The sequence below is a fragment of the Peromyscus maniculatus genome, chromosome 8, assembly GCF_049852395.1.
Source record: "Peromyscus maniculatus bairdii isolate BWxNUB_F1_BW_parent chromosome 8, HU_Pman_BW_mat_3.1, whole genome shotgun sequence".
In the NCBI taxonomy this organism is placed as follows: Eukaryota; Metazoa; Chordata; class Mammalia; order Rodentia; family Cricetidae; genus Peromyscus; species Peromyscus maniculatus.
In genome coordinates this window covers 73939295-74009911 of record NC_134859.1, presented here as the reverse complement: position 1 = coordinate 74009911, position 70617 = coordinate 73939295, and the positions used below count along the sequence as shown (strand labels likewise).

At 44.0% G+C, this 70617-nt stretch overlaps 3 protein-coding genes and 1 non-coding gene across 7 annotated transcripts in view; all 4 read left to right on the top strand.

Moving 5' to 3' along the window:
* The window catches only part of Prr11 (proline rich 11), a 20221-nt gene extending 13576 nt beyond the window's left edge, over positions 1-6645 (top strand). The window contains exons 7-11 of one of the 2 annotated variants that reach the window (XR_013053073.1): positions 147-268; positions 1059-1143; positions 2908-2967; positions 3052-3148; positions 6104-6645. Coding sequence is in view for 1 of the 2 variants with exons in the window: in XM_016001755.3 (XP_015857241.1) it covers positions 147-268; positions 2908-2967; positions 3052-3148; positions 6104-6172 (348 nt within the window). In the remaining variant the exon portion in view is untranslated. The remainder of the gene's footprint in view (positions 1-146; positions 269-1058; positions 1144-2907; positions 2968-3051; positions 3149-6103) is intronic. The other variant, XM_016001755.3, reaches the window with a different exon arrangement.
* Positions 6646-13993: 7348 nt separating this feature from the next.
* On the top strand, positions 13994-14097 carry LOC121831861 (U6 spliceosomal RNA). Its single transcript, XR_006075463.1, has one exon. It is a non-coding gene; the product is annotated as a U6 spliceosomal RNA (small nuclear RNA).
* A 1843-nt stretch (positions 14098-15940) lies between these two features.
* On the top strand, positions 15941-24719 carry Smg8 (SMG8 nonsense mediated mRNA decay factor). Its single transcript, XM_006983204.4, has 4 exons — positions 15941-18043; positions 19384-19529; positions 21910-22782; positions 24138-24719. Exons 1-4 carry the CDS (start codon positions 16285-16287, stop codon positions 24333-24335), a joined length of 2976 nt encoding a protein of 991 aa, XP_006983266.1. The 5' UTR covers positions 15941-16284; the 3' UTR covers positions 24336-24719.
* A 2566-nt stretch (positions 24720-27285) lies between these two features.
* Positions 27286-66353, top strand: Gdpd1 (glycerophosphodiester phosphodiesterase domain containing 1). Of its 3 annotated transcripts, none has more exons than XR_013053072.1 (11): positions 27368-27658; positions 35750-35792; positions 40411-40546; positions 43389-43434; positions 51774-51892; positions 52665-52754; positions 58024-58157; positions 61965-62024; positions 64511-64562; positions 64930-65107; positions 65972-66353. XR_013053072.1 is itself a non-coding variant. In XM_076577626.1 (10 exons), the coding sequence occupies exons 1-10, from the start codon at positions 27517-27519 to the stop codon at positions 65050-65052; spliced, it is 945 nt and encodes a 314-aa protein (XP_076433741.1). In that variant the 5' UTR covers positions 27286-27516; the 3' UTR covers positions 65053-66353. The 3 variants fall into 3 exon arrangements, 1 of the variants encoding a protein (XP_076433741.1); XR_013053071.1 differs by having other exon boundaries at positions 64930-65160; XM_076577626.1 differs by having other exon boundaries at positions 27286-27658; positions 64930-66353.
* Positions 66354-70617: the final 4264 nt, after the last annotated feature.

The following is a 70617-nucleotide window of genomic DNA, read 5'->3' as shown; positions in this document are numbered from 1 at the left end:
GGGAGTGTGAGAGAGAGCCTTTGACCCTTTGAAATAAAGAACTGAATCATGGAAAATGTACCCTCTGGCAGTCAAACGTTTGCTGTTTGGGGGTATTTGCATTAGAATGATATTTTAATATGTATCTTTAATGTCTCATTTTGTAGTTAAAGCTTCTACCATCACCACCAGAGGAACGAAATCCACTAGTTACTATCTCTGACCTGCAACGTGTTACTCTGAAACCCAACTCCAGGGTGTTAGCCACACGAGTTAAAAATGTCTTAATGTAAGTAATTGCACATTATTATGCTCTGCTGCTACTTAAAATGCTGGTTTTCCTTTGCTGCTTTTTAAGATTTAAAAGTAGTTTATCATTGTTGTATGTGTGTGTTGGGGAGGGGAACATGTACACATGCCACTGCCTTTGTATGAAGGTCAGCAGACAGACATTGTGTAGTTGGTCTTCTTTCACCCTTATATGGATTCTCAGGGATCAACACTGGCCGTCCAGCTTATACAGCAAGGGTCTTTACCCACTGAAACATCTCAGGGGCCATTTTTAACTTTTTGTTTTGTGTTGTTGTTTGTTTGTCTCAGGACGGGGTTTCACTATATAGCTCTTGCTGTCCTAGAACTCTGTATGTTCACCAGGCTGACCTCAAACTCACAGAGATCCACCTGCCTCTGCGTCCCACGTGCTATGGCTAAAGACATGCGCACTACACCCTGCTGCATTTTTAACTTTTAAAATTACATATGCTCACTATAGAAGAATTGAAACCTACAGAAAAATTCAAAGAGAAAAACAAAATTCATGTAGGTGGTTCACTTGGATCTGTGTAATTCCTTCAACTCCCAATCTAATAGTGAATCCTGTCATTAGAGACTGCTACTGAGAACATAATTGATGATTTTGTTATTGTTGTTGTTTGATTTAATTTTTATAATTCTAGTCTTTTTTCTGAATATTCACTACTTTATTGACTCACCGGAGAGGCTGTCTTTTATATGACATATCACTTATTTAATAACAAATTTGAGGCAAAAATAAAATATTAACAAGGTTTTTTAACCAGGTGTGATGGCACATGCCCATAATACCAACACTTGGGAAGTGGAGCCAGGAAGATCAGGAGTTCAAAGTCATCAGCAGCTACAATAGTGAGTTCAAAGCCAGCCTGAGCTATACGATACCCTGTTTAAACAAGCAGACATTTTTCAGACTTCCAGTTTCAGGGCTGGTGAGATGGCTCAGCAGGTAAAGGTGTTTGCTGCCAGGACCTAGGACCTGAGGTGAATCTCTGGGACCCATGAGGTATATGGAGAGAACCAAATCTAAATTATTCTCTGGCCTTCCATGTGAACTGTGGCACGAAGACGCGCGTGCGCACGCGCGCGCACACACACACTTTTGTTTTTAGATTTCATTCATCTCTCCCTGACTCCTGACTGTGGGTACATTGCAGCAACCAGACCCTGACACACTCACTGCCCTGCCTTCCCTGCATGATGGATTGTTTCTGTTCTTTTTTTTTTTTTTCTTTCAATTTTACTTTATTTTTTTTAAGATAGGGTTTTACTACGTAGCCCTGACTGACCTGGAACTCACTCTGTAAACCAGGCTGGCCTTGAACTCAGAGATTCACCTGCCTCTGCCTCCCAAGTAATAGCGTTGAAAACATGCACCACTATGCCCAGCCTGCATCACTTCCTCTGTCATAAGCCTAAATAAACTCTTAACTTCCTTTAAAAAAGAAAAAAAAGAAAGAAAGAACGAAAAGAGGGATGAGCATGAATCATCATTTGGACTGATTTAGTATAACTTCTTTTATGTAAATTTCTTTTTTTTTTTTTTTTTTTTTTTGGTTTTTCGAGACAGGGTTTCTCTGTGTAGCTTTGCGCCTTTCCTGGAGCTCACTTGGTAGCCCAGGCTGGCCTCGAACTCACAGAGATCCGCCTGGCTCTGCCTCCCGAGTGCTGGGATTAAAGGCGTGCGCCACCACCGCCCGGCCGTAAATTTCTTATCTGAAATCCTGTTTGGAGACATTAGGATTGTGAGTTCCTGTCACTCCTCATAACTTTCCTGACTGTCATCCTTATGCTTAGTCTTTCCTAGGATACATTTTACAGGTATTGTTACAGTTTCGCTTTGGGCTGAGGATTATGTAGCTCAGTGATAAGTACTTAGACTGTGCAAGGCCCTGGGTTCAAACCCCACCATCACTGTGAAAGGAAAATATATTTCTTATTGGAATGGCTATATAAGGTATAGAGACGTGGACGCCTTTGATCCCAGAACTCGGGAGGCAGAGGCAGGCAAATCTCTGAGTTGAGGCCAGCCTGGTCTACCTGGGGTTGGGCAACTATGTAATATCACCTTAGGCTTCCATCAGCATCTGCTGCTGTTATCCTGTTATTATTATTATTATTATTATTATTATTATTATTATTAGTTGTTGTTGTTGTTGTTGTTGTTGTTTTTCAAGACAGGGTTTCTCTGTATCACATCCCTGGCTGTCCTGGAACTCGCTCTGTAGACCAGGCTGGCCTTGTACTCATAGATATAGATCCGCCTGCCTCTGCCTCCCAAGTGCTAGGATTAAAAGTGTGCGCCACCACTGCCCAGCTTCTGTTTTCTTAATGTGGCAAAAAGAACTACTTTCTAGGAGATTGTCTATAAAACTGACCTGTTGGGCTGGAAAGATGGCTCAGGGGTTGGGAGCCTTGGCTGCTCTTCTAGTAGACCTGGGTTCATTTCCCAGCACCCACAAGGCAGCTCACAACTGTCCTTTGGAAAAAGACTACTGATCCACTCATCTCTAGCTCACAAAAAACAAAAAACAAAAACAAAAAAAAAAAAACCTGACCTGTTTTTAGAGAAGTGGTGAAATCTGAAAGTTATAATTTTTGTGTCTTTATTTTCAGTAATCCTGGTAAAAGCCAGATAGATCTGCGGAAACTGCTGAGAAAGGTCGATGTAGACAGGTAACAATCACTTCTCCTGTGCTTTCTAAGGCAGTTGGAAAAGTGCGGATAAAACGCAGCTCTGACCTTTTCACACTTTTATAGGAGCCCAGGTGGGACCCCTCTCGTCAATAAAGAAAATATGGAAACAGGAACTGGACTGACTCCAGTCATGACTCGGGCCTTAAGGAGAAAGTTTCTGGTGAGTCTGTGAAAAACCTAAAATCCAAACTAAGTCCTCTGGTTTGTTTTCCTGAAAAATAACTTAGGTAAGTGCTGAGAATATATGTAGCCCAGCATGCATGAGGGCCTGGCTCAAAGCCAAGCACTGGAGGGAAGGAAGGAGGGAGGGAGGGAGGAAGGGAGGAAGGGAGGGGGAATAATCTAATTTATTTAGAATCACAGTCTAAAGTATTTATTTATGTATTTTGAAAGAGGGTCTCACTATGTACCCCACCAGACTGACCTCAAGTACATAATCTTCCCAACTCAACTTCCCTAGTTTTAGGATAATAGGCATGCCCCACTACCCAAAGTAGCTCTCTTAGTAACAATAGTAATAATAATAGGGGCCAGAAATGTGGCTCAGTGGTTAAGAGTGCATACTGTTCACCCGGTGGTATCCTTTAATCCCAGCACTTGGGAGGCAGAAGCAGGTGGATCTCTGAGTTCGAGGCCAGCCTGGTCTACAGAGTGATTTCTAGGACTGCCAGGGCAGCACACAAAGAAACCCTGTCTCAAAGAAGGAGAAGGAAAGAGGAGGAAGAAGAAGCAGCAGAAAGAGGCTGGAAATGTAGCTCCGTGTCGGAACCCTTACCTAGCACATGGGACACCCTGGGATCAACCTCTAATGCTGCAGAGGCAAACAACCAAATCAAAGAATGATAATTTCTCATTCTGTATGCTTTGCAAAATGCTTTAATTATTTGGTATAAAATTCTGCAAAGAAAAATTATTGTAATATACAGCTAGGATTATCATTTCCCCTTTGTTAATAAATGTCTGGTGGTTTAATTTCCTTTAATGAGATATTATCAAGTGCTTCCTGTATGGTAAGCACTGTGCTAGAATACCAGGATTGGACTGGTGTGAAAAGGCAGACACAGATCTGCCCTGAACCTTTCAGTCTAGTGGAAAATATAGATGTGAATCAAATAATTCCTTATTGTCTCATCCCATAGTAAGTGCTATGAAGGAAAAGAGCAAGAAAACAGGAAATGATCTAGCCAAGATGGCCTAGCCTAGAAGACTTCCGTAGGTATTGCTCTGGGCAGAGACAATTAAAGAATGAATAGGAATTAACAAGGAAAGAGTTATCCTACCATAAATGTCAGAAAGGAGAAAGTCCTAGGCAACAAAAGAGCAGCCTGTATAAGTGTCCCACTCTGAGAGGCATAATGGCCTATATGACAAACTGAAAAATGACAATGTGGTGGTCTCTAGAACGGGAGCCTGACAGATGACAGAATGGAAATACAAGTTCGGCTAGCAGACTCCATTTAACGAGTGTTAATGGGAAAAGGTCGGACAGCCTTCTCCATCATCACCTGCTTGATGAGCCACACGAAAACCAAGGACAGTTGCTGGTCTTGGTCTCCTCTTTTCCACACCCGCCCGTCTTAGTCTTCCTCATCTCCTGGATTACTGGCTCTGAAGAGAAGCCATCTCCTGCCTCCCCTGCTGGAATGCTGGGACTTGCTTGCTGACCTTTGTGGCTTTGAACACTGTAGTTCCTCCTTCCCGTGGGGCAGAAGCACCACAGACCCCTGAGCTAAAGGGAAGAGGCCTTGCAGAAGGCTTAGCCACTTCCTTTCTCTGTTAGCGCTAGGACCCTTGCTACCCTCGCCCCACACGATAGCTAGTGCAGTGTACCAGGAACCATGGAAACAGATGAAAATATACTACTAATAATAAACCCGCATGCTGTGCTATAGAAAAAAATCACAGATGAAATTTTGCCATATGCTGTGTTACCACAAATCCACTTAGTAGGAAGATCCATAGGAAGATTGTTAAAGAATGACTTTTCTCACTCAGCCCTTATGCTCCCATTAACTGTAAAGCAAGTCTACCCAGAGTTTGCACCCAGCCACAAGTGACAAAATATCAATTCATTTAGATCTATAAAACAAATAGTGTGGGGGAGCGACGCACGCCTTTAATCCCAGTACTCGGGAGGCAGAGGCAGGCAGAGCTCAGTGAGTTTGAGATCAGCTTGGTCTACAGAGTGAGTTCCAGGACAGCTGAGGCTACTCAAGAGAAGCTCCATCTAGAAAAACAAAAAAGAAGAAAATTTTAAAAAGAAAGACAAAAAAGGAAACTCTACATTTTTTTATATAAACATACCCCCCCACCCCGCTTCCAGGAGTCTCAAGTAGCCATGTAACTGGGGCTGGCCTACAATGAATTCATTTTTTTTAAGTTTGTCTTTTTTTTTTTTTTTAAAGTGAGAACCAAACCTAGGGCCTTATAATTGCCCAGCAAGCACTCTTCTTTGAAGTAAATCTCCAACCACTAGAAGCTGTTTGTTTGTTTGTTTGTTTTTTAGACAGGGTCTTCCCTTGTAGCTCTGACTGACCTGGAACTTGCTAGCTAGACCAGGCTGGCCTCGAACTCCTATCTGGGATTACAAGCATGGGCTCCCACCCCAGCTGGAATTCCGGGGGTTTCTCGCCTGAGAATCTCTCTGGGAAATGGAGATCCATGGCTGGTGCAGCTGCTTTATCATGTCCTTCCTGCTCTTTACCCATTTCCTTGTGTTTAGTTTGGTTGTTTGGTTGGTTTTGGTTTTGAGACGGAATCTCACTATGTAGCCCAGGCTGGCCTCAGACTTGTAGCAGTCCAGCCTCCGACTGTCAAGTGCTGGGGCTCCAGACATGAGCCACCGTTTCTCGCGCTCTTTCACCCTCAATGCCCGGCTTTTCTCCGCATGGTGCACAGGGGCAGTGCTTCCCATGCAGTCACATCTCAGGCAAAAGGAGAAAGACCGGGGGCAAAAGGCTCCTTAGCTTCTGCTTGTATCAGGAAAGCTGGGGAGGGTCGCTAGGAATGCAATGTTGCCTTGCAGAAAACGCCAAGGCTTTGTTAATAAGGAAGAAGACTTGCGATGGCCATAGGAGCATCATTCATGTTATACCTGTGACTTTTGTTTTCATAGCTGGCTCATCCTCAAAGCCCTACTCAGCCCCTGCCACTTCCTACAAGCAGCTTTGATGACCAAAACTGAGGCCAACTCCGCCTGACTCCATGGAGAGCTCCAGACAATGACAGCTCAAACCCCCTAAATTTTCATGTACTAAAATATGTATAGCTCTACGAATGTAATTCTGCTTGAAGAATCAGAGTGAGTATGTATGGAGCCTACACATACTGTGGCAAACAGAGAGCATTTAGATGCTTTCTGGTGGTCGTGATGGTAAGGGGACCCGATGGGAAGGTGCAATCTGCAATGTAATGTGTATCCTGGAATTACCCAGTTTAGGTTAAAGTGGCTGTTCAGATTTAATTCCATAGGGACTGGTGATGTGGTTCAATGGGTAAAGGCACTTGCCCCCAAGCCAAATGACCCAAGTTCAGTGCCCAGGACCCAAATGGAGGGAAGGAAGAACTGACTCCCACAGGTTGTCCTCTGACCTCCACATGTACACTATTATATGTGCCCACTTCAACACACAAAATTAATAAACATGTTAAAAAATATTAATGGTATAACTAGTTTATTATATAAATATAGTTATGACATTAAGAAAATATTTTGAGTACTAGAAAAAATGGCTCAGCAGTTAAGAGCACTTGCTGCTTTTGCAGAGGACCCAAGTTCAGGTCCTAGCACTCACTTCAAGTGGCTTATGTCTGCCTATAGTTCTAGGTCCAAGCCATTCACTGCCCTCTTCTGGCTAGGCGGGCACCTGCCCTCACGTGTACACAGATACACAAACACATAACTAAAAATATAAAATTTTAAAAAGAAAATAAAGGCCGGGCACTGGTGGCGCACGCCTTTAATCCCAGCACTCAGGAGGCAGAGGCAGGTGGATCTCTGTGAGTTCAAGGCCAGCCTGGTCTACAGAGCGAGAGCCAGGACAGGCACCAAAACTACACAGAGAAACCCTGTCTCGAAAAACCAAAAAAAGAAAAAAAGAAAAAGAAAAAGAAAAGAAAGAACATAGCCTGGTTCCTGTTCATCTCAGGCTGATTCATTCATTGCTACAAACTTGACTCATAAAATAAGACCCTCTATCTGGGCATGGGGATGTATGCATTCAATTCCAACACTTAGAAGGCAGAAGCCCAAAGATCTCAGGGAGTTTGAGGCCAGTCTGGTCTACATAGTAAATTCCAGATCAGCCAGAACTATACAGTGAGACCCTGTCTTAAAATAAATAAACAAGTAATTTAGAGGGGGAAAAAACACAAAAAAAAACCCTCCATGTGACCTGAAAAATTCAAGCAAACACAAGTACCCTGTGTTTGCTTGAAATGGAGTCTTACATTATAGCCCAATCTGTCCTGGGATCCCTGGCAATCCTCTGTTCTCATCCTCCCAAATGCTGGAATTACAGGTGTCAGCCAAATCTGGTTAGAATGTAATGACACATTTCTAAAATGACTTAGCAACTTAGGTAGGTGGCTTTATCTGGCTCACTAAGACGCTTTTTTTTTTCTGGGGCTGAACCCAGGGCCTCCCACCTGCTAAGTACATGTACCCTGGGCTTATAACCTCCACCTTGTATACTTTACATTTTATATCCACTGTCCATTTTCCTGCAGTCAAATAAAATTTTCATGATTTCAACATGAAACTTCAGTTTTCCAGAATGCCTCGCCAAGGATTCTCTGTGGTCCATGGCAGTTTTATTGAGAAGCCAGGTTCCTGGTCCTTATCAGCCTGTGTATTGGCTGACAGTAGTATTGTGTCTCTCACTGGACTTCATTCATTCTTGCCAGTCTAGCGTTGTCAGATTTAGCAAAGAAGAATATAAGATGCTCCATTAAATTTGAATTTCAGATAAACCACAAATAAGCTTATACTTACTGTCCTACTAAACTATAAATATTTAAGTGTTACAGATCAAACTCAAGGCCATGTACATACTAACTAAGCTAGTAGAAATATCTCTTTAGTATTGAATGAAAACCACTTACATTTTAAAAAAATGTATTTAGGTCTTTGCTGGGAGGAATATAGTACTTGTCTAGAATGTTCATAGCTCCAGGTTCAATCCCCAGTACTAACACAGAAAGAGAGAGAGAGAGAGAGCTGTCTATTTCATATTATTTATAATCACCTGGGAGATGGACTTTCTCAGACATTATCTGGATTAGGTTAATTGAGATGGGAAGACACCCTCTGTGGGTAGCACCATCCCCTAAGCTGGGATCTTCTTCACGGTGGATGCAATGTGAGCAGCTGCTTAGGCTTCTGCTGTCTTGCTCTCCTCCCTCCAGACAGAGTGTATAGTGAACTATAAGGCAAACAAACCCTTCCTTAAATTGCTCTCCTCAGGTATTTCATCACAGCAACTAGAGGAGTATATATGTGTTATTGTTTGTCTGAAATTCACATTGAACTGAAAACCTTATATTTTACTTAGCTACCTTATTTGTCCATCCTCAAGAAGTTACAATTCATTTCTGAGATTCCATGGTTTTATTACACATGTCTTCTTGGCAGTGAACACTGTATAGCTTCAGCAAGGATCCCTTAACATCCGTTCTAAGTAGAATAGATGGATAATTCCCATTAAAGTGAGTGTGAGTCAAGGTGCAGGAGTAACTGTGCTTTTTTCTGGTACAGAGGGGTTTCAGGGCTTAGAGCATGCGGGCAAGTGCTTCTACCACTGAGCCATACCCTCAGCTCCAGGATCACCTCTGATGCTGTTACCCACCCTATGTAATGGCCCCCTTATCCATTAAAAACAAAAACAAAAGGACCCCCCCCCCAAAGACTTCAGATGTACACTGAACTTTCTAGTCTGATGGGAAGCAGCCACATAGATAATAGCCTTAAATTTTTAATCTTCCAGTTCACTGTACCCCAAAAGGTAATTTAGCAGTCCCCTAAACATTCCTGGAGGGTTCTGTTTAAATATATTTGGTTCTAAAGACTGAACCAGGGCCTTGAGCATGGCAGGTAAGAAACTCTACCACTGAGTTATAGCTCCAGGTCAAATCCCTATATTTCCTTTTTTAAAAAAAAATTAACTTTATTTTATGTACGTTGGTGTGAAGGTGTCATATCCCCTGGAACTGGAGTTATAGACAGTTGTAAGCTGCCATGTGGGTGCTAGGAATTGAATCCAGATCCTCTGGAAGAACTGCCAGTGCTCCTAACCACTGAGCCATCTCTCCAGCCCCCTTGTATTTCCATTGAATGATATTACTTTGAGATGCCAAATTATGTTGTCAGAGAGTCACCAGACTGTAAAGTAGTCCCAGGGGCAGTGTTTGAGCACATTGAGGCAGTCCTGCTTATGTATGAGACCCACATTATGTTTATAATACAGAAAAGATATATCTAGGACTAGCTAGACGGTTGTTTGTTTGTTTGTTTGTTTGTGGCTTGTTGAGACAGGTTTTCATGTAGCCCATTCTGTCCTGGAACTATTTAATCAGGGATGACCTTGAACTTCTGATCTTGCCTCCACCACCAAATCCAGCAGAACTTTTTTGAAAACATGCTAGCTAGTGTGATATTATGTAAAAATAAGGGAAATGGTTACTGAAAATAAAGGATTCATAATAGAGTGGTATTTTGTGGGACACTTATAATGTTTACAATATTAATAAACCAATATACACTTTACCAGAGTGACTGAAATAACTTCATTCTATGGCACAGAAGGTTCATTTAATACAATAAAAGCTAGGCTGGACATAGTGGCTTCTGACAGTTGTCCCAGATACTTGGAAGACTGAGGTGGAGGGAAATGTAAGTTCAAGGCCACCAGCCAGACTGGGCAGCTTGGTGAGACCCTGTCTCAATAAAACAGAAATTTTATAGGTAAAACATTTGCAAAGCTGCTATTGCTGTTATATCAGTATTAAAATGTACCCTAAGTTGTTTACTAATTTTATTTCTTTTTCACTGTAACAATTTGAGAACTCTGCACATTGTATAATTTCATTAAACTACTGCTTATCATATGCTTCCCGTATTTATGTTGTTTTGCTTGTTTTGAGACTGGGTCTCACTACGTAGTCTTGGCTGGCTTGGGGCCCTTATTCACAAAGATCCACCTGCTTCTGCCTCTGGGGTGCTGGGATTAAAGGCGTGTGTCTCCACACTACATTCTGAACTTAAAAAAAATTTTTTTGGCCGGGCGGTGGTGGCGCACGCCTTTAATCCCAGCACTCGGGAGGCAGAGCCAGGTGGATCTCTGTGAGTTCGAGGCCAGCCTGGGCTACCAAGTGAGTCCCAGGAAAGGCGCAAAGCTACACAGAGAAACCCTGTCTCGGAAAAAAAAAAAAAAAAAATTTTTTGACCCTGGTAGGGGTGGTGCACACCTTTAATGCCAGCACTCGGAGGTGAGACTGGCCGATCTCTGTGAGTTCAAGGCCAGCCTGGTCCACATAGTGAATTCCAAGACAGCCAGCACTACACAGTTAAACCTTGTCTCAAAAAAGTAGCCGGGCGGTGGTGGCGCACGCCTTTAATCCCAGCACTCAGGAGGCAGAGGCAGGCGGATCTTTGTGAGTTCGAGGCCAGCCTGGGCTACCAAGTGAGTTCCAGGAAAGGCGCAAAGCTACACAGAGAAACCCTGTCTCGAAAAACCAAAAAAAAAAAAGTTATACACACTCTCACACACACACACACACACACACACACACACACACACACACACACACACACATCTCAGGGCTGGTGAGATGGTTCAGCAGGTAAAGGTGATTGCTTAGCCAGCCTGATGGACCTAAGTTTAATTCCTGGATCCCATATAAAGGTGGATAAGGAGAATTAATTCCACAATGTTGTCCTCTGACCTCCACATTCTTACTGTGGCATGTTTCTCCACATACATCATGTACACACACAATAATAATAATAATAATAATGTCCTTTTTTTGTTTTGTTTTTAAGAGAAGACTTGGGCATGGTAATGCATGCCTTTAATCACAGCACTAGGGTGGCAGAGGCAGGGGGTGTCTCTGTGAGTTTGAGGTGAGCCTGGTATACATAGCAAGTTTGAGGCCAGCCCAAGCCACATAGTAAATCTCTGTCCAAAAAAAAAAGTACTGGGGCTTGGGATGTAGCTCAGTTGATAGACCATGTACAAAGCCCTTGGTTTGATCCCTAGCATCTAAGAAAAAACAGGAATGGTACTGTGTTCCTCTAGGAAGTTGTGACAGGAAGATCAGTCAGAAACTCAAGGTCATCCTCAGCCACATAGCAATTTCAAGACCAGCATGAGTGGCACGAGACTGTGTCCTAAGAAACAATAACAACAAAAAAGGATAAGCCAAAGATTGGGGGAGGGGGTGGAGCCATTGGTGTAACTCAGGGGGCAAACTTAATGGGTAAAAGTGTTTGCTCCAAGCCTGACAACTTCTGGGTTTTGTTGTTGTTTGGTTTGGGTTTTGTTTTTGTTTTTGTTTTTTTTTGTTGTTGTTGTTTATTTATTTAGATACAGGGTTTCACTGTGTAACCCTGGCTATCCTTGAACTTTCTCTATAGATCAGGCTAGCCTGGAACTCACAGACAGCAGCCTGCCTCCGCCTCCTGAGTCCTGGGATTAAAGACATGTGCCACCACTGGCTGACAACTTTTGTTTTAAGTTGTTGTTTTCATTTTAAATTTTTATGTTCATTGGATATCCTGGAACTGGAGTTCCAGACAGTTGTAAGCTGCCATGTGTGTACTGGGACTTGAACCCTGGTCCTTTGGAAGAGCAGCCACTGTTCTTTTTTTTTTTTTTTTTTTTAAGATTTATTTATTATGTATAATGCTCTGCCTGCATGTATCCCCACAGGCCAGAAGAGGGCACCAGATCTCATCACAGATGGTTGTGAGCCACCATGTGCTTGCTGGGAATTGAACTCGGGACCTCTGGAAGGATCTCTCTAGCCCTTGTTTTAAGTTTTTATTTTTAGCATTTTTATATGCATGTACGATGAGTGCCTACTTGTAGGTATATGCACCATGTGTGTGCCTAGTGCCCAGGAAGGCAAGACCTGGGTTTCCTATCCCTTGCCTGGAGCTGCAGGTGATTATGAGGCAACTGAACCCAGTCCTCTGCATAAGCAGCAAGCTCTTAACCGCTGAGCTATCTCTCCAGCCCAGTCCTGGTGACTTGAGTTCCATCCTGGGATCTCACATGATAGGATAAAATAGTCCTTTGACTTCTATATATTAGCCATGGTACTCACATTCACTACACACACACACACATACCCCACACGGTATGCACATTTACATAAATAAATGTAAATAGATAAGTTAATAAAATAAAATAATTAAATGAATAAATATTTTAAAAGTCAAAAAGAAACATTGTAAGTGCGATGAAAAACAATACTAGTTGTGCATGGTGGCACAATTCCTTTAATCCCAGCACTGGGAAGACAGAGGCAAGTGGATCTATGTGAGTTCGAGGCCAGCCTGATTTACAAAGTGAGTTCTAGGACAGCTGGGGCCATACAGAGAAACTCTGTCTCAAAAAACAAACAGAAAAAAAAGAAGAAAGAAAGAAAGAAAGAAAATACTATTCTCCCTCCTCTATCATTTAATAACCACTGGCCTCCTTGTTACATTAAATACCTCCTGCATTTTGCCCACTAAGTATACATCCCTGAGTGGTATGGTTTATTTTGCTTGCTTTTGCATGCTGCATAAATAGAATCAAATGTCAAATATTGTGTAATTAACATTTTTCAATCAGTTCAGTACTTTTAAGATTGAACCATGTTATTGTACAGTGCTATGGTTGAAGATAATTTTATTATTAGTGAACTTAGACTTATTTATAGTTTTTTTTTAAAACTATCATGAACTGCCCGGGCAATGGTGGCACACGCCTTTAATCCCAGCACTCGGGAGGCAGAGGCAGGTGAATCTCTGTGAGTTCAAGGCCAGCCTAGTCTACAAAGTGAGTTCCAGGACAGGCTTCAAAAGCTACACAGAGAAACCCTATTTCAGAAAAAAGAAAGGAAGGGAGGGAGGGAGGGAGGGGTGGAGGGAGGGAGGGAGGGAGGAAGGAAGGAAGGAAGGAAGGAAGGAAGGAAGGAAGGAAGGAAGAAAAACAAAAACTATTATGAACTAAACCTGCCAATATAAATAGTCCTGAACATGTGTATATCACAAAAGCTACTCTGGGAGTAGAACTGAGTACAGATCTAGAGGTATAATTGCTACATCATAAAGTGTTCCTTGTTTTGAATATGTAAAATATGTGATGCACATAAAATTGATTAGACTTCTAAAGTTGCACTGTTGTAATGACACTTTCTTATTTATAATGTGAATGCACATATATGGAGGTCACAAGACAGTTTGTGGGAGTCTGTCCTCTCCTTCCACATGTGGATCTAAGGAACTGTACTCAGGTCAAAAAGGTTGGCAGCAAGCACCCTGACCCAGTGAGCTATATCACTGGCCTGCAATTACAATGTTCATTTGCCTGCTTGCTTGTTTGGGTCAAAAGTTGAGGGTCTAAAGTAGCTCTGGCTGCCTTTGCATTCAAATTCCCTCCATAGAATGACCTTGAACTTCTGATCTCCTACCTCCATCTCCCAAGACTGGGATTACTAAAAATGTCTCACTAAAAACGGAGGGGGGAATGTAAAGAAAAAACAAATATAATTTTTTAAGAAAAAACAAATACAATTTTTAAAAATATATTTAAAGGGACAGCAAGGGCTCAGTGGGTAAAAGCACTTGCAACACAAGTCTGATGATCTGAATTAAGTTCAATCCCTGGAATCCATAGTGCATTGACCAACTCCAAAAAAGTATCCTGTGATCACCACATATATATATAGTAGCACACATGTACTTATACACACAGCAATTTCAAGATCCATTTATTTCTTGTTAGTAAGAGTTGTTCAGGTACTCACTTCAGCAGCACATATATTAAAGTTGGTGCCATACAGAGATTAGCATGGCCCCTGTGCAGGGATGACATGAAAATTCATGAAGGGTTCCATATTTTCAAAGATTAAAAGGAGTGGGTTGAGAAGGATTAATGGAATCCCAGTATAATTTAATATAGTATATTATAAACTGCATGCACAAGGTTCAGTCCCCAGCATTATATACAACCAAATATCAATACCATTATTTAAGTCTGTCTTTTTGTTGTGGACCTTTAGTTTACTTCTTGTATGGTTTTGTTTTGTTTTATGGTCCTAGAGATGCAACCCAAGGCTTCATAGTAACTGCTTTACCACAGAGGTACACCCCTGTATATGCCATGAGCAACCTGTGTTTATGTGGTTTTATTGCTGTTACTTGACTTTCCAAGGAAAAATTCCATGAATGTAAGTGACATAATTCTATGTCTATCTTCAAACCAAAAGTAAGGCGGGCGGTGGTGGCACACGCCTTTAATCCCAGCACTTGGGAGGCAGAACCAGGCAGATCTTTGTGAGTTCGAGGCCAGCCTGGTCTATAGAGCGAAATCCAGGAAAGGCTCAAAGCTACACAGAGAAACCCTGTATAGAAAAACCAAAAGAAAAAAAAAAAAACCAAACCAAAAGTATTTTAAGAAATAAAAAGTGTGGATGGTGTACATCCATAATCCCAGCATTTGGGAGGTGGAGGTGGACCAAGCAGGTGGAAGAAGAGTTCCAGGCCAATTGAGCCTACAGTGGGTGGGGGAGGGGGAGGGGGAGGGAGAGAGATGGAATGTAGTCAATGGCAGAGCATTTGCCTAGCATTCACAAAGACTTGCGTGGATCCCCAGCAACACACACACTAATTGTTTATATTTCTACTATGTTAAATTATTAGATCAAGTTTTTCTATAATTCTTTTGTTGCTGTTTATTTGTTTGTTTTGAGACAGGTCTCTTAAAACCCAGGCTGACTTTGAACTTGAGACGTAGTCCACAAAGATCTTGAACTTCTGATGATTCTGCCTCCACCACCAAATGCTGGGATTACAGCATGATCCACTATACCCAGTTCATACTGGTGTTAAGGATAGATCCCAGGACTTCCTGCATCCTAGGCCAGCAGCACTCTACCCGCATTCAATGTTCCTCCTGTTTCTTAAAGATTTATTTTAGTGTGTGTGTGTGTGTGTGTGTGTGTGTGTGTCTGTGTCTGTGTGTGTCTGTGTGTTGTCTGTGTGTGTCTGTGTGTCTGCACGCGCGCGCACACACACAAGTACATGGTCCTCAGTAGGGATGCCAGAGACATCAGCTCCTCCAGAAGCTGGAGTTTCCGACCATGGGTGCTGTAAGGCGAGAACTCCTTTTCTCTACCAGAGCAGTATGTGATCTCAATCACTGATCCATCACTCCAGCTCCTCTCCCCCTATTTTAGATCGAGTAAAGGCTGGTCTTGAACTCAAGGCAATCCTCCTGCCTCACCATTCTGAATGTTGGGATTACAGGGGTGTGACAATATGCTTGGTTCCCCCCCACACACACACACACCCTCTCTCTCTCTGATGGTGGTGCAAGCCTTTAATTCTACCACTTGTGAGGCAGAGGTTAGGGTATCTCTGTAAGTTCTACAGAGTGATTTCCAGGACAGCCAAGGCTGCACAGAGAAACCCTGTCTCGAAAAACCAATTTAAAAGAGGTGAGGGGGGAGGAAGGAAGGAAAGTGCTGGGCAGTGGTAGTGCACTCATTTAATCCAGCACTGGGGAGACAGATGAAGGCGGATCTCTATGAGTTTGAGGTCATCCTGGTCTACAAAGTGAGTTGTAGAGAAACTGTATCGAAAAACAAAAACAAAAACAAAACAAAACAAAAAAAGAATCCTGGTGCCTCAGCTTAAAAAGAAAGTGCAAGTATAAGCAACCACCCCCACTGAGCTGTTAGAAGAATCAGTCGGGTTTTATTTTTGACATATTCTTTGAAATGCAAACTGCATCCAAACTAGTTTTTGACATCTCAATCCCTATAGTCTCGAATTGAGCAAATGTAGGGCTAAGTAAGACCTTGGCAGGACACTAGAAAAGGCAGGGGGAGGGGAGGGGAGGGGATGAAAGCGGGGGTAGGGGGGGGACAGAGGATGGCCACGATGACACACCACACGGAACACGACACCGGAACTAAAATGAGAGAAAAGCAGGGACTGACGTGGGGAGGAGGTATTTCACAGCAGGACCAGGTCGGTTAGGATTAGCGAGGGACAGGAAGGAGGCTGGAGGAATCTCCCTCTCCGCCATGGCGGGGCCGGTCAGCTTGCGGGAACTTCTGATGAGAGAGTCGGCCTGGCTGGGCTCTGAGAGTCCCGGAGGTCCCCCCGCTGAAGGCGGAGGCAACGCGGCGGCCACGCCCGAGCCTCCGTGGAGGGAGGATGAGATCTGCGTGGTGGGAATCTTCGGCAAGACGGCTCTGCGCCTGAACTCCGAGAAGTTCTCTCTGGTGAACACTGTGTGCGACCGACAGGTTTTCCCTCTCTTCCACCACCAGGATCCTGGGGATCCAGGGCCTGGAATCAAGACGGAAGCGGTCGCCGTCGGAGAGGCCGGAGGAGCCGGCGACCCGGGGGCTGCCGCCGGGGATGCACTTCGTGGAGGTATGGCTACGGCGGAAGGTAACCGAGCCGAGCCTGGTCCCCAGGACTTTAGCCTTCTGCAGGCTTATTACAACCAGGAAAGCAAAGTTCTGTACCTTATTCTCACTTCCATCTGTGACAATTCACAGCTTCTGCGTGCGTGTCGGGCTCTCCAGAGCGGAGAAGCTGGTGGAGGCCTCTCTTTACCTCATGCAGAAACGCATGAGTTCTGGAAGCATCAGGAGAAGTTGCAGTGTCTCAGTCTCCTTTACCTCTTCTCTGTCTGTCATATATTGCTCCTGGTCCATCCGACTTGTTCCTTTGACATCACTTATGACCGAGTATTCCGAGCCCTGGATGGGCTGAGGCAGAAAGTACTACCCCTGCTCAAAACAGCCATTAAGGATTGTCCAGTCGGCAAAGACTGGAAGTTAAACTGCCGACCTTGCCCACCTAGACTCCTTTTCCTCTTTCAACTCAATGGAGCCCTTAAGGTGGAACCCCCTCGGAGCCAAGATACAGCTCATCCCGATAAACCCAAGAAGCATTCTCCCAAAAGAAGACTGCAGCATGCTCTGGAGGATCAGATCTATAGAATCTTCCGCAAGAGTCGAGTCTTGACCAATCAGAGTATCAACTGCCTCTTTACGGTACCTGCCAACCAAGCTTTTGTGTACATAGTTCCAGGAAGTCAGGAGGAGGACCCAATCGGCATGTTGCTGGACCAACTTAGGAGTCATTGTACGGTGAAGGACCCCGAGTCTTTGTTGGTGCCTGCGCCCCTTTCTGGACCGAGGCGTTATCACGTGATGAGACAGCACAGCCGGCAACCGCTCTCCTTCCACGTCGATAGCAGCACTTCCGGTGCTTCAGGCCAGCTGGTGGACTTCACTCTTCGAGAATTCCTATGGCAGCACGTGGAGCTGGTCCTGAGCAAAAAAGGATTCGATGACAGTGTGGGCCGGAACCCGCAGCCCTCCCATTTTGAACTCCCCACTTACCAGAAGTGGATCTCAGCCGCTGCAAAACTGTATGAGGTGGCTATTGATGGGAAGGAGGAGGATTTGGGCTCAGCCACTGGAGAGCTAACCTCTAAGATTTTAAGCAGTATTAAAGTCTTAGAAGGATTTTTGGATATAGACACAAAGTTCTCAGAAAACCGGTGCCAAAAAGCTTTACCCATGGCTCATAGTGCCTACCAATCCAACTTGCCTCATAATTACACTATGACGGTCCACAAGAATCAGCTTGCTCAGGCCCTTCGAGTATACAGTCAACATGCCAGAGGTCCCGCCTTTCACAAGTACGCCATGCAGCTACATGAGGACTGCTACAAATTTTGGAGCAACGGCCATCAGCTCTGCGAAGAGCGAAGTTTGACGGACCAGCACTGTGTACACAAATTTCACTCCTTACCTAAATCAGGTAGCTACAAAGTTTCCAACATTTTGCAATGAAAACTTGAGCTGTGCTTTTTATTATTATTGTGTGCTTGTGTGTGTGTGTGGGGGGGGGGTGCACCTGTAGAGGTCAGAGGATATGTGAAGTGGATTCTCACTTACCTTTACATGCCTACCTTTACATGGGTTCCAAGGATCCAACTCATGGAGTCAGGCTTGTACAACAAGGACTTTACCTGCTGAGTCGTCTCACTGGCACCTGAACTGTGTTTTTACTCTTGTTTTAAGATGATTTGTTTGGTATGTATTGATATGTTTGTTTTTTAAAGAACCCTGCAGAGATTTAACAGTAAAATCTTTTTTTCTTCCTTCTTTGTTTTTGTTCTTTTATTGTTTTGTTTTTTGTTTTTTTTATTTTTTTGAGACAGGGTTTCTCTGGGTAGTCTTGGCTGACCTGGAACTTGCTCTGTAGATCAGGCTGGTCTTAAACTCACAGAGATGCTCCTGCCTCTGCCTTTGGAATGTGTGTGCCAACACACCCAACTAGTAAATACCATCTGTTTATTTTTGTTTTTAAAATTGCATTGTGTGTGTGTGTGTGTAAATAGATTGTGTGCGTTTATAGTTATGTGAATGTCAAGACATTCGTGTGGAGGTCAGAGGACAACTTGCAGGACTCAGTCCCCTCCTTCTACTATGTGGGTCCTAGGAATGGAACTCAGATACCAGACGAGCCATCTTGCCAGCTCTAGCTTTAAATTTTATCTTTTACCTCTAAAAGGAAAATGTCACCCATCACTCATTTTTTTTGTATTTAAACAATGAACTCTAGTGAGTTGGTAGATGATAATTATTCAGAAGCATGAGGTTTCAGAAATACTTTTCATCTTAGAGTATTTGTTGAATTAAGAGGAATGTAATGAAATGAAAGGTCATCATGATGGGACACAGAAGGAAAAACTTCACTTGGAAATCCAACTTTTTATTTATTTTCGAGTCAAGGTCTCCCTGTAGACCAGGCTGCCCTTGTTCATAGAGATCCTTCTGCCTCCAGACTGCCTTACCGCTTCTGGCTGGTTCAACCTTTTAAGGTTAAGACAGCAGGTGTAGGTGGGAGACAGAGCACTTGCATTGCGTATATAAATGAGGCACCAAGTCTCATCTTCTGCGCTGAATAAAAGGGTAAAACTTAAGGCTTATGTATTTAATTAAGGTGTGTGTGTGTGTGTGTGTGTGTGTGTGTGTGTGTGTGTGTGTGTTTCTTAAATGCCCGTGAACTATCTAGAGAACTTGGGGAGTTGATTGTTGTAAACCGCAAGGTAAACTTGTCTTTGTGAGAGTAGTAATGACAGCTGCATCTTCCAGGAGAAAAACCAGAGGCGGACAGGAACCCTCCTGTGCTCTACCACAATAGCCGAGCCCGCTCTACGGGAGCCTGCAACTGCGGAAGGAAACAGGCTCCGCGAGACGACCCCTTCGATATCAAGGCCGCTAACTATGACTTTTACCAGGTAGGCTCTGAGGCGCTCTTTGTTACGGAATGTTATCCAATCAAAATACATATCCAGAAGCAGAATACTTAGAAATTCAATGGCAGTGGCATAAAAACAAGGGCAAGTGCGTGACATGCTCTTCTTGTGTGGTTGTTTGTTTTTTTCCTTATCCGTACTTTATGAATGTATATTTAGTATATAAACTATTAGAATGATACAGCTAGAGGATATTTTTAAAGATTTATTTGAAAAGAGGCCTTTTGTTTTGTTGAGACAGGGTTTCTCTGTGTAGCTTTGTGCCTTTCCTGGAACTCACTTGGTAGCCCAGGCTGGCCTGGAACTCACAGAGATCCGCCTGCCTCTGCCTCCCGAGTGCTGGGATTAAAGGCATGTGCCACCACTGCCCGGCTTAAAGGAAGTCAGACAGACCATCTGGAGCTGCAGTCATGGGCAGTCAGGTGCTGAGAGCAAAACCTTGTTCTTTTTTTTTTTTTTGTTTTTTGTTTTGTTTTGTTTTTTGAGACAGGGTTTCTCTGTCTAGTTTTGGTGGCTGTCCTGGATCTCACTCTGTAGACCAGGCTGGCCTCGAACTCAGAGATCCGCCTGGCTCTGCCTAGTGCTGGGATTAAAGGCATGTGCCACCACCACCCGGCTGAAAAGAGGCCTTTTAAAAAACTATTTAAGCCAGGCAGTGGTGGCGCATGTTTTTAATCCCAGCACTCAGGAGGCAGAGACAGGCAGATCTCTGTGAGTTTGAGGCCAGTCTGGTCTACAGAGCGAGATCCAGGACAGGCACCAAAGCTACACAGAGAATCCCTGTCTGGAAAAACAAGAAAGAAAGAAAGGAAGGAAGGAGGGAGGGAGGGAGGAAGGAAAAAAGGAAAGAAAGAAATTATTTATTTATTTTTGAGGCAGGGTCTCTATGTAGTCCTGGTTGTCTTGGAGCTTGCAGTGTAGACAGAGATCTGCCTGCCTCTGCTTCCCGAGTACTAGGATTAAAAACAGGAATCACCATGCCTGGCTTTGAAAGAGGCCTTTATTATCTAGCTTAAAAAAATCCACTAATCACAATTTTATTTGTTACTCCTTTTACTGAAATCAACCAAGAGACCAAACTTGGTTGATCGGCAGGCATCCACAGTGGAATATCTCCCAGGCATGCTACATTCAGATTGCCCCAAAGGTCTCTTACCCAAATTCTCCAGCTGGTCTTTGGTTAAACTCGGCCCAGCCAAGTCTTACAACTTTCATACAGGTTTGGACCAACAGGGCTTTGTTCCAGGAACAAACTATCTTATGCCTTGGGACATTGTCATCAGTGATATTTTTACTGAAGTATATATGTATCTGAATGTATATCATGTAATATGCCTATGGATGTCAAAAGAGGGTGCTGGACCCACTTGAGCTGCAGTTACTTAGTTTGTCTGAGTGTTTTGCCTGCGTGTGCCTGTGTGCACCACACATGTACCTAGCACCTGCTGAAGTCAGAAGGAGGCATGGATCCCCTGGAACTGAAGTTATGGGGTGAGCCACCATGCGGGTGCTGGAAATCAAAGCCAGATCCTCTGCAAGAGCAGCAGATGCTCTTACCCATTGAGCATCTCGCTGGATCTCCCTTGATAGGGTTTTAAACAGTAGTAAAAAGGGAAAAGTTGTGGTCATAAAACCACTTCCCCAAGCCGGGTGATGGCAGCACACGCCTTTAACCCCAGCACTTGGGAGGCAGAAGCAGGTGGATCTCTGTGAGTTCGAGGCCAGCCTGGTCTACAGACTGAGTTCCAGGACACCCAGGGCTACACAGAGAAACCCTGTCTCAAATAAAATAAAAAACCACTTTCCCAAAACAATTAAAAAAAAATCACTTTTTGTAAGTGGGTCAGTGCAGCAAACATGTCCAGGAACTCTTTGTGTCTTATTCTTATGGAACTAACAGTCACTGGGATTGAAAACAGAGCCCTGCCTTGAATCACTGCTTCAAAGGAATAACTCATACTGGATTCTTTTGGAATACAAAAAGAGTTCTTACTACTTCAATACCCAGAAAATTGTATTCACATACCTACCATCAAAGAAAAAAACTGCATGTTCTTCTTTGCTCTTACATTGATTGCTAGCCCTGCTTGTTAGAATAAAGTGTGTGTTGTTGTATTTGTTTTGAGACAGATGAGCACAAGATGGCCTGGAACTTGCTCTGTGGCCCAGGCTAGCTAACTCTGTTCTACTTCACCCAGCCTGCCCTCCCAAATACTGTTGTAGGCATGCACTACCCACCCTCTGCTCAGTGATATGTTTGGTTTTGTTTGTTTGTTTGTTTGTTTTTTGTTTTTTTACTTATGTAAGCATACAAAGAAGAATATATTATTTGAAATAAATGTATTCTTTTTTCTCCTTATAGCTCCTGGAAGAAAAGTGTTGTGGAAAACTGGATCATATCACTTTCCCCGTATTTGAACCAAGTACTCCTGATCCTGCCCCTGCTAAAAACGAACCATCTCCTGCCCCACCTGACTCAGATGCCGAGAAACTTAAAGAGAAAGAGCCTCAAACCCAAGGAGAGAGCACAAGCCTGAGTTTAGCTTTGAGCTTGGGCCAGTCAACAGATAGCCTAGGGACCTATCCAGCTGACCCACAAGCAGGAGGAGACAATGCAGAAGTTCATGGTCAAGGAGAAGTCAAATCTGACAAGAGACCAAACTTGGTTGATCGGCAGGCATCCACAGTGGAATATCTCCCAGGCATGCTACATTCAAATTGCCCCAAAGGTCTCTTACCCAAATTCTCCAGCTGGTCTTTGGTTAAACTCGGCCCAGCCAAGTCTTACAACTTTCATACAGGTTTGGACCAACAGGGCTTCGTTCCAGGAACAAACTATCTTATGCCTTGGGACATTGTCATCAGGACTAGAGCCGAAGATGAGGGAGACTTAGACACGAACTCCTGGCCTGCTCCAAATAAAGCCATCCCTGGGAAGAGAAGCGCCGTTGTCATGGGCAGAGGAAGGCGGCGGGATGACATAGCCAGAGCTTTCGTTGGCTTTGAGTACGAAGACTCCCGAGGCCGGAGATTCATGTGCTCAGGGCCTGACAAAGTCATGAAAGTGATGGGAAGTGGGCCAAAGGAGTCGGCTCTAAAGGCCCTCAACAGCGATATGCCCCTGTACATCCTGTCCTCATCTCAGGGCAGAGGCCTCAAGCCACACTATGCGCAGCTGATGAGGCTTTTTGTGGTGGTTCCTGATGCTCCTTTGCAGATAATCCTGATGCCCCAGGTAAGAAATAAAACCGCTGCCCTAAACAGACAAAACGGCAATGCTTTTCTTGGGGTGGTCTTCATGGGTAGCCCATGTTGCCTTGGAATTAGATGTGTAATCTTCGGTGACCTTGAACTTATGATCTTGTCTCTGCCTCCCATGTGCTGGGATTTTAGGCATGTCTCTTCCTTACTAACCGTGCTGTATCCCAAGCCCATGATGCTTATTTTGATTTTTGTTTGTTGGTTTGAGAGAGTCATGTGGTCCAGGCCAGCCTGAAACTCACTGTGTAGTTATGGATAACCTTGAACTTCTTACCTCCTGTCTCTACCTCCTCAGTGCCTGGATGGCAGGGTACACACCCACACCTAGTTTAGTCAGTGCTAGGGATTCAGTGAAGGTTTCATGTACTGAGCACTGTACCAACTGAGCAACACCCGCCACCCTTTGTTCTGATCATTTTTATTTATTTATTATTTTGGTTTTTTGAGACAAGCTTTCTCTGTGTAGCCCTGGCTAACCTGGAACCCAAAATATAGGCTAGGCGAACCTAGAACTCGCAGAATTCTAGGTTGCCAGATGTGCTATATCACTGAATTGCCTTCCAACCCCATATCTGCTTAAATATTTTTGTTTACACTTATTTATTTATCTATTATTTATTAATTTGTTGTTTGTGTGCACACTGGTATGCTAGGCGAGCCCTCTAATAAGTTAAATTCCCAGTACCTAATTTCTTTTAAATCCAAGATCTTTATTGATTTAACTATGACAACCATTAGTAAGAATTTAGTTTAACCATGGTTTTCCAAACACCTACTGATTTAGAAGTGCAGTCAAAAAAAAAAAGAAAGGAAGGAAGAAAAGAAAACAAGCTAGGTGAGGTGGCGCACGCTTTTAATCCCAGCTCTCAGGAGGCAGAGGCAGGTGGATCTCTGTAAGTTAGAGGCCAGCCTGGTCTACGGAGTGAGTTCCAGGACAGCCAGGGATATGGAGAGAGATTCTGTATCAAAACAACAACAAAACCTGGTCAGCCGGGCGGTGGTGGCGCATGCTTTTAATCCCAGGCAGAGCCAGGCTGATCTCTGTGAGTTCGAGGCCAGCCTGGTCTACAGAGTGAGATCCAGGACAGCCACCAAAACTACACCAAACAAACAAACAAACCTGGTCAACAGGAAGTGGAAAAGAGCACAGAGGGAGTAAGACACCAAGGGGACAAGGTGAGGACAAGGAAGTGCCAGCAGCTCCCGCCTTCCTGTTGAGTCTGGCTGCACGATCTGCAGTGGGTTTGAACCCACTGTTTGTTGACACTCAACTTTTAGGTGTTTCTTATTGAGAAATCTACAAGTAATTCTGTTACCTGTGTTTTTCAGGTTCAACCAGGCCCACCACCATGTCCAGTATTTTACCCAGAAAAACAAGAAATCACTCTCCCACCTGATGGCCTGTGGGTTTTGAGATTTCCTTATGCATATGTGACTGAGAGGGGACCTTGTTTTCCTCCCAAGGAGAACGTGCAGCTCATGAGCTACAAGGTGCTTCGGGGCGTCCTGAAAGCCGTGACACAATAGCTTCTCCCCGCGGTCAGTCTCTGACCAGAGCCTGGAGCCGACGTCTGTCTTGTTTGGGTGTGTGTGTGAGATTTTGTTTTTAAATGTGTGTTCTGTGTTTGCCCAAAACCAACATGTGTTTTGGTTAGAAGTGTTCAGTATTTGGACAATAATTGTTCCATTATTTCATTATATTGATATTTATTGTAAAATCAATAAAAGTTTGTTGTTCTAGAAAAGAATGGATATAAAAATGTATAGTTGATAGCTGTTTTCTCTTGTTTTGCTTTATTGTCGATACAAGGCATATTTTTATATTTCATTGTCAATATAAGGCTTATTTTTATTGTAATTTGGTGTTTCATCTTTCTGATAAAATGATGTTTCAGTTGGGATATTCCTTAAGATCATGCTTTTCTTTTTTCTCTCTCTCTTTTTTGGTTTTTCGAGACAGGGTTCTTTGTAGTCCTGGCTGTCCTGGAACTCACTCTGTAGACCAGGCTGACCTCGAACTCAGAGATCACCTGCTTCTGCCTCCCAAGTGCCAGGATTAAAGGTGCGTACCACTATACCTGGCCCTATTTATTTATTTATTTATTTATTTATTTATTGGTTTTTCAGACAGGGTTTCTCTGTATAGCTTTGGAGCCTGTCCTGGAACTCACAATGTAGACCAGGCTAGCCTCAAACTCACAGAGATCTACCTGACTTTGCCTACCAAGTGCTGGGATTAAAGGTGTGTGCCACTACCGCCCAGCCCTATTTATTTTTTATATGTGAATGTATGTATGTATGTATGTATGTATGTATGTATATGTACTACATGCATGCATGGTGCCCACTGAGTTCAAAAGAAGACATTGGATACCTTGGAACTGGAGCCACCATGTGGGTATGGGAACTGAACCCAGGTCCTCTGTAAGTACAAATGCTCTTAAACCAGGCAGTGGTGTGGGGCACACTTTTAATCTCAGCACTCAGGAGGCAGAGGCAGGTGGATCTGTGTGAGGCCGGCCTGGTCTACAGAGCAAGTTTCAGGACAGCCAGAGCTGTTACACAGAGAAACCCTGTCTTGAAAAAAAACAAAAACAAATGAACAAGTGCTCTTGATGGACAGTGGTGGCGCACACCTTTTAATCCCAGCTCTTCGGAGGCAGAGGCAGGCAGGGCTCTGAAGTTGGAGGCCAGCGTGAAACAACAGCAGCAACAAAAACCCCCAAGTGTTCTGGCTGAGCCATTTCTCTAGTCCCTGGCCTTGAACTCTCAAAACTCCTGCCTTGGCCTGTCTAGTACGGGGATAGGTGTGTGCTAATAAAAACTTTATTCAATACTAGGCATTGAACCTCAGGTCTCACGCATACCACTGAGTTACATCCAGTTCCTGTTGGTTCTTAATATTTGGAGACAGTCTCTAGCTGGGGCTAGCTTCGAATTCATTCTGTAGCCCAGGCAGGCCTAGAACTTAAAATCCTCCTGTCTCAGCCTCCAGAGTAGCTGGGATTACAGGCCTATATATCCTCAGTCCTGGCATAAATGTTCTTTAAGTAAATCCCTATTCCATGAAATAATTTGCTAAGTGGTTAAATCTTACCAATCTCTAGTAACTTTTCCCAACATACCACTGTATCACCGTTGTGGCTCTGCCATCAATTAGATACGTGCAAAATAAACTGAGACCCAAAGTAGTAATTGATTCTATTTTCCCAGATACATTGTAAATACTGTACTAACAGAATTAGAGACTCTAGTGTCAATGTATATGAAATATAGTGTTTATTACATTTCCAAAAGCTGTTACCTGACCCAGCAAGATGGCTTAGTAGGAAAAGGAACGGCCACCTCAGGTCTCCCATGGTGGAAAGACAGAACTCTTCCCCCATAGGTTTTTCTCTGGCCTTTACATGTGCACCCCCATACACACAAAACAAGTAAATATATAAAAAATAAACAATGAGATCAGGTCCAGCAGCCCTTGCCTGCAGATCCAGCTAATCAGCAAGATGAAGCAAGACAACTACTTGACCCTAGGAGTTTGAAGCCAGCCTGAACTAAACACGGTCATTTTGTTGTTGTGGATTGTTTTGTACCAGGAATCAAACCACTGGCCTTGAGGGGTTTGTACTTGGAAGACAGAGGCAGGTGGATCTCCAGCCTGGTTTTCATATTGAGTTCCAGGTCAGCCAAGGGAACAGTGAGACTCTGTCTCCAAAAATAACCGCAATACAGAGGCAAGCTGAACCCTGTGAATTTGAGGCCAGCATGGTCTACACAGTGAGACCCTGTCTCAAAACAAACCCAAGGCCTTGAACATGTTAGGAAAGTGCTCTATCATTGAGCCACGGCTACAAGCCTTTGTGGTTAGTTCCTTTGTATGAAATATGATTCACAGCTGGGCATGCTTATAATCCCAGCACTGGAGGCTGAGGCAGGAGAATCGGGAGTTCAAAGCTCTATCCTCTACTCCATGGTGAATTCAAATCTAGACTGGGCTAGGTAAGACCCTATCTCACAAAACCAACACCCTATCCCCTTAAAACGTAGTTCCTAGCGTTTTCGGAGTTTGTAATGTGTGAGATGAAAAAGGGAAATGGAAAATGTAGTTGCCAGTCTTTATAGGGAACGGCTTAGTTGCCAGTTTCCTTATTTATATTTATTTTGTGCTGGAGCTTGAATCGGTACGCTCTACTAACTGGGCTACGCCTTCCAGTCCCAAGTTTCTTACACGAACTGTTGACTCAACATTTCTCGAGTACGAAACGAACTCGAGGCATTAGTAACAATTCTTTGCATTTCCTAGAGTAGGGGCTAGGACTTGCCCTGGAATCCTCCTTTGATGTACACTTCCCAATTACGTCAGATTTTCCTGAAGGCTATTCCGCTTGAGGGATGCCCAAACAAAAACCAAACAAATAAAAACGCTGGCGAGTTTCCAACCTCTTGCCTCAGGATCTTCTTAGAAGCACGGGACTAGAGCTGCTGGAAGCCAAACGCTGCCTGCCGCAGCGCGCCTGCGTATCGGAGCCCCTTTGTTGCTCCGGCGCTGGGGTCGGGCTGCGCCTGCGTGTTGAGCCCGCACGAACAAGTGCGCTGCGCCGAGGGCACCGGCTGGGGGCGAGCAGATCTCGAGCAGCCGCCGGCGCCGCAGCCGTTGCTACCGCCGCAGCGCAGTGGGGTTCAGAGGCCCAGAAGGTGGTGACCCAGGATGTCGTCCACCGCGGCTTTTTGCCTTCTCTCCACCCTGGGAGGGTATTTGGTCACGTCGTTCTTGTTGCTTAAATACCCAACGTTGTTGCACCAGAAAAAGAAGCAGCGATTCCTCAGTAGGCACATCTCTCACCGCGGAGGTGAGAGGGGTCCCCAGAACCCGATGGCGGAGATTGGGGGTGGCTTCCTAGGAGGGAGATGATGGGGATACCGGAGAGGAAGAATGGGCTGCAGTGGCTGGAGGGCTTCCTCGGATGAGTCGTCCGGAGGGGAGGAAAGGAAAGGGGTCCTGGTGTCCGAGTCCTGGTGGGCGTCTCTGGGGAGCAAAGGTGGCAGGGCGTGTGTGAGGAGGGGAAGCGCAGGATGAGAGCGAGAAGTGGGGCGCTTCTCTGCCGATGGAAGGATGATCGCGAGGTCCCTTCTTGGCAGCCAGGCACAAAGCCGGTGCAGATCCAGGAGACACCCGCAGGGGGAACCAGGCACAGACTGCTTGGAACAAGCTGGTGGCTGAGTCCATGGGGAAGAGCTTGTGCTCAGGCAGGACTGAGGATCCGCGAGTCACCTGGAGCGAGCCGAGCCGTCTGCGTCTGCGATGCCTGGTGACCTGGCCCACCCTCCACGCATTTGTAATTGAGCTCTGGAGAGAAATGTCTCCAAACCAGGGACGTTTTCCAAGGTCACAGTGAGAGCTTGGACTGAAGTAGGACAGGGAACTTGGAGGGTTCTGGTTCCGAGGAATCCAAACCTAATACCTGTTTTTTGTTTTGTTTTGTTTTGTTTTTCATTTTAAACAGCACTATTTACCCCAGCGATGGTTCGTGGGTTTCTAAAAGACTAAAACATGATTTCGGTTATTCGTCAGTACTATTTTTCAAAAATGTTAATTTTTCTCTTGCAAAAGTATATTGCTATACGAATCGAAGGGAGTCCACTCTTATTTCCTACAACAGGCCACGTCTTTGCTTCTTCGTTACTGTTTAATAATGTGACTTCATTACATCTCAATCATAATGTTTAAAATATAAAATTGTTTGGTCGCTTTAAAATTTTCTTTTGGAGTGAATGTGACACCAGGTTTAAATAGCTTGAAATGGAGCCGGGTTTCGTGGCCTACGCCTTTAATCCCAGCACTCTGGAAGCAGAGGCAGGCAGATCTCTGAGTTTGAGGCTAGCTGGAATGAGTTCCAGGTCAGCTGGAGTGAGTTCCAGGATAGCCAGGGCTACACAGAGAAACCCTGTCTCAAAAAACAAAACAAAAACAAAAAAAAGAAAGAAAGAAAGAAAGGAAGGAAGGAAGGAAGGAAGGAAGGAAGGAAGGAAGGAAGGAAGGAAGGAAGGAAGGAAGGAAGGAAGGAAGGAAAGAGAAAGAAAGAAAGAAAGAAAGAAAGAAAGAAAGAAAGAAAGAAAGAAAGAAAGAAAGAAAGAAAGAAAGAAAGAAAATTGCTTGTCATGTACAGTTTAATGGTAAATTCTATAGCATAAAATTTGATGTAGTATAATGTTTTTTGGGTTTAGATTTTTCAAAGATGGGGTCTTGCTATGGAGTGCTGGGCTGGCCTGCAAGTTGCTATGTAGACCAGGCAGTTCTAAAACTCTGCCTCTGTCTTTCCAGTGCTGGGTTTAGTAAAGTCTTGGACCACTATGCTGGGACCATGACTTCTATTATGGCAAATATGTCATAGAAATACATTATCATTCTTTTGTATAATTTTATCAGTTCAACACAGTTTTCCACTTTTATTTTATTTTTTCAAGACAGGGTTTTTTTCTGTATAGTCCTGCCTGTCCTGGAACTATCTCTGTAGAGCAGGCTGGCCTTGAACTCAGACTGCCTGCCTCTGCCTCCCAAATGCTGGGATCAAAGGCATGTGCCCAGCTGGTGGTGATGGCTGTTTAATATGTCTGTGTATGGGTGTGCAGAGGTCAGAGAACAACATCAGACAGTGGTCCTTGTCTTTCACCTTGTTTGAAATGGAGCCTCTTGTTCATGTCTGGACTCACCAGTAAACTTGAATTGGGGATTGGAGCTTCTCCTAACTGGCCTCCCATCTACCAGTAGGGGCACTGGGATTACACACCAGATGCTGGTTCTGCTGCTTCTGTCTTATGCATGAGTTCTGGGTTCTGCTGCTTCTGTCTTATGCATGGGTTCTGGGTTCTGCTGCTTCTGGCTTATGCATGGGTTCTGGGTTCTGCTGCTTCTGTGCTTCTGGCTTATGCATGGGTTCTGGGTTCTCCTGCTTCTGTGCTTCTGGCTTGTGCACGGGTTCTAGGAATCTGAAGCAAATGATTTATATACTGTGCTATCTATCCAGTCCAGCCCTTGCCATTTTTTTTTTAAATAGTCTGACTGTAGACTTCAGGCTGGCTTTGAACAGAATGGCCTCAGCTTCCGAGTGCTGGCACCCCAGGTATTTGTCACCACCAATCTTCCTTTTGAGGATGATTCTTTTGTGGCTGAAGCTGTTGTCATAGTTTTTCATTGGTTTTATAAACAGCACACTAGCACGTTGTATGTCTTATATATGAGTTGTTAATGGTAATATAATGGTGGGCAGACAAAAACTACCAGAAAAGGAAACATTGATTCATATACAAAACATCTGAAATATTATAGAAGGAGATGAACCAATATTGCTTTCCTTCATAGCATTTAAATCTAGATCACCGGCAGGGCGAGGGGCAGAGGCACCTGCTGCCAGGCCTGGCAATCCAAGTTCAATCTGAGGGACCCAACATGGTGGGAGAGGAGAGCTGACTCCCACAATTTGTCTGACTTCATGCATGTGTGTGCGCACATGTGTAAAATAAATGTTTTAAAAAGAAATCTTATGTAGGGGGTGAAGAGATGGCTCAGTGGTTAAGAGCACTGGCTGCTCTTCCAGAGGACCCAGGTTCAATTCCCAGCACCTACATGGCAGCTCACTTGTCTGTAACTCAGGTTCTGGGGGATCTGACACCTTCACACCAATGCACATAAAAAAAAAAAAAGATAAAAAGTTTTAGAAAAAAAGCTTATGTAAGGATACAAAGTACAATGTTTCCTTATCTTATCCTATCAAAGATTAACCAATTCAAAGTAATTAGGAAGCACTACATAAAGGAGGGAAATTAATATAAACGGAAAACAGAGGAGGCTGGGAGATCACCCAGTTGGTAAGAGAACCCAAGTTTGATTCCCAGAACCTGGGTAAAAGAAGCTGGGGCTAGAGAGATGTTAAGTGGTTTAGTGGTTAAGAGCACTGACTGCTCTTCCAGAGGACCCAGGTTCAATTCCCAGCACCCACATGGCGGCTCACAACTATCTGTAGCTCCAGTTCCAGGGGACCTGACACCCATGGCAAAACACCAATGCACATAAAATAAAAAAATAAATTAATTAAAGGAAAAAAAAAAGAAGCTGGGTACAGTGAGTGGTATGTACATGTATTCCCAGTGCTGGGAGGTGGAGACAGACAGGTCCTTTGGTCTCTGGCCAGCTAGCATAATCTATGTGGTGAGTGTTGTGGGATATTCTGATCGTACTCTGATACACCCAAGACTGTCAACAAAGTTTACTTTGAATCAGAGGGCGCAGCTAGCTACTAGCTGACCAAAGTAGCCATAGAGGTTTTGGAGGACTGAGGACAGATAGAGAGATACAGGAAGTGGTATCGAGGGGCTTAGAAAGATTCTTGGCCCTTTTGGATTGAGGAAGGAGAGAGAGGGGAGGTTAGTGGTTAATTCTCCACTGTTTCTCTGATCGATCAGGTTCTTACTCTGATATCTGACTCCTGAGTTTTTATTGATAAAGATAACTAGATAAATGCTTCACCTGGTGCCCCATATTGGGTGCCATATGTAGTTGACTTTCTCATCAGGACCACCAGCCTCTTATTAGTGTGGCACATCTAGCTTGCTCCGTTGGGAAATCTGTGTACCTAGATTTCTCCTCCTCTTCCTCTCTCTGAAATCCTGCCTATCCTCTCTTGCCTAGCCATTGTCCTTTCAGCTCTTTATCACACCAATCACAGCAGTGCATCTTTACACAATGTACAAATATCTCACAACAGGTGAACTCTAGGCCAATGAGATATTCTGTCTCAAAAAAAAAAAGTGTTAGCAATTGAAAAATGACACCTAGAGTTTTCCTCCTAATATAAACACCCACCCATACACACACAATAAAAGTGTACAGTGAAACAATAAATAAAATTGATGATAGGGTAGTCCTAGAAGCTGGGAGGCTAAGGTAGTTAGGTTGTAAGTTTTAAGCCAGCCTGGTCTATATAGTGAGATGGCTAAAACACAAACACACTCGAGGCAGGACTATCAGGAGTTCAAAGTCATCCCTGGATGCGTATTGAGTTGGGAGCCACCTTGGGCTACTTAAGACTCCATCTGAATAAACTAATAATAGGGCTGGCGAGATGGCTCAGTAGATAAAGATGTCAGCTGCCATGACTAACAACCTGAATTTGATCCACAGGACTCACACGGGAGATGTGTTGGTTGGTTTGTGTCAACTCGACGCAAGCCTGGACATATCTGAGAAGAGGGAGTCTTAATTGAGAAAACACCTCCATCAGATTGCCCGTAGGCAAGTCTGTAGAGTGTTTTCTTGACTAATAATTGATATGGGAGGGCTCAGTCAATTGTGGGTGGTGCCATCCCTGGGCAAGTGGTCCTGGGTGGTATAAGAAAGCAGGCTGAGCCAGCTATGAGGAACAAGTCAGTAAGCAGCGCTCCACCATGGCTTCTGCTTCGGTTCCTGCCTCCAGGTTCCTGCCTCATTTGAGTTCCTGCCCCCGTCCTCCCTCAGCGATGGACTGTGACCTGGAAGTGAAAGCTGACAGCTGACACAAACCCCTTCCTTTTCATGTTGATTTTGGCAATGGCCTTTATCACAGACACTCGTCTTCTGACCTGCACATGCACACTGTGGCACGTGTGCTCCCACCCCACTCACATGAAGTAATGTGTAATGAAAATTGTGAGGAGCTGAGGAAATGGTACTTGCCTAACTAACATGCATGAAACCCCAAGTTTCCATCCCCAGACCCATGTAAGCCAGGAATGGTGGTACATGTTGTAATCCCAGCACTGAAACGTGGAAACAAAAGGATCAGAACTTCAAAGTCATCCTCAGCTGCATAGTGAGTTCGGAGCTAGCCTGGAGTTCACAAGACCCTGTCTCAAAAACACAGAATTGTTTAATTGTAGCTCTGAAAACTGTAGTTACTTATTAGAGAAACAAAAAATTAATTAGGCTGTTTCTATGAGTCACGTGATTATTATTTGAGAGAAAGTGAAATTCGAGCAAGTTCACGAGGGAGGACCTACCACTAAATGGTTCCTTGGAGAGGAACACTATGTTTCTTAATTAGTCCCTTAGTTACTCTGTGAGCTTCACCATATGAGTCCCAGTAATCCGCAGGGATAGTCCTCCTGGAATTCACTTCCTAGTTTTACAGCAAACAGAAGGATGTGGAAATCATTTACCTGTAAAACTGAAAAGTAAGAGCTATCTGAATAGCAACATGGCACCATGAAAGCCTGCCACAGAGTTCACGTTAAAAAGACAAGCTCAGAAATACTCATTTATGTGGCTCAAGTGCTAAGGTTTTGTTTTGGGTGGTGGTATTTTGTTATTTCATTTTGGGATCTCACTGTGTAGTAGTCTGGGCTAGCCTCAGACTCACAATTCTCCCTTGGCTTTATAAAGCTAAGTTTACAGTCACCACCACACCCTGCATTGCCATTAAAATTCTTAGGGAGCCGGGCAGTGGTGGCTCCTGCCTTTAATCCCAGCACTCGGGAGGCAGAGGCAGATAGATCTCAGAAAAAAGGGGAGGTGGTCAGTATCACCTATAATTATGTAAGGCATGGTAGCTCATGCATGCTAAGGCAGGTGGATTACTAAGAATTTGAGGGCCAGCCTAGGCTGCTTAGTGAGTTTCAGGCTACCTGGGCTAAAACCCTGTCTCTTGATTTATTTTATTTTATTTTATTTTATTTTATTTTTCTGGAACTCTCTTTGTAGACCCAGCTGGCCTCGAACTCACAGAGATCCTCCTGCCTCTGCCCCCGAGTGCTGGGATTTAAGGTGAGTGCCACCACATCCAGCTAAAACCCTATCTCAAAATAAATAAACAAATCACCCCCCCCCCCCCGCCACCTCCCACCCCCCCAAAAAACCTGAAAGTCGGGGCTGGAGAGATGGCTCCAGAAGTAAAAGTGCTTGCCAGGCAAGTGTAAGAATGTGAATCTGAACCCATGTAAAAGCCAGATGTGTACCACATCTGTAATCCCAGCGCTCCTTGGAGGAGGTGGCAGTCAGAGATAGGTGCTCAAGGGCCAGCTAGCCTGCCATAAGCAGTGGCCAAGCCACAGACACCGTCAAACACAGTAGAAGGCAGACCTGAAATTGTCATCTGATCCACACACACATGCTGTGCCGTCCCCTCACCCCCTTATTCACACACAAACATGCACGTACAGGGACGCATGCTTGCAAACATAACCCCTGAGAATTACCAAGTGGGTTATCATCCCAGCACTTGCGAGGTGGAGGCAGGAGGATCAGGAGTTCAAGTGTTTCCTCTATTACATAGTGAGTTGGAGGCCAGCCTGAACTACATGAGAACCAGTCAGAAAAGAAAAGAAAAAGAAAAGCTGGGTGGTGGTGGTGGTGGTGGTGGTGGTGGTGGTGGTGGTGGTGGTGGTGGTGGTGGTGGTGGTGGTGGTGCACGCCTTTAATCCCAGCACTCAAGAGGCAGAGGCAGGTGGATCTCTGTGAGTTCGAGGCCAGCCTGGGCTACAGAGAGAGATCCAGGACAGACTCCAAAGCTACGTGGAGAAACACTATCTTGGAAACAACAACAATAGCAGCAACCCTGAAAATTGAAAGGACAGCGTGATAGAAATCCAATTCCGGCATAGTTGGCTTCCTGGGCCCTGTAGCTGTAACCATGTCAAACCCGGCATTTGCTGACTTTGGTGTCCTGAACTTTCTCACTGTTCTTCAGCCTGTTCAGTATAAATTCAGCTTGGCATTTCTGGTTGATCTCTTCAATGATTTCACTGATTCACTGCATCAGTAGCTTTTCTCTGTAACTCTTCCTAGTTTCACAGGCTCCTTTCTGCGCTTTTCAAATGAACTGTCTACTGTGCGCTCTTAGGAGCTGCCCTGTGGAAGGCCACCTGACCGTGAAAGGATTGTGTTTCTTACGGTTTTTATGACCTTTGGGTTTGCAGAGTCTGAACACCTTGCAGTCTTTGTGGATGAATATCATGCGGTGCCTGGGGTAGATGAGCTCTGAGTCGAAATATTGACCCTCCATGGTCTCTGTAGTTTCTTCTACTAGGAAGCTAATAGGCATTATTAGTAGCCAGCAATTGAAAACCATTTCATCCTAAAATGGATCCTGGATAAATTGCTTTAAAAATTAGACATCAAGCTGGGCAGTGGTGGCGCACACCTTTAATCCCAGCACTCTGGAGGCAGAGGCAGGCAGATCTCTGAGTTGGAAGCCAGCCTGGTCTACAGAGAGAGAGATCCAGGACAGGCACCAAAACAACACAGAGAAACCCTGTCTCGAAAAACACCAAAAAAAAAAAAAAAAAAGATTGTGGGCTGAGAGCACAACTGAATTAAACAGCAGGTCTTTGAAAGAGAGTTTTTGTTTTTGTTTTTTAAATACTGTCTGATGTAGCCCAGGCTGGCCTCTGTCTCCTGGTCTTTCTGCCTTTGCCTTCCAAGTGCTTCGATTATAGACATGGGCTACCATGCCTGGTTTATAGTACCACAAAGTGCTGGAGAGTGAATGTAGGGTTTTGTAGACATTAGGCCCTCTACTAACGAAGCTGTATCTCCAGCCGTTAAAAGGAGCTCTGGAGGAATATCAGTGACCTCCATGGACAGTGAAGGAATCATTATCTGAAATCCATTCAATACATACTGGTTGACCTAAATCAGTGATGGTGCATGCCTTTGGGAGGCAGAGGCAGGCAGATCTCTGAGTTCAAGGCCAGCCTGGTCTATAGAGTGAGATCCAGGAAAGCCAGGACTACACAGAGAAACCCTGTCTCGAGAAAAAAAAAAAAGATGGAAAATGAAAAATAGAAGGATTCTACCCACTTCACACATATGCACACACAAACACACACACACACACGGCTCATTGTAATTTTTAGAGAAATAAAATGTTCAAAATGACAAGTAAATGAATTTAAACTCTGCGTTTCTACAGGTGCCGGAGAAAACCTGGAGAACACCATGGCTGCCTTCCAACAGTAAGTACATAAGAAGGGCGCCTGCCTCTTCTACCTGTCACTGAAGGGATGGGGAGATGTCCCTGAAGTGAAGGGAGACGGTGTATCCACTCACCTATAATAGCCGTCTCTACAGAATGTCTTTTTTATAGTTTGAGGGTCTGGCTTCTGTGTCATTGTAAAAGTAGTCCAGGTTTTGAGTAGTCCAAAATGCCTCGGTTCCCAGAGCTGGAAGCAGACATCTGTGACAAGGGACAGACTGTGAGTAATGCTAATTGGTAGGGTGCGGAAAGAGCAAATGAGCCACCTGTTACATTGGCTGCCGTTATGAATAGGATTGTGTGTCCTTGAGCCCCGCCGTAGTTTCTGTTCAGCAGGAACCTGCAAGCAGGCTTCTCCTTGGGACCCTCTTGTGTGCCCATGTTATTTTCTTAGTAAGATGAGTTAAATTGTTTCTATTTGTAATGGATTCACAGTTCGTACAGAGGCCTAAAGGCTTTGTCATGGTGGCAGACACTGAAGGAGACACGAGCCCTTGTTCTTTGTCTTGGAGCCGGATGATTACCATCAGCCTGTTTTCCCTTCTCTGAACAATGGGACAGGATATGAATCAAGGTCAATGAAAGGAAGACATTACCTATTCATACTTAGTGAGAAAAGAATTCTAATACAATTTTAAGCCATTTTTTTAAGTTGGGGTGGGCATCTCTCACTGTTGACCAGGGTGGTCCCATCCTAGGCAATATTGAAACATTTTATTTGTAATTAGTGCCAATCTGGAGAGTTGATCTGTTGTGCTAGAGATTGATCTGTGTGCTAACGTGTTCTGTGGCCGAGGTACCCCCACAGCCCCGCAGAATTTGGTCTAAGTTTCTGCTTTTCACCATTCAGTGACAGCTTAAAGATTGTTTTTCCCCGGCTTGAGCCATGAATGGCTCAGCCGTTAAGATAACTCATGAACTTTAGACCGACAGCTATGGAACCTGCATGGGACCGGACTAGACCCTCTGCACACAGGAGACAGTTGTGTAGCTTGGTCTGTTTGAGGGGCCCCTGGCAGTGTGATCAGGATCTATCCCTGGTGCGTGAGCTGGCTTTCTGGAGCCCATTGCCTATGGTTGGATGCCTTGCTCAGCCTTGATGCAGTGGGAGGGGCTCGGTCCTGCCTCAACTGAATGTACCAGGCTTTGCTGACTCCCCATGGGAGGCCTTACCATTTTGGAGGAGAGGGTGGGAGAGGTGGGAGAAGAGACTAGGGGGGAGCAGAAGGAGGGTTGAGAGGGGGATCTGTGGTTGGTATGTAAAATGAATAATTTTTTTTTAAAGAAACATAAAAAGCTGGGTGGCAGCAGCGCATGCCTTTAATCCAAGCACCCAGGAGGTAGATCTCTGTGAGTTCAAGGCCAACCTGGTCTACTAAATGGTCCCAGGACAGTTAAGGCTACACAAAAAAACATGCCTGAAAAACAAAACAAAAAAAAATTTGGTAAAGGAGACAGCACCCTTCGTAGTGAGCATAGAACCCAAGACTAAAGAATTGTACTGCATAGTGTATGCAGAGTTAACCAAGTCTTTGGGTATATAAAAATCCGGCGTTTTGTTTTTTGAGATGGGTTCTCATAGACTAGGCTGCCCCTAAAGGATATGTATCCAAGAATAACTTTAAACTGACTCTCCTACCTCCATCTCCTGAGTGCTAAGATTCCAGGCATGGACCACCACACCCTGCAAAACCTGCTTCTTAAGAGCTAATCAAACTAGGTTATTAAACTGGGCCACATAGGTAAATATGAAGAGGACAATGTAATCCTTATTGTACTTATATAATTTGGCATATAGTCAAAATAATTAAGTTTGTCCTGGCGCTCGTGTGTGTGTGTGTGTGTGTGTGTGTGTGTGTGTGTGTGTGTGTGTGTGTGTGTGTGTAGATTGGCAGGAGTCAGTTTTCTCCTTTCTCCGAGTGGCTCCTTAACTCATGGAGCCATCTTGTCAGTCTTCTGCTTCTCTCTCTCTCTTCTTTTTTTTTTTTTTTTTTTTCCCAAGACAGGGTTTCTCTGTGTAGCTCTGCCTGTCCTGGAACTCTCTCTGTAAACCAGGCAGGCCTCGAACTCACAGAGATCCGCCTGGCTCTGCCACCCCAGTGCTAGGATTAAAGGCATGCGCCACCACCGCCTGGCTCAAATCAATTTCTTAACAGGATCTTTTGGCTCAAATCAATTTCTTAACAGGATCTTTTGGGAGTTTTTATTTTATATGTTTTTGTTTATGTTTTTAGTTATGGGTTTGAGAGGTGCCTCAAGAGTTAACGGTTAACAGCTTTTGCAGAAGCCCCTCCCAGCTGCCTGCCTCCAGCTCTAGCTCCAGCATCCTCTTCTGGCCTCACAGCTGTGCTGGGAACCAAACCTGGGCCATCTGTACCAGCAGTACACATTCTTTCCTGCTGAGCCGTCTCTTCGGCCCTTGGAAGTCTTGTGCATCGCTTCTGTGGAGTTGTTGTTTTGTTTCATTTTTTTTTTTTAACATCTTTCTTTTGATTTTTTTTTAACATCTTTCTTTTGATTTTTTTTTTTTTTTTTTTTTTTTTGGTTTTTCGAGACAGGGTTTCTCTGTGTAGCTTTGCGCCTTTCCTGGGACTCACTTGGTAGCCCAGGCTGGCCTCAAACTCACAGAGATCCGCCTGCCTCTGCCTCCCGAGTGCTGGGATTAAAGGCGTGCGCCACCACGGCCCGGCTCTTTTGATTTTTTTTTAACATCTTTCTTTTGATTTTTTTTTTTTTTTTTTTTTTTTGTCCAAGGTCACATATAACCAAGACTCATAATCCTCAACTTGCCATGTAGCTGAAACTGGACTTGAACTCCTAATCATCCTGTTTTCACCCCCAAGTGCTAGGGTTACAGATGTGCACCATCATGTCTAACACCTCTCTCTCTCTCTCTCTCTCTCTCTCTCTCTCTCTCTCTCTCTCTGAGACAGGGTCTGTCTATGTAGTACTGGCTGTTTTGTAGCTCACTTACATAGACTAGGCTGATCTTAAACTCATAAAGATCCTCCTGCCTCTGCCTCCTGAATGGACTGGTACGATTAAAGGTGTGTGCTAGCATGTCTGGCTAATGCATCTGATTTCATTCATATGCACAGATGATAAATATGAAATTCTCCTGAAAAAATTGAGTTGAGGATACAGTTTTGCCTTATTGCACATGCACTCAAAACAAGTTCAGGCTCAGTCTCCCCTGTATCCTGATGTATCAGGGACACATTTGAATAGAGACTGCCCACGTTTGATGGTCATTAAGGGGAAGGGAAACTTATTCACACGGGTTATACACATAGCCCAATGCAAGTAGGGGATGAAGAATGCTGTACTAGATGTGTTATTCAGAGGTGTGTGTGTGTGTGTGTGTGTGTGTGTGTGTGTGTGTGTGATTTTCAGGCAAAGGAGCTAGGCTTCCAATGAATTAGAAGAGTGTGGGAGTGGGGTGTGCTGTATGTCACCTAAGCCAAGTTCAGTCTGCTGACTAAACTATTCCCTGTGCAAGCTGCCTCAACAGGTCCCACAGTGTACCTAAGCTGACCTAGAACTCACTATGTAGCCTAGGTTGGACTCATCTGGAGACATTCTCAGGCCTCAGCTTTGCAAGATTTCAGGTGTGAGTTATGATATTATCCTTTCCTTAGTGAGTTTTGCTGTTGAATGTGTGTTCATACACTTATTAGCCATTTGTAAAGCCTAATTAGTGAAATACCCTATTGTGTACAGTCTCCTCTATGATTCCCAGTTTGATGTGGCTCTGAAGCATTCTCTTACACACTTAAGTTTAGTGATTCAATTTCATCTCTAGGATTTCTATTTGTCTTCACTGTGATCATTTCTATGTCTCTGACAAACTTCTTTTGTTCATGCATTATTTTCCAAACCCATACATTCATTCCTCTTTTCCCTCCTATCTCTTCCTTTTCATTGTTTTGTTTTTGTTGTTTTGTTTTTAGACAGAATGTCATGTATCCCAAGCTGTCCTTGAACTTCACCCCATGTAGCTGAGGAAACTCCTGAGTCCTGGGATTACCCAGGCATGCACCAGCTCACCTGGTTATTCGTCTCCTTGCTGTCATTTTCTCCAGCTCCCTTTCCTTGGAATCCATTGTTGGAGTCTGATTTTATTTTCCACTCTGCTATCTTCCTCCCTCCTCCCGAATGCTGGGATCACAGGAATGTACCACCAGACCGCCCAACAGTATGTTAGATCAAGATGATTAAAGCAGCCATTTTTGTCTTGTTTCTTGATAATTTCATTTTATAGATATGGAAATACAGGCCATAAGAGGAAAATCTGCTTGCTCTAAGTTATGCTAATGTGTCAGGAATTGCCACCCAATTTCTTCATTTCTAGTCAAGTATTTTTTCCCACTATATTGAAATGTCAGAATTAACCATAGCCGCTTTAGAAGAGACAACATGATTCACTTACTGTAAGCCACAACATTGTAAAGCTTATCTTAAGATTACAACATCACATTGATGAATGATGATAAATGTGGTTGAGCTAGTACAGTGTTGTGGGGTATCCTGGATTTTAAAACCAAAATTTTCATCTCTGACACATGTCAACGTTTACCAGTTTTCTCTTCTGTCTTCAGTGCAGTTACCATTGGAACTGATATGTTAGAACTGGATTGCCATATCACAAAAGATGAACAAGTCGTGGTATCACATGACGCAAATCTGAAGAGGTCAACTGGGATCAATGTAAATGTCTCCGATCTCAAATATTGTGTAAGTAAAAATAAACAATATCATTATATTTAGGGGAAATATTTTGAAGGCAGAAAAGAGCCAGATGTCACTACAATAAATATTTTTGGAAATCGTGATGATTAAACTGGTTTAATGGCTCACAGCTATAATCCCGGCACTTGGGAAGCATGATTGTCCAAGGCTTGAGCCTAGGCTGGGCTCCTGTCTCAAAACAAACAAACCAATAGGCGCCAGAGAGACAGCTCCATGGTTGAGAGCACTGTCTACTCTTCCAGAGGACCCTGCTTCCATTCCCAGTACCCATGTGGTACCTCACAACTGTAACTCCATTCTGGGGGATCCAACACACTTTTCGGGCCTCTGTAAGTATGAGACATGTAAGTGGTGTACAGACATGCATGCAGGCAAAATACTTACACGCATAAAATAGAAAACAAGTAAATAAAACTCAAACCAACAAAATCCTTAAAGAATGACAGTGATTAAAATAAATGAAAAAGGAAAAAAAATGTTAAAATATCTTGGCATCCAGCAAGGAATCTGTATAGTTCAAACGCATCTGTGGGGGCCTGCTTCATTTTTTTTTTCTTTAGAAAGAGTCTCATGTAGCCCAGGCTGGCCATGAACTCCCTGTGGAACTGAGGATAATCTTGAACTTCTGATAATTCTGCTTTTACTTCCCAAATGCTAGGACTGTAGGTATACACTACTGTCTTAGTTAAGGTTTCTATTTCTGTAAAGAGATCCATGAACACAGCAACTCTTATAAAGAATTCATTTAATTGTGGTGGCACACTTACAGTTTTACAGTTCAGTCCTTCATCATCATGACAGGGAACATGACAACATGCAGGCAGACACAGTGCTGGAGTAGTAGCTGTGAGTTCTACATCTTGCAGGCAGCAGGAAGTCAACTGAGACATTGGATGGTATTCTGAGCATGGGAAACCTCAGTGCCCGCCCCCATAGTGACACACTTCCTCCAATAGGCCACACCCACTCCAACAAAGCCACACCTCCTAATAGTGCCACTCTTTATGAGATTATGGGGGCCAGTTACATTCAAACTATCACAACCACTGTGCCAGTTTATAGGGGTGCTGACGATAGATCCCAGGGCCTCAGACACACTACCCAAGCACTCGGCCAACTATGCCATATTTATCCCCACCCCCAAAATTCCTTCTATAAATATTTTGATAAAATTATACATCATCAAATGTGAAATTACATTACAATTCAAGTTGTTTATTTGACTCACGTTTAATATAGGAGTTAGTTTTAGCCTTCCAATGAAGGAAAGCATCATTTAAAAATCTGTTCAAAGGCCATCGAGATGGCTGAGCAGATAAAAGTGATTGCCAGGAAAGGCAGACACCCTGAGTTTGATCTCCAGAGCCCAGATCAAGAAGCCAGATGAAAGGAAAGGAAAAATAAAGTGCTGTGTGTCTGTGGTCCCAGCACTCCTACCATGAGATGGGAGGTGGAGAAAGGAAAATCATCGGGAAGCTCAGGGGCCAGCTAGCCCAGAGTGCACAGGGCAACAGAAGCACCAAGAGAGACCTATTTCAAAACAAGTGGAAAGAGAAACCCAATTACCAGAAGTTCTCTTCTGATGTTCATGTGCACTGTGGCACACATGGCGCCCACGCTTAGACACACACACACACACACACACACACACACACACACACACACACACACACAGTCTTTTAAATCTGACCATATGAAAGAAATTTAAAGAAAGGGAAAAAAATTTTGAGGCGAGCCTGCCAATCCTGAGTTTTATCCCTGGGATCTGTTGAGTGGGAGGAGACAACTGACTCCCTACTTTGTGTCCTCTAAGCTGTGTGAATGCACTGTGGTACATGCAGACTCACACACACATGCTAATTAAAAGTAACTTTAAACAATTTAAATCATACAATGTATCTATGTTCACAACAGTAAACACTGCTAAATGGAAGCAAAAACTAGTGTCTGCTCTTGTCCCCTGAAGAAAAGTGACATTAACATGCTATAGTCTGTTGGTATACTCGATTGCTTTTCTGCAGTTTTGTGTGCTCACTATTAATTATGTATACTATGTTTCAAATACTGCAATGTAATGGGTGTGATGGTGAATGCCTATAAATACAGCACTCAAAAGTTGTGTCTCTACCTGGCCTGGTGACACACAACTTTAATCCCAGCACTCAGGAGGCAGAGACAGGCAGATCTCTGAGTTTGAGGCCAGCTTGGTCTACAGAGCAAGTTCTACGACAGCCAGGACTACACCAAGAGACCCTGTCTCAAAACAACAACAACAAAACAAAATAATAATAGTACAAATTTAAGGCCCAGAGAGATGACTCAGCAGTGAGGAGTGTATACTGCTCTTTTGGAGTGTCTGAGTTCAGTTCCCAGCCCCTACGTCATCCAGTTCTGGGACTCTAACACCTCTTGCCTTCAAGATCATCTGCATTCATATATATATACACACACACACACCTACAAATAATTAAAAATAATACAAACAAATCTTTTTAAAAAGTAAGTGAGGAGGCAAAAACTTAAAAACATATATAAATTTAAGTAGTACAGATTTCTTGTAGGTGGTGTATAAGTAATTATATCTTGACTTTGCCTTTGGAAAGCTAAAGGATGCTGTGTTTAAATGTATACTACGGGGGTTGGGGATTTAGTTCAGTGGTAGAGCGCTTGCCTGGCAAGCACAAGGCCCTGGGTTCGGTCCTCAGCTCCGAAAGTATGCTATGTCTTAATCTTTTTTAAAGAAACAAAATCTTTATGTCATAGTGTGAGACGCTAAAATGCTTTTTGGTTTTGAGCGCTAACCATTTTTCAATCATGTCTTTTTAAGGAGCTCCCACCTTACCTTTGCAAACTGGATGTCCCATTTCAGAGAGGTAATATTTCTTTTTTTATGGTTTAAAACGCTGACATTAAAGTATATTCATTTATATTGAGAAATATAAATTCTAAAGATTTAACTCTATCACTTAGCTTAAATTCACTTGACAACTAATTGAAGCCTGAATACCATAATAATTATATGAATTTAGATTCTTGGAGATACTTTATACTTCTCAGGGGGTAGGGTGGGAAGCAGGGTGTGTGTTTTGAGATAGTCTCAGTCTATATCTCAGCTGGCCTTGAATTTGCTATGTGTCCCAGACTGACTTCAAACTCACAGCCATCCTCCTGCCTCAGCCTTCAGAGTGGTGGGAGTTGTAGAATCAAGCCACCATACTTGATTACTTTGTACTACTACTACTACTATTCCTCCTTCTCCTCCTCCTCCTCCTCCTCCTCCTTCCATTGTACTTCTAAAGCATCAAGTTTTACAGCATTGCCATTACTTATAGTAGTTGTCCATTATAAATATAATGAAGGATAAATAAATAAATGGGAAGGGCCTCTTGTAGATCCTTTCTGATTCTGGAACTTTTGATTCTGTCATTTAGCTAATACCTTTGTTAAGCAGCATTTGTTTCTAGTTGTATGTCTGTGCACTGTGCCATGGTGAGCTCGCGGACTTGGGAGGACAATCCAAAAAGATGTTTGGTTCTCTCCTTACACCTTGTGGGTGTTCTGGGCTTCAAACTCAGGTCATCAGGTTTAGTGACAATTGCCATCGCCCACGGGAGTCACCCACGGAGACACTCAGCAGCCCACAGAGACAGTCTTGCTGTCTAGCCCAGGCTGACCTCAAACTGAAGACCTTCCTTTCCCCTGTGCTCCAGGGGAAAGGCCCAGCTTTTGAGTCCCCTTATACTGTGAATATTAACCCCTTGTCAATTATATAATTTGAAGATGCTTTCTGTGATTTATAGGCTGTCAGTCACCCTGTTATTTTGTTGTTGTTGTTGTTGTTGTTGTTGTTGTTGTGAGAGAATTTTTAATTTTATTAAGTGTGTGCGCGTGCGCACTCACAAGCTTGTCACGATGTACATTCAGAGATCAGAACACAGCTTGTGAGAGTTGATTCTCTCACTCAGGTCTTCAGGCTTGGTGGCAGGCACCTCTACTCTCTGGGCTCTCTCACAGGCCCCCAGGGATTTGTTCAGGTCCGTTTTAAAAATACTGTGCATACCAAATGAGGTAGATTTTAAATTCGCCAGCATGGGGCTGGAGATACAGCTCAGTGCTAGAGTACTTGTTTAGCTAGCACTGAAGGCCTGGTGAAGTGGTTCAGACTTGTAATCCCAGCACTGGAGGTTGAGGCAGGAGGATCACCACAAGTACAAGGCCAGATTGGAGTACAAAGGGAGACTTATTCTTAAAAACAGCAAAGGTTGGGGCTGGAGAGATGGCTCGGCAGTTAAGAGCTCTGAAAGCTCTCGCAGAGTGTCAGAGACCAGCCCGACCTGTCGAACAGTTCTTGAAGGGAGAAGTGAGGATTAAAAACATAATAGAACTGAAAAATAGAGACATAAAGGATAACACCTAGTGTAGTAGACATAAAAGAAAAAGAGACACAGGATAGTTTCGGGAGGGCTCTAGGTCAATACTACAGTCGCCTCAAGTTTATTCCTAATGGAATTTTTATACACCAGCAAGTGGCATGGCAAAAGACCCCTCCCCCTTTCCAGGTCAAGGTACAAAACTACAAACAAATGTAGACCCTTCCTTAATTTTCAAAACACCTGGTAACCACACCTTTGGCTAAAACATCCTATTATGCAGCCTTATGGGGCAAGGCAAACTCAGACTCTCTGACTCTGAGTCAAGATGGAATAAGGCTTCACTATGAAGTCTCCTGTGGGCCCCCACAGCAGAGAACCTGGGTTCAATTTCTAGCACCCATGTGGTTGCTTACAATTCCAATTCCAGGGGATATGACACCCTCTTCTGATTTCCAAAGGCTCCTGCAGGAATGCAGTGCATATATATACACTCGGGCACTCACACATGTTCATAATATTAGATTTCAAAATACTCTTTAAACACCAAAGACAGGTGAGGCTCAGGGGAGAAAAGAAAGAAAGGTAAATAAAAGTCAGGGGGAAAAAAAAACCAAAAAACTTAAAGTTACTGGATGTGATGAAATATCCCAGCACTTGGGAGGCTGAGGCAGGCAGATCTCTGTGAGTTCCAGGCCAGCTAGGGCCACCTTGTCTCAAAAAATAAAAATAAAGGCCTGGAGAGATAGCTTAGTGGTTAGGAGTGATTGCTGTTCCTCCCAGAGGAACTGAGTTTGGTTCCCAACACACACATTGATTTGCTCACAACTGCCCATCTCTAGCCTCAGAGGATTCGATGTCTCTTCTAGCTTCCTCCAGCACCCACAAAAAACACACAGACATACAGATAAATTAAAATAGAATAAAAAATAATAATCAAATAAAAATGAAAGTCATCTATTTGTAAGGCATGTTTCAATCTAACGAGTGTTTGATTTGTCTTCACCTGAGTATCTTTTTGTTTGTTTGTTGTTTGAGACAGGGTTTCTCTGTGTAACTTTGGCGCCTTTCCTAGAACTCACTCTATAGCCTTGAACTCACAGAGATCAACCTGGCTCTGCCTCCCGAGTGCTAGGATTAAAGGCATGTGCCATCACCGCCCGGCCACACCTAAATATCTTTAATCTGTGTTATTATGAGGAAATGTTCTTTCTTTTCTTTTCTTTTTTTCTTTTCTTTCTTTCTTTTTTTTTTTTTGAGACAGGATTTCTCTGTGTAGCCCTGGCTGTCCTGGAACTTGCTTTGTAGACCAGGCTGGTCTTGAACTCACAGAGATCCACCTGCCTCTGCCTGGGGACTTTTCTTTTCCTCTATAGTGCACAGCCAACTCCATGAATTTATTAATGATATTATTATTATTATTATCATTATCATTATTATTATTGTTGTTATTATTATTATTATTATTATTATTATCATCATCATCAGCTGGCCTAGAATTCACTATGTAGACCAGGCTGTTCTTAAATTCACAGAGTTCCACTAGCCTCTGCCTCTGGAGTACTGGGGTTAAAGTAGTGCACCATCACACTTGGGAAGGCTCCACAAACCCTTTGGGATTAGGAATTTCACAGCCTGTGGAGCGCTTGCCCAGCACTGAATAAATTGAATGTGAGGATCTAGGCTTATAATCCCAGCACTTGGTGGGGAGGCAGGAAGACCACAAATTCAGGGTTATCCTTGGCTACCTAGTGAGTTGGAGGCCAGCCTGAGTTACATGAGACCCTGTTTCGGAAACAAAACAAAATGAAAAGACCCTTTCATTTTGTTCCTGGTTTTCTGTCCCCTTAGCCAGTCTTAAATTTGGGAATGTGGAGATCTCTGAAGCCATCTAACCCGCTCTCCCTTACAGAGAGAGAAGGAAACAGAAGTCACAGAGGAGCTTAACTTGATCAAGGTCATATAACAAGTGAATGGCTGAGCTAGAACTTGACACTCTTTCCACATTACCAGGCCAGTGCTCAAATAGACTGTCCTCTCCCTCTCTCTGAGCAGTCCCTGACTGTCGTCAAAAAATAGTGGCAGGTACTCAGGTTTCAAACAACTGTAAAGATTTTTTAAAGTTTGTTTGTTTGTTTATTTATTTTTTCCTATTATCAGCTTGATACAGCACAAATTCTTACCCTAATAGTGAAATGTCTCACTATTGAGGCTTGCCCAGTGATTGGGTAAAACCAAAACTTATTATAAGCCACAGTCATCCTAGGGTCCCCCCTGCTATATAACCTCTCTGGTTTTGTGGGTTGCAGTCTGATTGTTCTTCGCTTTATAGTTTTTGAGTCAACGTCCTACTATGTAGTCCAGGCTAGCTTCGAACTCAGAGATCCACTTGCCTCTGCCTACTTGGTGCTGGGATTAAAGGGTTGGGCCGCCAAGCTCAAGACTAAAGCAAACAAACAAAAAATAATTTATTGGGTTTAGAGTAGAGTTGAAAGTTTGGGCCAGGCAGAGGTAGGTTGGTCTCTGAGCCTGGTCTACATAGCAAGTGTCAGCCAGCCAAGGTTTTTAGAGCCTGCTGGGTCATCTCACCAGCTCCTAGCTTTCTGGTCTCTCTGTACAGCCCAGGCTGACTTTAATCGAGACCCTCCTCCCTTAGCCTGCCGAGTGCTGGGATGTGCTGATGCGCGGCTCTGAGTCTCATTTGCCTGTCTGACGTTAGTTTTGTCTGTTGGACCGTTTCCTGTGTCCCTTGAGGGTATCTTACTTGGATGTGGATAGCTGTCGCCTCATGGCAATTCATTCGCAATTCATTTGAATACTTAGAAGACAACAGTTATTTTATCAAACTAGGGTATCACTAGCCAAATAGAACCTTCTGTAATGACAGGAACATTCTGTATTTCTGTTGTCTTTTTTTTTTTTTTTTTTTTTTTTTTTTTTTTTTTTTTTTTTTTTGGTTTTTTTTTTTGGTTTTTTCGAGACAGGGTTTCTCTGTGTAGCTTTGCGCCTTTCCTGGAGCTCACTTGGTAGCCCAGGCTGGCCTCGAACTCACAGAGATCCGCCTGCCTCTGCCTCCCAAGTGCTGGGATTAAAGGCGTGCGCCACCACGCCCGGCCTTCTGTTGTCTTATAAGACAGCCAGTAGCCACAGGAGTTCGGTTTCCAGCATCTATATGTTGACTTGCAACCATCTCTAACTCCAGTTTCAGAAGATCAGATAACCTCTGACCTCCGAGGGCAGCCTGACATACATGTGGAGCACATATATGTACAGGAAAAAGACTAACACACATAAAGAATAAATCTAAACATAATTTTTTTTTTTGTTACAAAGCTACTTTGGAGTGTGCCTCACAGGAATAAAACACAGGGAAAGAGTAACGCCCCCACACCCCCCCAAGAGCGCTTGGGATGGTGGGGGACGGATCCTCGAAGGGGAAGAAACCCTAAAGGGACCCGCCGCAGACTCAGGGCAAAGGGAATGCCATCCGCGCTGGGGCGCTGCTCACCCATAGTGGGGACTGGCTCCAGGCACACAGGCGAGGGGCAGAGGGTTGGACACAAAGCCGCAGGTTCCTCCTCCTCCTTTGCCGTGTCCTGATTCTGCCGCCGTCTTCCTCTGCCCGATGACAACAGAAAGGCCACCACCTCAGTGCTTTCCCTTAACCGAGTTGCTCCGTGCTTGTTCTGGCAGGCATGTTTACAGGAGTCACAGCAGCCATCACCTGCCTCTGTTGTGTCCCTTGACAGGATCTTGAGCAGCCCAGGCTGACCTTGACCTCTTAATTGTACCCACCTCCCAAGGACTGAGACACAGGCCTGCACCATGGCAGCTGGCAGACGTGAAGCTTATATGTATTGTTATTGTTGTTGTTTGTTTTTGTTTTTCCAGACAGGGTTTCTCTGCTATCTTGGAACTCTGTAGACCAGGCTGGCCTCAAACTCAGAGATCCACCTGCCTCTGCCTCCTGAGTACTGGGATTAAAGGCGTGCGCCACCACCTCCGCCCAGCTCAAATCTTTTAAAACAGTAAATACAGAATGAATTTACTGATGAACTTAATGAGTAAAAAGCCCAGGGTTATATACCTTCCTTCATGGCTGATTCCAGTTAATCATATGATAATCAGCTTCTTTCTATTTGATCTCTTGGGTCTGTGTTTTGTCTATTAGCTTTGTTCTCAAGGACTTTAAAGGTTTTTGTTTTTTATTACATTTATTTATTGTGGGGGCCAGGACTAGGTGGTCATATCTTGTGTGTGTGGAGATCATGTACGAGTCAATCATTTGCCTCCATCGAGTGTGTCCTGGGAAATAGCCCAGGTCCTCAGGCTTGGCAGCGAGCACCTTTACACACTCAGCCATCTTCTTACTGGCCCTCAGGGACATCATCTCTCTACCTAGCACTGGCTGTCCTGTAACGATGTAGACCACCATGGTCTCACCTCACAGAGATCCGCCTGCCTCTGCCTCCTGAGTGCTTAGATTAAAGGTGTGCACCAGCACATACATAATTTTTATTACTCTTTTCTTTGAATAACTACATTGATGATGATAATAATTTGACAGATATGGGCTGGAGAGATGATTCAGTGGTTAAAAATACTTGCTGCTCTTGCAGAGGACCTGGGTTTGGTTCCCAGCACCCACATGGTGACTGCAAACCATACATAAGTCCATTTCCAGGGCATCACACAACCTCTTGTGGCCTTCGTGGGCACCAGGCACACACTTGGTGTACATACAGACATACAGGCAAAATGCTCATACACATGAAATGAATACATCATTTTTTAAATTTTATTTTTATTTTATGGTCATTGATGCTTTGCCTGCCTGTGTGCCTGAGTGAGGGTGTCAGGTCCCCTGGAACTGGAGTTGCAGACAGGTGTGGGTGCTGGGAATTGAACCTGGGTCCTCTGGAAAGAGCACCCAATCCTCTTAACTGCTGAGGGGTCTCTCCAGTCCCTGAATACATCTTTAAAAAAAATACTCATTTGTATTTTTTTCTTTTCTTTTTTTTGAGTTAGGGTTTCTCTGTGTAGCTTTGGAGCCTGTCCTAGAGCTCGCTCTGTAGACCAAGCTGGCCTCGAACTCACAGAGATCTGCCTGGCTCTGCCTCCTGAGTACTGGGATTAAAGGTGTGCACCACCACCACCACCACCACCACCACCACCACCACCACCACCACCACCACCCGGCTTATTTTTTTTTCCATTTGTCTTATTTTCAAGTGTGTGTTGTGTGGACATATGCATGTGAGTACATAGAGCTGAAGTTATAAGTAGTGTCAATCACCCAGTATGGGTGCCAGGAACAGAACTCTAGTCCTTTGGAAGAGCAATATATGCTCTTAATTGCTAATGCCATCTCTCCATCTCTAAAGTAAATCTTTCTTTGAAAATTTATTTTTAAATAATTTAACAAGTTATTGAATTTGTGTACTTGTTTTGCTTGAAAATTATTCTCAAGTCTCTGAAAACTTCGATGATAATCTCATAGCAAAACAGTCTGAACTAATGAATGGTTAAATTAAAATAATTAGCTGGGCATGGTGGCACACATCTTTAATCCCAGCACTGCAGAGGCAGAAACAGGCAGATCTCTGAGTTTGAGGCAAGCCTGGTCTACAAAACAAGTTCCAGGGCTATAGAGTGAGAGAGACCCTGTTTCTAATTAATAAAGTAATTAAATTATTGTATATCTACTTGAGGGAGTATTTTGAGACCTTTAGATATCTTCATAATATAAATGGCAGGCTGAATGAGGTCACCTATGTGTGTAGTCCTAACACTTGGAGGTGGAGGCAGGAGGATCAGTCATTCAAGGTTAGCTTTCCCTATGTAATGAATTCAAGGCCATGATGGGCTACATAAAATACTGTCTCAAAAACCAAAAGCAAAGAAAAAATTTTAAATCAGTAGGGTGTATATAGCTCAGTGGTAGAGTGCCGACTATAATGTGTGAGACCCTAAGTTTATCCCATGCAGCATAAAACCAAAAGGCAAGAAATAAGCCAGTGTATCAATGTCAGTATTTTGGGTGTGATATGGTACATGGTTTTACAAGATGTTGCCATTGGGAAATCTGGACAAAGAGTATATAGATCTGTGTATTATTTCTTACAGTCTTCATGTGACTCTAGTTATCTTGAAAACTTGAAAAAATTGAAATCACAGCGGGGCATGGTGGCTCGTGCCTTTAATCCCAGCACTCAGAAGGCAGAGGCAGGCGGATCTCTGTGAGTTCAAGGCCAGCCTGGTCTGCAGAGCGAGTTCCAGGACAACCGGTGCTACACAGAGAAACCCTGTCTTGAAAAACAAAAATTAGATAAAAATTGAAATCAAAATTATAAATGTATAACATAAAAATATTTTTATGGACATAAAAATAACAGGCTAAAATCCAAGGATAAACTGTATTGTGACTTTGTCAAATAATTCACAGGGAAAGAAGGAAATCCACATGTGCTCATGATGATGTCTAAGTCATGCATTTCACATGACTTTCCTCTATACTTGGCTTCATTTGTCATTGTCCTATAATGCACATGTACTGTAAATTCCTACCATTAAAGAAGTAAGAGTTATCCTTTAAGAATGGAGGTTACGGGGCTGGAGAGATGGCTCAGAGGTTAAGAGCACTGACTGCTCTTCCAGAGGTCCTGAGTTCAATTCCCAGCAACCACATGGTGGCTCACAACCATCTGTAATGAGATCTGGTGCCCTCTTCTGGCCTGCAGGCATACATGCAGACAGAACACTGTATACATAATAAATAAATAAATCTTAAAAAAAAAAAAAAAAGAATGGAGGTTACTATTTAAAAATCTTATTTTCTTCAGCATGCAAGTGTGAAGGAAAAGATAACCGAATTCCATTGCTGAAGGAAGTGTTTGAGGCCTTTCCTGAGACCCCCATTAACATCGACATCAAAGTCAACAACAATGTGCTGATTAAGAAGGTACGGGGGTCATTGTCTCAGTAAGGCCAGAGTAGGTGACAGACTGACAGTGTGCGGAGGAGGAGGATATTCTAGGGAACACCATTGTTTGATTTCAAAAACTAAGTAAGGTTGGATAGGTGAGAGACTGATAGAGATCAAGGAAACTAGATAGGCCGGGACTCAGCATTGTTTAAAGTAATGCCCCATAAAGGTCACCGAAGCAAACTTTCCTATGTCCCGTTTTTCCGAGTGAGTTGCCTAGCCGGGTCATGACTAATGTAAGCTCTCTTAGGCTCCAGGCATCCTGATCTTTCTATAATTGACTACCAGCTTTAAGTTGTTCATTCGTGGTTTGTTTATGTCAAATTACTAAGTAGTCATATTCAATTTTTTTTTTTTTTTTTTTTTTTGGTTTTTCGAGACAGGGTTTCTCTGTGTAGTTTTGCGCCTTTCCTGGAGCTCACTTGGTAGCCCAGGCTGGCCTCGAACTCACAGCGATCCGCCTGTCTCTGCCTCCCGAGTGCTGGGATTAAAGGCGTGCGCCACCACCGCCCGGCGTCATATTCAATTTTTATGTCAAATTCTGAGTAGTCATATTCTAATACGTTTTAGAGTGGTAAAGGTAAATCATTTTGCATTTCATAAAATAATCCCAATTTACTTACCAGTTTTTCCACAGTTTTATACTACCTATTGACAAGTAATTGATTGTAACCCGTTTTCAGAGTAAAACCATGTGGGTGGATCTACATATAGGCCTGTGCATAACATTTTGAATTTTCCCACGTAGGTCTCGGAACTGGTGAAGCAGTATAAGAGAGAGCACCTGACGGTGTGGGGCAACGCGAGCTCTGAAATCGTGGACAAGTGTTACAAAGAGGTGAGCCTCGGAAGCCACCCGGGGTGCCGGCTCTCTCTATGTACGGCTGGCTGTTGCGTCTCCTAGCTCGTGTGCGAACGGAAGGAACTAGCCAGACGTTGCTCATAGGGATGACGGACTGCATCTGGCAGCTTATGTTGGTTGTTGGTTGTGACGTGGTCTAGGGGGTCTTGATTGGGTTCATTTTCCTCTGCCTGTTAAAGAATTAAAAGCAGAAAAAGTCTGACGTCCACAGGAAGCAGCGAAACAGCCTCAAACAAAGACAGAATCAGCAGTTAGAGGAAGGTGTTTGTTTACCGGGCGTGAGGAAGTCCGCACACAGCAGACGTGCAGAGAAGAAGACCCTCTGTGCCGGGCGGTGGTGGCGCACACCTTTAATCCCAGCACTCGGGAGGCAGAGCCAGGCGGATCTCTGTGAGTTCGAGGCCAGCCTGGGCTACCAAGTGAGTCCCAGGAAAGGCGCAAAGCTACACAGAGAAACCCTGTCTCAAAAAACCAAAAAAAAAAAAAAAAAAAAAAAAAAAAAAGAAGACCCTCTGTAAAGTCAGGGGCGGGGGCTCAGAAAGCTCACAATCCAGTGTCTTCTTGAGGCTCGGAGGTTTTAAAGCCTCTGAAGAGTCAGTCCCCTCCGTTAGGGTTGGTCAGTGTGAAGACAGGATGGTTGCTTGGACTGCAGCTCTTGGGTGATGTGTCCTGATCAGGCCCTGGATTTTTTGAGCTAGTCCATCTGCAGGGGGCCTGGTGGGTGACAAAAGTTGCCAGGCTTTTGTCCCAAATCAGGAGGTTGAAGAAGAAGCTGGCCATCTTGGAAATCAACGGGTTTGTTACTTAGCCATGGCCCCTCTCTTCCCTGTCTGTCTGTCTGTCTGTCTGCATACAGGGAGTCTCTCAGTTGTAACATGGTTCACTGAACTGCATCACATGCTACTAAGATTTGTCTATCAGTGTTGTATACAGGAAAGACAATCTTTGTGTTGTAATGTCTGTTTTATTGGCCCTTTAAATATCTGTGTGTGTAATTTCAAAAGAAATTATTTTGTTTTCCAAGTTGTTTTTGCTCTCCCACACATACTCAAGCCAAGGTGATGAGTGTCACATGGTACGTCCTGCGGGACATTCACTCTTTGAAAATTTCCAGGTTGCTGGAAATGTGTCTGTAAAAATTTGCTTTGTTTTTGAAATGATTTCCCACATTTCCTCCAGCAACTTTCATGAGCTCATAGAACTTGGAATTCAAATACCAAAAAAAAAAAAGTCTTAAGAACTGAAGATTCCCTTTTATTTATTTATATTTTTATTTTATTTTATTTTATTTTTTTGGTTTTTCGAGACAGGGTTTCTCTGTGTAGCTTTGAGCCTTTCCTGGAACTCACTTGGTAGCCCAGGCTGGCCTCGAACTCACAGAGATCCTCCTGCCTCTGCCTCCCGAGTGCTGGGATTAAAGGCGTGCGCCGCCGCCGCTGCCGCCGCCGCCGCCGCTGCCGCCGCCGCCGCCGCCGCCGCCGCCACCACCCGGCTTCCTTTTATTTTTATTTAGAGAATTAATTCATTTACTTGTGGTACTGGGGATTCATCCAAGCCTGATACATTTGTTGGTTTATACCACGCTACCATTGAGGTATATACTAAGCTTGGGGCCCTTTTTTAAGGACACAAAAGATATCAAAGTGTAGGGGAAAATATCATGACACATAGAAATTCTCAGATAGATACAAAAAACTCTTAGGAGTTTTCCTTCTCAGCAGAAAAACAAAAATACTCAGGGTCCAGCATGGCATGGCTCAGAGTACAGCTGAGGCCCATTAAGCCGACTAAGTGTTCTTTAAGCGCTCTAGGCTGGAGGGCCCAAGGTAGCTTGTGAACAATAGGCGAGAGACCACAGAGCTCATGGGCTGGCTACACAGCTACCTTCAGGGCTTGAGAACTTCAAACTAGAATTCTTTCCCTCAAAGCTGGTCATCGTCTAATGGCACGTTAAGGTGTTCCCACGGGGAGAGAATGTCCCAGAGGCCATCTGCTAGCATGTTTGACATCACCACACAACCTGTCAAAAAATAACGGGAGTACAAATGCCGGGGAGCCGCGTCCGTCTGGAGTCGCTGGTGGGGAATGTGCAGCCGCTTTCTTCAGTAGCTGTTTCAGAAGAAGAGGGTTTGTTTTAAAGAAAACTAAACACACAGTCACCGTATGAACCAGCAACTTCATGTCAGGCATTTATCCCCAGACCCGGGCAAAGGTGGGGGGAGGGAACTGACTCCACAGAGTTGTGAACTGTGGCCTGAACACCATGCATATACCCAAAAATAAATTAAAAATGAAGCTAGGCCTGGTGACATGTGCCTTTAATCCCAATGCTCAAGAGACAGAGGCAGGCACATATCTGAGTTTGAGGTCAGCTTGTCTGTAAAGAGAGACCATGTCCCCCCCTACCAAAAACAATTACTATAAGAAAAATAATTAAAAACTCAACCTTAAACCAGGCTGCAATGCAGGACTGTAATCCCAGCTACTCTGGAGGCTGAGGCAGGAGGATCAGAAGGTCAAGGTAAACCCGGGCTACAAAGTAAATTCAACACCAGCCTGGGAAACTTAGCAAGACCCTGTCTCAAAATAAAAAGTAAAAAGAGGTGTGGAGCTATAGCTCAGTGGTAGAACACTTCCTTAGCAATACTCAAAGCCTTGGGTTCGAACACACAGTCACACACACTCACACACACTCAAAATGTTACCTACTGATGGGGTGGCAAGATGGCTCAGCAGTTAAGAGTACTTATGGCCAAGCCAGTGACCTACACTCAATCCCCGGGACCCAGGCCGTGGAAGGAGAGAACTAACTGCTTTCTGCAAGTTGTCCTCTGACCAGCACACAGGCACCCCCACCCCTAAATAAACAAATATACACCTTTAAAAGTTATATGCTGGGGCCCGAGAGATGGCTCAAGCTTTAAGCCCAAGTTTGAGACCCAGCATCCATGTGGCAGGCATGAGGTTGACCTCCAAACATGGGCGCAAGTACGGCCACCCCAAACAAACATGTACACACACACACACACACACACACACACACACACACTGGGGGGGGAGGGAGGGAAGGAAATGAATAAGTAAAGCCCTTTTTTTTAAATGATTTGAAGTATAGTATAATTAATATGTAAACAAGTTACAGTGGTTTATTATCAGGTATTATCTACTGTATATAATTGTATTGCTATACGTTTATATGACTGGCAATTCAGTGGGTTTGTTTACAGTGGTGTCACAAACCCACGAACAGTACATTGCATTGCACTAGAGCTGTTATGAAGTCAAAGGCTGTCATTACACACGTGGGACATTTCAGCTCCTTTATCTTAAGGACCACTGTTACATATGCAGCCAGGCGTGGACTGGAACACTGTTAGAGACAGGGTAGAACTACACGTGTCACATTTTTATTTTATTTCCTTACTTTTTTGTTTATCCATTGTTTAGTACTCAGTTGCTTCCACATTTTAGACATTTGAATGATGCCTGTTATGAACACTGGTGTAGAAATAAAAGATCACTGCGAACAATTGTGCACCAGCACATTAGGTATATTCTCTCTAAGAACAGGACTCACTCCTGGAAAATAAAAGCTAACAAGAGTGAATCATGGGAGAAACAAATTCTGAGTTGATCTATGACGAATAAGGAGAGTGAATGAGTAATCAATGTCTTTGCAGCTGAGCTCTGCCCAACAAAGAGCTAACAACGTCAGTCCTTGTCGAGCTTTCAGAGAAGAGGAAACAATACCCAAGTCATCCTCAGACCAGCAAGTACCTTAAATATCAAAGCCAGACGAAGAAGGTGGCAGAGAACTATGTACAAATATCACTCGTGAGGAGATTTAAAAACCCGAGCAGGGTAACTGGCAGACCTTCCCCACTCCAGTCTCCACATTTCTTTCAGTTGAGCTGTATACAGTGAATGGAAGGCGAAGTGGTGGAAGAGTTTTCTAAGTGAGGGCAATAGTATCCACAAAGTGGCAAAATATTTGAAATTGTCAAGCATTACTGAGTAAAACCCTTCTTTCAAAAAGGGTTATATGCTGTATGATTCCATTTATATAACGTTCTCAAAACTGTAGATGTGAATTGCAGATTGGTGGCTGCCAGGAGACAGGCACTGGAGCGGGTAGGGAGTGGGCACGGTGTTGATAGAATATTCTCTGTGTCGTTTGTGGTGGTTATAGGAATCTGTACGTGGACCACACAGAATTTAAACACATGCTTGTACACACACACACACACACACACACACACACACAGATGGGAACAGATTAAAAATGATGACACAAAGAGAAAATGATGCAAACGGACTAAAATTTGTCATTTAAGCAGCAGTAATACATCATTGTCAACTGGCTTGGATCCTCCTCTAGTACAGCCTCATCACACATCGCCTTCTGGAGAAGTCAAGTCAAGCACATGTCACACACTACTGGTTTTATAACTTTCTGTAAGTCTATAGTTATTTCTAAATCAGAGCTAGATTCTTGTTCTAATTTACAAAATTCTATCATTCATTCATTTTACAACAGGGTCTCATTATGTAGCCCAGGCTGGCCTCAAACTTGAGATCCCTTTGCCTCAGCCTGCCATGTTCTGGGAGTGCAGGTATGCGCTGTCCCACTTTATGTTCTGTATTTGATCCGTAACAGCAGAACAAGGACGTATTTGCAGCAGTATTGATGTGCATGTGTGCACCCTAGGGACTCTGGTTTGGTTTTTTTGTTGTTGTTGTTGTTGTTGTTGTTTTCTAAGACAGGGTTTTTCTGTGTAGCCCTGGCTGTCCTGGAACTGTAGACCAGGCTGTCCTCAAACTCACAGCGATCCACCTGCCTCTGCCTCCTGAGTGCTGGGATTAAAGGCCTGAGTCACCACTGCCCAGTGAGCTGTGTAGATTTAGCAGGAGCCAAATTACCAAACATTTCATGTGTCATCTTTTTTGCTGTTGTGTTGGTGTGTTTCTCCTAGTCTCTAGTTGTCCATACATAACCAACAGACCCATGTCGTGTTACAAAAGCACCAGAGAGACTTCAGTGGCATTCATTCCTCCACGGGGCTCCAAAGTCGATCATTACTTATGAATTACAGACTACCTTTTTCTGAGTTGTTATTGTAATGAATACTCGTAATTCAGAGAATGTTTGCAAGAGTCGTCAGCATATAGTCTGGGAAATATATCCTGAGGTTTATAAAAAAGATCCTGCCTATTAAAGTAACATATAATGTTGTTTGTGTTTTAGAACTCAGATATCCCTATACTCTTCAGCCTACAGCGTGTTCTGCTCATCCTTGGTCTTTTCTTCACCGGCCTCTTGCCCTTTGTGCCCATTCGAGAACAGTTCTTTGAAATTCCAATGCCTTCTATCATACTGAAGTAAGTCCTTATGCTCTTTACCAGTTACCCGTTAGTGAATGCTCAACTAGTGGCTCATGCCCATCCCCATCACTCTTAGGTGCTGGGGATCGAAGGCTGGGTGTGGGTGGATTCTCCCAGCTCAACCCCTGGCCTTCGCTGTAGTTCACGCGTGCTTTATCCCCACTAAACTTGGGCTTGTTTTCATCTGTGCTGAGTCATGGTAGGATCCCTAGGGGGTGATTAGATGATTTAGGGGGCTGAATTCCTTTCCTGTGGGAATGAGTTTTCTCTTGGTTTTTTTCTGCTGCTTCTCACATGCAAGCACCTCCCTTCTGCCACTGCCCACTGCTTTCCTGCTGCCTTGAAGCCCTCACAAGAAACAAACAGGCCAGGCGATGGTGGCGCACGCCTTTAATCCCAGCACTCGCGAGGCAGAGGCAGGCGGATCTCTGTGAGTTCCAGGCCAGCCTGGTCTACAAAGCGAGTTCCAGGAAAGGTGCAAAGCTACACAGAGAAACCCTGTCTTGAAAAACCAAAGGGGGGAAAAAAAGAAGCAAACCAATTCTAGTACTGTGCTTTTGTGTTTCTAGAACTGTGATCTAAGTAAACTTATTTTTTTTTTTGTAAACATCCCAGCCTCAGACACTTTATTATAGCTATGGAAAAACAGACTAAAGCAAATATCAACAATAAAATAAATAGACTTTCCCACCCCTAGCTATAGACAGTTGACATCTTCTGGAGGAGAGGCTCGGCTTTCCTCCACGGTGTAGCCACTATTACCTCACCCATGCTCTAGTAACTCCATGCCCGTGCTCAGGTAAGCACCCCTATTTCACCTGAGTTTATTGAACATAAGACCGGGGTTTATTGGAAGGAAGAAATGATCCAAAGGGCATGGGAATGGGATAAAAAAGACTAGTGGGGGGATTAATATGATCAAACTACACGTATGAAATTTTCAAAGAATACATTTTAACACTATTTTTAAGAAATTAATAGACATTTGTGGGACTTGGGATATATTTTAGTGGTTGAGCTCTTGCTAGCAAATACAAAGCCCTAGGTTCAATCTCCCACACAAACACAGAAAAAAAGAGTTCTGCTGTCAAAAGCTTCTTAATATAGTTAGATCACATTTTCTGTGTGTGTGTTGGGGGAGGGAGGGTAAACTCTGGCATTGTTGTTTGAGACAGGATCTCTGACTGGGACCTGGGGCTCGCTGATTATTCTAGGCTAGCTGGCTAGCCTGCCCGAGGGATCCGCCCGTCTCTGCCTTCCCCATGGTAGATTACACAGTGTATGTACTTCTCCGTGCCCTGTTTGTTTTTTAGCGTGGGTGCTGGGGCTCAGGCCCAGGTCATCATGTCTGCATAAGCACTGTTCTGTCTGAGCCACCCCTCTACCGCATAGTCCCCAACCAAGTTTTTATTCCAGTTCCTTATTGTGTGTGTGCATGAGTGCACTCTAAGTGTGCCAGTGCACACACGTGGAGGTCAGAGGGCAACCCTCAGCAATCAGTTCTCTTCTACCACGTGGGTCATCAGATTTGGTAGCAAGCACCTCGCTGAGTCATGTTATGATTCGCTCCTGCTGCAGGCTATTTTGACTGTTTGAGATTCTTAGTGACAAGCTGTTTATTTTATCAATTCTCAATTATATTTGTTAAAAGTCTTCATGGACATTTCTTAGACAAAACAGCTGAAAATACCATTTCATTCACACACACGCACATGGACATGCACACACATCTTATTAGTGTAGCCCAGATGACTTCAAACTCATGGCCACCCCATTACCCAGCCTCTAGAGTGCTGGGATTTCAGGCATGTGCCGCCCCTCCCTGTCCTGCTCAGAAAACACTTGTCTGCAAAGAATCTGTTTTCATTTGCTGTACTAGAAAGACTCTAACCACTTATTACTGAAGTGTTTGGCTCTTTCCACCTGGAGTAGAGCGCCACGTCCTCTAGACAGCTCAGTGCACTCTCGAGGGAAGCGGATGTTGTTGTAATATAAACACAGGAAGCAGAAACACTCTGAGAAGTGATGACAAGGACCAAAGGGATGGCTCGGTTGGTAATGTACCAGCTGTGCAAGCACAAGGACCTGAGTTCGGATCCCCAGAGCCCGTGTAAAGTCCGGGACAGCGGCATCTGTCTGCAGCCCCACACTGTGGGATGGAGACTGGCAAATTCCTAGAGCTCACTGATCAGCCAGCTAGGCCGAACCAGTGAACTCAAGATCCAGGGAGAGACCCTGTCTCAAGGGAAAAAACAAAAAGAGGTTGAAAATGATCAAGCAAGATTCCACATCATCAGCCTGTGGCGTCCACATGTGTACACACACACACTTGCACAAACGTACATGAACATGTAACACACACACACACACACACACACATATAGTAAGTATGACTTCATAGAATATTATTTCTGTTTGCTTTGATATTCTGTGCAGTACACTAGACACTTAATAAAATAATTAGGAATTGCATTTAGTGAGGTAATTAATATTTGAGGTATGAATCCCTTAGATTCCTGAAATTTTGACCAAGACTTCCCATCTGGATCAGTGTTGAGAAAACTTTATTCGGAGTTTCTATTAAAACCAAAAATCGGGGGCTGGAGAGATGGCTCAGTGGTTAAGAGTACCGACTGCTCTTCCAGAGGTCCCGAGTTCAATTCCCAGCAACCACATGGTGGCTCACTACCATCTGTAATGAGATCTGGCGCCTTCTTCTGTACACATAATAAATAAATAAATCTTTAAAAAAAAAAAAATCTAAAAAAAAAAAAAAAACCAAAAATCAAGCTGGCTGGTGATGGCCCACACCTTTGATCCCAGCACTTAGGGGAGGCAGAGGCAGGCCAATCTCTGGGTTCGTGACGAGCCTGGTCTACAGCGCAAGTTCCAGGAAAGCCAGGGCTACACAGAGAAACCCTGTCTCGAAAAACCAAAACAGAACAAAACAAAATTGGACCTAGAGATACAGCTTGGTTGTTAGAATGCTGGGCTAGTATCCATGATGTCCTCAATTTTACCCCAGAATTGCATAAACTGAGTGGGGCACCACATGCAGGGGCTAGGGAGGTGGCTCAGTGGGGAAAGTGCCTGCCGCAGAAGCATGAGGACCTGAGTTCAGGTCCCCTGTACCCATGTAAAGCCAGATGCAACAGTCTGCATCAGCAACCTAAGGGCTGGTAGGAAACAGACTGATGGTCCGGGAGTTCAGCCCGCTTAGCCCATATGTGAGCACACACCCAGAGAAGGAAGGGGAAGGAGGTGGGGGAAGAGGAGAGCGAGGGCAGGAGAAGTTAGAAAAGAAACAAAAAATGAAGAACTGGGGAACATGAAAAGCCTGTTTGACAAATGACAAATTCAGAGCGCAGCCAAGGAGCCTTGGCAGGAGAGAGGTGCGGCAGAGATTTCTTGGCAGATGGCTGTGCCGCTCCAGACCTCAGAAACTGGAAGAAGACAAAAGCAAAAATAATAACTCAAGAAAACAGAGCAGAATCAGGCACATCTTCGTCCTTAGGAAGAGAATTAACCTTTGTCTTCTCTGTCGCTTATGGAGTTTAATAATTGCTAGTTTTTAATTAAAATTTTATTTATTGTTTGTTTGTTTTTTGGGACAGGGTATCACTGTGTAGTTCTCTCTGTCCTGGAACTCACTATGAAGACCAGACTGACTGGAAACTCACAACAATCCTCCTGCCTCTGCCTCCCAGCCTATCTATAGGCACTGTCTTCAGTTTGAATTTGTCTTGTTCTACCACACTGATACATTCCTGCGTTCCTAATTCGTACTGCTTTGACTTCTCTTAGGCTAAAAGAACCACATACTATGTCCAAAGGTCATAAGTTCCTCATCTGGCTTTCTGATACGTAAGTATTTTAATTATTAATGTGGATATATATATATATGTTTTTTGAAGTTTTTTTTTTATGGCATGTGTATGTGTGCAAGCCTGCAGATACGTTTGTGCACCACATGCATGCTTTGTGCCTGAGGAGGCCAGAAGAGGGCATTGGATCTCTTGTAACTGGATGGAGTTACCGGCAGCTATGAGCTGCCTGATGTGGGTTCTGGGAATCAGCCCTGAGTCCTCTGCAAAAGTAGCAAGTGCTCTTAACTGCCAAGACATCTCTAGAGAGAGATCTGTATATAAATGTGTGTTTGTATTGTTTTTGTTTTGTTTTGTCTTGTTTTTTCAAGACAGGGTCTCACTGTATAGCCCTGGCTGTCCTGGAATTTGTTATGTAGACCAGGCTGGCTGGCCTTGAAGTCACAGAGATTCCCCAGCCAATGCAGGGATTAAAGGCATGCCCCCTCCATGCTTGGCTTTTTGAAAAAGAATAAATTTGTTTTGTGTGCAGTGGGAAGTGGGCAGCCTATGCTACAAAGTGTGGAGGTCAGAGCACAACTCTGAGGAGTGTTTCTCTCCTTCCAGCACAAGGGTACCAGGGGATAGAGCTTATGGCAGGCTTGGCGGCAAGCTCTTTTACCTCTCAGCCCAACTCACTGGCCCTGGAGCTGTGTTTATTGGGTGCTAGCCTTGGAACATGGTGCAGTCTGTCCACACGTCATTTGTAAGCAGGACTTGAGCAGCTACTGTGCACGTGGATACCAGTGAACCATCTGGGCCAGCTTAGTCGCTAGTCATAAAACCTAGAGAGATAATCTCCTCAACCTTCACGAGTAAACCAAGCACCTGCCCATTCACTTAAACGATTTACTCAAGGTTACGTAGCTAGTTACTAGCAAGGTTGCAAAAACTAACTGTTCCCTTCGACTTCCTCGCTGTTTCCACAAACCCACAGTTCACGGTGAAAAGAAGTGTGTGTGGCGATACAGGGTGTGTAAACGTGGGTACTGTCTACTGGCACATTTCTTGGAAATTTTTGCACCAAACCCTGACAACCACCCAAGTGTAGTCCTGCATACAAGCTCCTGATGCCTGATGTCCGGGAGTCCTGTATGTCACAGGAGTGTATTCTTTTTGTATTTTATTTTTTGGTTTAATTTCTAGTTTTCAAGAACACATTTTTAAAAATAATTTATTTTATTATGTGCATTGGTGTTTTGCCTACATGGATGATTGTGTGAAGGTGTCAGATCTTGGAGTTACAGACAGTGGTGAGCTGCCATGAGGGTGATGGGAATTGAACCCAGGTCCTCTGGAAGAACAACCAGTGCTCTTAACTTCTGAGCCATCTCTTCAGTCCCTCAAGAATACATTTTAATTGGTGCTAAAGCTTATGGTTGCTAGATTTTTGTATATTTAATCACTGTGCTACATGTAAATTCAAAACCCATGTCAGGCTGCTTGCAACCGCCTGTAACTCCAGTTCCAAAGGATCTGACGCCTCCTCTGGCCCCCATATGCACCTGCACTCACGTGTGCACATATCTATCTACACAGACACCACACATAAAGACATAATTTAAAGTAAAATTTTTAAAAAAAGAATATTTGTGATTTTTCCAGTATGACTAGTTCCCATCTTATTTAAGTGATTTGTAGTCTAAAATCATTTTTCACAGATACAGAAAATTACAATGAATAGACATACAGAAATATATATGTTGGAACTACAATGGCACAGATCTCCAGTAGAATGCCCTGCCTTAACTTGGAAAGCTGGGCACAGAACAGAGGCTTCTAGCGCATTCTCACTCTCATTTCAGCCCCAGCAGACAAAGTGAGGAGCCTCCACTTCACTGAGGTGCTGCAAGGAGAAGGGTTTTGTGAGCATCCAGTGGCAGCCCGAGAGCAGGCTCTGGGTGGCCAGCAGTCAGCAGATTCACCCAGCTGGGTGTGGTGGCCTTTAGAGAGAGAAGCAGATAGAGTTCTGTTGATCAGGGGCCAAATAGGCCAGCCTGGTCTACATAGGGAGTTTAGGCCAGCTAGGGCTACATAGTGAGACTGTCCAAAAAGAAAGAAGGAGGGGGCTGGAGAGATGGATCAGTGGTTAAGAGCACCAGCTACTCTTCCAGAGGACCCAGGTTCAATTCCCAACACCTACAGGGCAACTCACAACTGCTTGTAACTCCAGTTCCAGAGGATCTGGCACCTTGGTAGAAACATATATGCAAGCCAAAAAAAAAAAAAAAAAAAAATTCAGTGCACATAAAAGTAAATAAATCTTAAAAAGAAAGAAAAAGAAAATGAATTTGTAACACCCATTATTACTGGAGATGTTCGTTTGTATTGCTGAAGTGCTGGGATTAAACTAGCAATTATAAAACTATAAGCTGATGGATTAAACTAGCAATTATTAAACTATAAGCTGACGGAGAAAACAAAGGTTAGTTCTATTCCTAAGGATGAAGATGTGCCTGATTCTGCTCTGTTTTCTTCCCCCTCTAGCCTATTGATGCGGAAAGCTTTATTTGACCACCTCACTGCCCGGGGCATTCAAGTAAGTCTGGGCACTGGTGCCCTTTGAAATAGCAGCGCCCACCGTTTGATACAAGCCACAGCGCAGGGTCTGTAACTCGGCCTGAGCTCTGACTTTGATGCTACAACTGTAATGAGGACTGTATGCTCCTCGTAGTTAGTGATAAAGCATTAGCTAGATTCTTACGTAAATGAGGGCAGCTGAAATCAGGGGTGGGATAGTGCATATCTAATGAGGAAATGGAATTTTTTTTAAACGAGCTTAATCATTTCTTAAAATGACAACCTTCATAAGGTTCACTGTAAGCATGCTGAGATCCTAGTGGATAAATATGAAATCATTTTCTGTTTAACATTTCTTCTGATACTTCCTACACCCCAATTCCCAGGTATACGTTTGGGTTTTAAATGAAGAACACGAGTACAAAAGAGCTTTTGATCTGGGAGCCACCGGAGTGATGACAGACTACCCAACAAAGCTTAAGGATTTCCTAAATAATTTTCCCGCGTAAGAAAGGGTCTCAGAATTACTCAAAGGAGACATGACGTGAAAAGATCCGAGGAAAGGTGTGGCACCATTGTTTCCCTGAGATTTGCAGAATGGTAAAAAGGTTTAATCAGTTAAGTTCTTATTACCTCATTTTAAAGCCTGTATGGGAATGTAGAAACTTCTCTATACTGTATATTTATTTTTCAACAATATTGCATATTTTACATTGATAACTTGTTTTGAAAGATAACTGGCTATGAGATGTAAGTAGATCATTGATCAAGATGGCTATATGTGATGCAGTAGTCTTCTATTGTAAATCTGAAATCACAGACTAGAGGCCGAATCAGGCATTAGCCTTCACCGAGAACAAGATCAGCTATAGGAAAAGAAGATTATTGAGCTGGGCATGGTGATGTGAGCCTATAATCCCAGCACTTGGGAGCCTGAGGCAAGAGGGTCATGAGTTTCAGGCCAGCCTGGGCTACATGGTGAGCTCCCCTGTCTTTAAATTTTTGTAATTAAAAAAGGAAGAAAATTATTGAAGGCCATTGCAGCCTTTTTGAATTGTCTGGTTATGTCTAGGTGCATTTTAGTGAAAGGGAAAATAGAGTGGAAGAAGTAGATGTTTAATAGTTAGCCGGCAAGGTGTGTGCTGGTGATAGAAGGTCAATCCAAGTAAAGTTTGTTACTTACCCAGAAATCAAATCTGTGGGCTGAAACAGACTTCTTGGTTGTGGCTGTTAATGGGGACATTCTGTATGGAGTCTTTTTTCAGGTGTGTGACAAGGCCACCGTGTCTATTTTTTTATGTCTTCAAAAATAGACTTTTTAATTGTAAATTAAAACAAGAACCAACTAGTCATGTTTTTATGTTTCCTCTAAAGAAATACGCGATTCTTACCTTTTGGGCTTGACTTGACTCTTTAAACCTCCATCAGATTGTAAGTGACATTGCAGTCCTCGTAACGACTGAGCTGGTGGGAGCGCAGCACCATCGCGGGTATTTTTAGTGTGAGCCACCTGCCCTTGACCTTCAGGAACTCAGTCTACTGAGGACTAGCTACCGACAGACTTACCCAACGTTAGACATCACTTCCTCTGCTTTCTGATGTGACTCCATGTAAATCTGTTTGTAACCTTTTTGGCTAAATTTCCATGATCTCAGATTGGGAGATAAGAATAATATGGACTAATAAATGTCTTTTGCCTAAATGATGTCTCTCGTGTGGGGTGTGCCACATACAGCTGTGAAGGGCGGCCTTACGAGAGCTCCCGTCTGTGGCTTTGTTTAAACTGTAATAAAGTTTTCCAAGAATAAAATGAGGGGCTTGATTTTCTTTTACACTTGTAATTCCAGTGTGTTTCATATAATTTTTTTCAGTTAATGAGGTAATTAATCAATAAATGAGTAAACCTGGGATTTCTCACTAGCATAAAGAGAGTAAAGGAAAACAGAATAATAATTAGGAAGTTACTTCTTGACATTTGGATAGACAACTTGTGCAAGCTAGTCTACTAGAGCAGACTTTTACTCTTCTGTATTATAATTTTTAATTTTAGTCCTTAGAGATCATTTTAATCTTATTTATCTCTGAGGTCTCATTTTTGTCGCCCAGGCTAACCTTGTACTCATGATGCTCCTACCTCAACCTCTTTTTTTGAATTTCTTTTATATGCGTGTGTGTATTTGTGTGATTGTCTCTGTGTGTTTGCATGATGTGTGTGTGTGTGTGTGTGTGTGTGTGTGTGTGTGTGAGTGTATGCTGTACATATGGTGGTCAGAGGCCAGCTTTGTGGAGTTGGCTCTGTCCCTTCACCTTTAAGTAGGTTCCAGGGATCAAATTCAGGATGTTCCCTGTATCTGCTGAGCCATCTCGCGGGCCCGGCCTCAGTCTCTTGAGTGATGGAACTCCAGGCCCGCACCACCAGGCTAGGCTGATCTCCCACTGCTCTATACTGGACACTGGACCCAGATCCTCACACGGGAGAGGCAAGTCCTCTGCCCTTGTGTTTCTAGCGCTCTCTTTGTTTTATTTTTATTTTATTTTTTGTGACTAAATTACTCAGGCCATCCTGAACTCACTCTATAGCCCAGTTAGGCTTTGAACTTTGAATCTTTCTGCCCCAGCCTCCCCAGTGTTGGAGATTATAGGAGTTACAGGCCTGTGCTACCAGGTCCAGCCTGCACTACTAGGTCCAGCAGCTGATTTTTAAAAAATTATTCTTTTTACGGTTTGTTTGTTTGTTTTGGTTTTTCCAGACAGGATCTCTCTGTGTAGCCCTGGCTGTCCTGGAACTCACTCTGTAGACCATGCTGTCCTTGAACTCAGAGATCTGCCTGCCTCTGCTTCCCAAGTGCTGGGATTAAAGGCGTGTCCCACCATCACCTGGCTATGGTTTGTTTTTAAATTTTTCTTCATTATGATTCAGAGCAGGTCATATTGTAAAACTAGCGTATGTTTTGTGTCAATCGTTTCATTTAATTTCAGTAGAAATTACCCATAATGACAACCATGTTTTAAAAAGTCATGCTCAGTGCACTAGAGAGGTGCCCAGTGCTTGAGAGCACTGGTTTCAGTTCCCAACACCCTCATGGTGCCTCACAACCATCCATAACTCTAGTTCCAGAGGACCCAGTGTCCTCTTCTGGCCTTCCAGGACCCCAGACATGCACACGGTGCACATACAGACGAGCAGACAAAACACTCACATACATAAAATAAATAAATCTAGAAATAGTTATTTTTAAACCATGCTAGGCTGTCGATGATTTGGGGCTGAGGAGATGGCTTGATGGGTAGACATCTTGCTGTACAAGTGTGAGAGCTACAAGTGAGATAACCAGAGCCGTGCAAATGCCCCGTGGGTGTGGTGGCCCACTTTTAATCCCAGCCTCGGGATGGGCTTTTCCGGAGCAAGCTGGCTAGCGAGATCACCCCAGTGGGAGCTCAGACTTCAAATGAGAGTCACCTCTTCGATGTCTAGAGTGGAGAGTGACAGAGGAAGATCCCGGAAGCCAGCCTCTGGCCTCCATTCACATGTGCACCCATACAGACATGCCCATGCGTGAACACCACACATGCCTAATATCTATGACAGAAGATTTGATACTCATTGCCAGATAGCATCTGAATACTGCTCTCCGGTTGGAATGTCATGTTGTAAAAGAAAGTAAGGACAGGCATCATGGTATGTCTGTGGTTGGAGCCCACCAAGGTTTCCTAGTGGCTTCACCCAGCAGGACTGCATAAGAGGATGATTTGATCACGGGCCTGGGTACCAGGTGTTTGGAAGGGTCTACACTTGGCTGTATCTAGCTCCCCTCTTGGCATTGTTATAAAAAGCCCTTTGGAATAAAGTTCTGGGCTGTTGGGTTTTGACCCAGGCCCTCCCAAGGCTATCCCGTGTTTCTGTCTTTCCTCTTGTCGTCTAGGTATCTCTTTCTATCTAAATATTTCTCACTTCTCCCTGCTCAAGAGTATCCTGGTCCTGAAAGTGGGGACTGTCCCCCACAGTCTGTAATCCCAGTATGAGGCAGAGACAAGTCATTTTCAGCTGGAGACTTCTCTAAAAAAAAAAAAAAAAGTGGCTCATCATGGTAGCACATGCCTTTAATCTTAGCACCTGAGAGTCAGCCTGGTCTACATAGCAACTTCCAGGACAGCCAGAGCTACACAATAGAGAGACACTGTCTCAAAAAAAAAACAACACAAACCCAAGGGCCAGTGAGATGATTCACTGAGTAAAGATCCTTGCTGTGCAGGCTGGAGACCTGAGTTCTGTCCCTCGAAGCCACCCAAAAGTGGAAGGAGAGACCTGACTCCACAGAGTCGTCCTCTGACCTCATGAATACTGTGGGACCCAAGTGCGCTCCACACACAGTGCACACACGCGATAAAAATAAAAGGGACCCAGCAAGACAGCTTATTGGGTAACAATGCTTGCCATTGAAGCCTGACCCCGACCTGAGTCTGAGCCCCAGAATCTGTGGTGGAAGGAGAGAACAGACTCCCAAAAGGTGGTCCTCTGACCTCCACACATGCACGGTGGCGCACACAAACTCATAATAAATCAAAATGATTAAAAGGGCCGCTAGCTCATGAGTAGCTGCCGTAAATGGGAGAGCTCTGGGTTTGATCCCCAGCAATGCCAGAATTAAAAAAAAAAAAAAAAAAAAGGTCCACAGCCAGGCACGGTGGCACACACCTGTAATCTCAGTCCTGAGTGGGCTGGGGTAGGAACACTGTAAACCCAAAGCCTTCCCAAGCTGGGCTTCATAGGGAATCCTGTTTTCAAACAAAACAGAGCTGGATACATAGTTCACAGCTCAGGTGTGGAAGAGTCACACCCAAAACACAAAAGTGCAAACAAAAGCAGCCGTAGTGGCCCAGGCATACAATGCTGACACTGAAGACACAAACGACAGATTGATGCCCCAGCCTGGTGGGCGAGCCCCAGGCCAACGAGAAACCCAGTCTCTAAAAGCAAGGTGGATGGAGCGGCTGAGAAAAGACCTCACACACACACACACACACACACACACACACACACACACACACACACACACTCAGCCTGTGCAGTTAAATCAGTATGTTCCACTAATAGAACACTGTGAATTGTCTTCCCTGTACAAAGTGAGTTTTCCCCAGAAGAATTTATTAAAGACAAACTAAAGGGGAATCTGCTGTTGATAAGAGTACCAGCTGGAAATGTTTGTTCTGAGCCTTATGTGGTAGCAATTCCAGTGTTCAGAAAACAGTTCTGAAGACTAGTCCAAGTTCAAGGCCAGTCTGGTCTATGTCGTGTGTCCCAGACAGTCCAGGGCTATATGACTCTGAATACTGTGTTTCAATCAGCAGCCCACTTGAAGTCTGGCCCCTGGTGTGTATGCGGAAGTCAGAGGACAGACTGTAGGTATTGGTTCATCCTGGGGATCAAACCAGGTCATCAGGCCCGGAGGCAGGCACGTTTCCCAGAGAGTTAAATCAGTATGTTCCACTAATAGAACACTGTAAATTGTCTTCCCTGTACAAAGTGAGTTTTCCCCAGAAGAATTTATTAAAGACAAACTAAAGGGGAATACTGATTTCCCAGAGAGTCAGCTCCCCAGCCAGCTCTTGCACTCTTGAACTCCTAGGAGCTGTGATAACGTGCACAAGACTGGGTCTGTCAGCACTCAGTCACACAAGGGGAGGGACTCATCCGGCCCCACCACTTCCTTAGGATTTATACCAGTAAGTGGTTGGTGGGGGAGAGAGACATTTTCTTTAGTGATGTAGCCACAAGTAGGGTGCTTGTAAACAAACCCTAATGAAACTCACTGGGACACACATAAACAAATGGGGGGGGGCACTGATTGGAAAGAGGAAAGAGATCATCAGAATGGGAGGGGTACAAGAAAGGGTAACAGTAGCCGGGCGGTGGTGGCGCATGCCTTTAATCCCAGCACTCGGGAGGCAGAGCCAGGTGGATCTCTGTGAGTTCGAGGCCAGCCTGGGCTACCAAGTGAGCTCCAGGAAAGGCGCAAAGCTATGCAGAGAAACCCTGTCTCGAAAAACCAAAAAAAAAAAAAAAAGAAAAGAAA

What these genes read in the sequence shown, in the direction of transcription:
- Smg8 (XM_006983204.4), top strand. Translation starts at nt 16,285, where the DNA reads ATGGCGGGGCCGGTCAGCTTGCGGGAACTTCTGATGAGAGAGTCGGCC. An exon ending in TCACTCCTTACCTAAATCAG is followed by an intron (nt 18,044 to 19,383) that starts GTAGCTACAAAG and finishes TGCATCTTCCAG; the next exon opens with GAGAAAAACCAGAGGCGGAC. An exon ending in AGATAATCCTGATGCCCCAG is followed by an intron (nt 22,783 to 24,137) that starts GTAAGAAATAAA and finishes TGTGTTTTTCAG; the next exon opens with GTTCAACCAGGCCCACCACC.
- Gdpd1 (XM_076577626.1), top strand. Translation starts at nt 27,517, where the DNA reads ATGTCGTCCACCGCGGCTTTTTGCCTTCTCTCCACCCTGGGAGGGTAT. An exon ending in GGATGTCCCATTTCAGAGAG is followed by an intron (nt 43,435 to 51,773) that starts GTAATATTTCTT and finishes TATTTTCTTCAG; the next exon opens with CATGCAAGTGTGAAGGAAAA. An exon ending in ATGCCTTCTATCATACTGAA is followed by an intron (nt 58,158 to 61,964) that starts GTAAGTCCTTAT and finishes GACTTCTCTTAG; the next exon opens with GCTAAAAGAACCACATACTA.